The sequence below is a fragment of the Hordeum vulgare genome, chromosome 2H, assembly GCF_904849725.1.
Source record: "Hordeum vulgare subsp. vulgare chromosome 2H, MorexV3_pseudomolecules_assembly, whole genome shotgun sequence".
Lineage (NCBI taxonomy): Eukaryota > Viridiplantae > Streptophyta > Magnoliopsida > Poales > Poaceae > Hordeum > Hordeum vulgare.
Genome location: NC_058519.1, coordinates 97,881,769 through 97,953,857, shown reverse-complemented (window position 1 = coordinate 97,953,857; position 72,089 = coordinate 97,881,769). Strand labels below are relative to the sequence as shown.

The following is a 72,089-nucleotide window of genomic DNA, read 5'->3' as shown; positions in this document are numbered from 1 at the left end:
GAGCTGCCCTTATACAACACCATGATGTGCTCCCAACAATCCTTTACACGATTGAAGGTGCGCAAGTGAGATAGATCTTCGAAAGGAACTACGGATTGAAGGATGAACAACGCGGAATGATTGTATTGATTGTCTGCCTCTTCTCTTGGAGTGAAGTTGTTTGGATCAAGTGGGTAGAAGCCTTGTTCGATGATTATACAAAAATTTGTTGAGCTATGATTGAAATGAGACTTGATGCAAAAGACCCAATTAGCGAAATCACCTTTAACAAGTTTAGGAGGAGGACCAAGGTTATTAATATGCGATGTAGGGACCAGTCGTCCATCGACCGGGGGAGGAGGAACCGAGGAAAAGGTTCCCGTACCATTCTTGTAAAGAGGGGAAGAAGTTCGAGTACCTGTAGCCGGTTCCTTTTCGTAATTGGCCTCCGACTCTGATGTGGTAGGTTTAGCCACAAGCAACGGTTCGGGAGAATTCTTCATCCCCTCAAGTAATTCTTTAAGAATGGACTTGGCTTTGATCTTCATGGATGTCTTGAGTGAGGCAATAGCCTCATTCAAGTCGTCACGTGTGATCGAACTCAGCTCCACGGCCTTGGGCACTTCATGCCCACTCCCACCGTCGCCAACCATACTCTTCGGGTGGTGAAACCCTTAATAAAGAGACGTGGCTCTGATACCGATTGAAAGGATCCATATGGTTGACTAGAGGGGGTGAATAGGCAATTATCAATTTTTAGCTCTTCTTAACAAATTAGGGTTAGGAACAAAAGGTTCTCTAGATAAACACCTAGGTGAGCAACCTATATGATGCTAACAACAACAACAACTAATGCAAGCGAGGAATACAACACAACAATAAAAAGTACAAAGTAAAGGCAAGAGATAACCACAAGTGGAACGGGTGGAGACGAGGATGTGTTACCGAAGTTCCTTCCCTTTGACAGAAAGTACGTCTCCGTTGGAGCGGTATGGAGGCACAATGCTCCCCAAGAAGTCAATAAGGCCACCGTATTATCCTCACGCCCTCACACGATGCGAGATGTCGTGATTCCACTAGTGGTCCCCTTGAAGACGGCGACCGAACCTTTACAAACAAGGTTGGGGCTATCTCCACACAAAGCTTGGAGGCTCCCAACAAGACCACGGAGCTTCACCACAATGGAATGTAGCTCCGAGGTGACCTCAACCGTCTAGGGTGCTCAAACACCCAAGAGTAACAAGATCCGCAAGGGATTAGTCGGGGAATCAAATATCTCTTGGTGGAAGTGTAGATCAGGGCCTTCTCAACCAATCCCTAGAAAATCAACAAGTTTGATTGGCTAGGGAGAGAGATCGGGCGAAAATGAGCTTTGGAGCAACAATGGAGCTTGGGGAGGTAAGAGGTAGTCTGCTTGGAGAAGAAGATCCCTTTATATAGTGGGGGAAAGAATTCAACCTTACCCTCCACTCTCAGCCCGAGCAAAGCGGTACTACTACTTCTAGGAGCGGTACTACCAGATGGTAGATCCGCCAACCACGGAAGTAAAAAATTACTTCTGTGCCTACCACCGCTGAGGCTGCGGTTGTGAAAAAGTCCGACCCAGTAGTACCGGATGGTACTACCGCCAGAGAGCGGTAGTAAAAAAACTACTAGCCCTCGCACCTACGGTACTACCACTTGCACCTGTGGTACTACCGCTGGCACTTTGCACAGACTCGGGGAAACTAACTAGAGCTCCATTGAAGCGAAGGAAAGGTGGTGCAAAAGAACAGATGTGTACATGCAAATTCCACCCTAACCTTTCTTAAGCGGACCCCCTCTTATTAGTATGGCTTTCCTGTGACTCAAATCTACCGAAAGGAAACGTAGAAAGCAACCATCTTTGATAGACTCCGAGGGGCACCGAATTGTCTTGTGCCTTGACATGAATTATCTGAAATGCTCAATGCATACGATTAGTCCGCACAGGTATTGTCATTATTCACCAAAACAACTTAGGGAGAAATATGCCCTAACACCATGGAATGTGATTGGATTTTTGAGAGGGCGTAAATTTTCAATTATGTTTGGGAACCGCCAATAATGTGATTAGCATGGAACATGTTGAAATATCTTTTCGTGACATTGACAGGAAAGGCACACCACCTAAAATTACATATTCATCTCTTTTCTAAAAAAATGAGCTCTCGCACTTGTGCAGATCCCTGCTTCCCTCCGCGAAAGGGCAATCTATTTACTTTTCATGTTGATTCAACTTCTTATTCCAACCTGAGTATATTAGTCGGCACACATCATGTGGTGGGAAAAGATCCAAACACATATATCCAGTCAAATATATTTGATCATGATTCATTATTGTTGACAATTATCTTTATGATAAGTATGTTGGGAGGCGACACTTTAAGCCCCTATCTTCCTATGTGTTTGATTGAAACTGCTTGTTCTAAAATTATGCCTTGAGTGTGCAATCATGGAAGACTAAATGATAGCTGAGTGTGTGGAATTTTCTAAATTAAAGCTCTTAGATAGATCCTTCTTGAAAATAACATGAATTGTAATTGTTTGAGGACTGCAAATATAGTTTGCTAGCTTTCAGGAAAGTTCACGGTCTATACTTTAACATGTGAATAGCTTATTACTTGATCATGAGAAGTTCTATGAGAAAAGAGTTGTTGTTGTATGATGCTAGAAAAAGTGATTGGAAGTAACATTGGTCAAACTTATATACTATGCTAGCATTCACACTTCATAAATTACTTCTTCTATCATTTACTTACTCGAGGATGAACAGGAATTAAGCTTGGGGATGGTGATACATCTCCAACGTATCGATTGTTTATGCGAGTGAAGTTTGTTTTAAACCTTGAATTCGTATAGCTTGTTGTAATCAAACCTTAACCTCTTAATCTGTGAAATAGATGTCCTGTACTCATTGATCCTAGTCAATTTCAACCTTAGACGTGTTTGGTGTGTCGGGATAAAATCTATCCTGGCCGGGATTGCGATCTACACTCACTGACATCTGTATCCCCACATGTCATATACATCTTCTTTACCCAACCCTTTCTCTCTCGTTATCCTCAGCGCCGGTTCTCATCCAGCACCTCCCCACCTCCACGGGCGGCCAGGCACCTCAACGTCATGAACCCCACGCACGAGGACACCCGTCTCTCGCGTCCGCCGGCTCCATCTCGTGTCCATGACCTCCCTGCCTACAACAATGGCTAATATCTACACCCATGCAACTTAAGAATCAATCCACGAACTTGTCTGTAATCTCACAAATAAATCATGTGGCTAGCTTAAGAATCAATCCACAGATTGGCACTCTCCGACAATAGATAGACGAATGTTGTTCTCGATTGCTCAACAATTAGAAATTGTCTTGCAATAACACACCAGCGCGTGGGATCGAGGAAGTTTTCGAGGGTAGAGTATTCAACCCAAATTTGTTGATTCGCCAACAGGAAGTGAGAGGATACTCTCAAGTATTAGCAGCTAAATGTGTCAGATTCAACCACACCTGAAAGATTAATATCTGCAAGCAAAGTATCAACAACAAAGTAGCAGTAGAGCGAGTAACAGCAGCGGCAACAGTAGCAAGTAACAGCAGTAGCAAGTAGAAACAGTAGCAAGTAACAGCAGCAGCAACAGTAGTAAAAGCAGCAGAGCAAAACAAGTAACAACAACAGTGGGACAAACTCATAGGCAATGGGTCGGTGATTTGTTTGGATGATATTCATCATGCAACAGTTATAACACGGAGAGATATGTGGCTAGCTCCCGTTCGTCCATGTGATGTAGGTATGCATTCCGTGTGTCGTCATACGTGCTTAGAGAAAAGAACTTGCATGACATCTATTGTCCATCCCTCCCGTGGCAGCGGGGTCCAAAAGGAAACTACGGGATATTAAGGTTCTCCTTTTAATAAAGAACCGGACCAACGCATTAGCACTTGGTGAACACATGAACTCCTCAAACTGTGGTCATCACTGGGAGTGGTTCCGGTTATTGTCACTCCGGGGTTGCCGGATCATAACACATAGTAGGTAACTACAACTTGCAAGATCGGATCTAAAACACACATATATTGGTGACAACATAATAATTTCAGATCTGAAATCATGGCACTCGGGCCCTAGTGACAAGCATTAAGCATGGCAAAGTAGTAGCAACATCAATCTCAGAACATAGTGGATACTAGGGATCAATCCCCGTCAAAACTAACTCGATTACATGATAGATTTCATCCTACTCATCACCGCCCAGCGAGCCTACAAATAGATTACTCATGAACGATGAAGAGCTTCATGGAATTGGAGAGGGAAGAAGGTTGATGATGACGATGGCGACGATTTCCCCTCTCCGGAGCCCAAAACGGACTCCAGATCTGCCCTCCAGATGAAGAACGGGATGTGGTGGCGCCTCCGTTTCGCAAACGCGACGAAATCTTCTCTTTTTATTTTTTCTGGGACGAAAGTGAATTTATAGAGCTGAGGTTGGGGGAAGCAGAGCCACGTGGGCCCCACAAGCTTGCTAGCCGCCACCAGGGGGTGGTGGCTACATGGCTTGTGGTCCACTGGCCCATCCCCTCCGGTGGATCTTTGCGCAGGTATTTTTCATATTTTCCAGAAATATTCTCCGTAAATTTTCAGGACGTTCTGAGAACTTTCATTTCTGCACAAAAACAACACCAAGGCAATTCTGCTGAAAACAGCATTAGTCGAGGTTAGTTCCATTCAAATCGTGCAAATTAGAGTCCAAAACAAGGGCAAAAGAGTTTGGAAAAGTAGATACGATGGAGACGTATCAACTCCCCCAAGCTTAAAACCTTGCTTGTCCTCAAGCAACTCAGATGACAAACTAAGATAGAAAGGAAAACTTTGACAAACTCTATTTGATCTTGTTGTTGCAACTACATGCATGAACATGCGCCAAGTCATTCCACTTGAATCATTCAAAGGAGAATACCATCCTATCATACTACATCATAGTCATCTCAAAATCTATGTCGTCCTTCAAGACAAACCATTATAAACTCTCAGCTAGTTAAGCATGGCATCAGAAACTATGATCTCTAAGTTGTCATTGCAAACATGGTTCTCCCACAACAAAGCTGAATCTGGGATGACAAGCTAGTCATATTTACAAAAACAAAATAGATAGAGTTCATACCAGCTTTTCAAGTCTCGGTCACTTCATCATATATCATCATTATTGCCTTTCACTTGCACGATCGAACGATGTGAACAATAATAAGAGCGCTCGTGCATTGGACTAAGCTGAATCTGCAGGCAAACACAAAGGAGAAGACAAAGTAATATGGATCTTTGAAAGCTAAACATGTATGCATGCAAGAGCCACTAAACATTGTAACCAATATCTTCTACCTTGACCCAAAGAAAAATAAAACTACTTACACGGGAAAGCTCCCAACAAGCAAAAGAAGAAAGTAAAATCTTTTTGGGTTTTCTCAAAAGGACACAAAACAAGAAAACGAAAATAAACTAGCATGGATAATAAAGTGGCAAAGTGTAAACACCGGCTAACAAAGTGAAAGCATAAGCATGAATATAAGGTCGGTGAGAACACATACTCCCCCAAGCTTAGGCTTTTGGACTAGCTTAGTCTACTCCCATGGATGGTCCTGGCGAAACCCAAAATCATAATGGGTGTTATACGGGAGTGCTGCAGCCATTGCCTGAATAGCTGACTCACGAAGTCGAGCAGCCGTCGCCTCGCTCTCATACTCCTCTTCCTCTCCTATGGTTATGTAGTATCTTCGTTTTACCTGAAAGTCAAAGAAAGCAAGAGCAGGAAGGGTAATATGGAAAACACGCCGCCGGTTAAATATCAAGCGGTATAGGAGGGATCCATGATCCCTCTCAAGGAACTGGTAGTGTGTTAGAGCGACACGATCAAGGTAGACTGTACGGAGAGGAGGGTCTTCTGAACAGATGGATACTCCAAGAAAATTTGCTAAGCGTGTAGCATAAATTCCACCAAAGAAATCCCCCTCAATGGCATTATTATTCAGCCTCCTTGCTATTATAGCTCCCATATTAAAGCTCCTGTCACCTGTTACTGCGCTCTTAAGGATACTAAGGTCGGAAGCGCATAGGAGAGAATGTGCAGCCTTGCCGTTAATTGACCTACCTATGAAGAGGGCAAAGTAGTGCATGGCAGGGAAATGGATGCTTCCTATGGTGGCTTGCGTGATATCTCTGGTTTCTCCAACAGTTATACTGGAGACAAAGTCTCTGACCGAAGACTTAGAAGGATCATTAATACTACCCCCATCGGGTATCTTGCAAATCCTATTGAAATCCTCCAAATCCATGGCGTAGGATTTATCATACAGATCAAACAGTATGGATGAGTCATGGCCAACTGAAAATTTAAATCTACGCACGAAAGAGGCAGTGAGCATAGCATACTGTTCACATTTATCTGAGAGGCATTCTTCTAACCCGGCATTGCGGACAAGTGTATCAAACTCATCCTTGAAACCTACTTCGATCATGAACTCATCGGAAGGCCATTCACATGGTTGTACCGGTGCGTCCCTTAGTTGAAAAGGCTCGGGATCCCGAAAATAAAGACGGGGACCATTCCTACTTGAGGAACCACCATGAAACTTCCTCCTGAACATAATTTCTTTTTGCTGAAATTTTTGAAGTTCAAGAGAAAAGTGAATCAAGACCAATCACACCTTGTAGCAACTACTCCTACTAGTGCCTAGAAACCGTATCACGCGCTAAAACTACTTGGGACCAGCTAAATCAACATTTCTAGCTCAAGAACAGGGTCAGCAAGGTAGTAAGAATACATGAAGGATAAAGCACTAGAGCAAAAACTAATTCGACCAATGGATGAGTTACTTACCAAGGATAATTTCCCCAAAACGATTTGGAGAATGGTGCTTTGAGCAAGGAGATCGAAAATCATAGCCAAATGAGCAAGAACACGGGTTTGAGTTGCGAAACATTTTTTTCTCGAGGTGGAAGAAGAGCATGGGAGCTGGAATGAGTGGAGGGCGTCCCTGTGGGCCCCACAAGCTTGCTAGCCGCCACCAGGGGGTGGCGGCTGCAGGGCTTGTGGCCCACTGGTCTGGCCCCCAGGCCAGCTCTCAGGCCCAATATTTTTCAAATATTCCAGAAAAAATCATACTAAATTTTCAGGACCATCAGAGAACTTTTATTTTCGGGGTATTTTTCTCCGGGACGCTAAAACAGAAAACAGGTAAAACTAAACTAGATCTATCATTTTTCTTCTAAGCAACAAAAAATGAAAGCTCAAAACAGAGGTATGTGAATCTTTGATTCATCCATTTCATGGTCATCGAAAGAAATCCGTCAATGGGGTTGATCAAGTCCTCATGACAAAACCTTCTCGAATCGCAAGAGAGAACGGATGATTTTCGAATAGCCACTAAGTCACCTCAATGGGGATGTATCTCCCCAACAAGCAAATCATACTTCATCTTGACACGGGGAATAGGGCATTCAAAGCTCCCAATAAGAATCGATGAAGTCTTTTCGATAGCATTGATGCAATGTACTTGATATCGTTTCTTCGGAAAGTGCACTGTGTGCTCAGTACCGTTGACATGGAAAGTGACATTGCCTTTGTTGCAATCTATAACAGCCCCTGCAGTGTTTAAAAAGGGTCTTCCGAGGATGACAGACATGGCATCGTCCTCGGGAATATCCAAGATAACAAAGTATGTTAAGATAGTGGTGTTAGCAACCACAACAGGCACATCCTCGCAAATGTCGATAGGGAAAGCAGTTGATTTGTCGACCATTTGCAAAGAAATTTCAGTGGGTGTCAACTTATCCAATTCAAGTCTACGATAAAGAGAGAGTGGCATAACACTAACACCGGCTCCAAGGTCACATAAGGCAGTTCTTACGTAGTTTCCTTTAATGGAGCAAGGTATAGTGGGCACTCCGGGATCACCAAGTTTCTTAGGAGTTCCTCCTTTGAAAGTGTAATTGGCAAGCATGGTGGAGATCTCAAGATCTGGTATCTTCCATTTATTAGTCACGATATCTTTCATGTACTTGGCATATGGAGACATCTTGAGCATATCAGTTAACCGCATCTGCAGAAAGATGGGTCTTATCATCTCAACGAAGCGCTCAAAATCCTCATCATCCTTTTTCTTGGACGGCTTAGGAGGAAAGGGCATAGATCTCTGAACCCATGGCTCCCTTTCTTTACCATGCTTCCTAGCAGTGAAGTCATTCTTATAGTATCTCTTAGGTTGTGGGTTATCAGGATTAACCGAAGGTTCAATCTCCACATCCTCATCATTGCTAGGTTGAGCATTATTATGAACATCACTGTCCATATTGTCACCAAGTTCATGTTCATCACCAGATTGTGTTTCTGCATCAGATACAGAAATATCATTAGGTTCTTCAGGTGTGACAGTATTTGGTGAACTGGCATGTAGGTTTCTATCATCCTTCTTCTTCTCCTTAGGATGACTGGGTGTATCAACATTAATTCCTTGATAATATTGATCAATTCTCTTCGGATGACCTTCAGGATACAAAGGTTCTTGAGTCATTTTGCTCCTCTGGTAATGACTCTGACAGAGTTGTCATTTAATCCATTGAGCAAGTCATTCTGAGCTTTAAGTACTTGTTCTACCTGAGTAGTAATCATAGAGGCATGTTTACTCAGAAGCTTCAGACAATTGACATTTCTGTCTACACAAGCACTTAAATGGCAAAGCATACGAGTACCTTGTTCCAAATGTCTGCTAACATAATCATTGAAACTCTGTTGTTTGGCAACAAAGTTGTCAAATTCATCAAAGCATAGGCTAGCAGGTTTGTCAAAAGGAATATCACTCTCATCAAACCTACGCAGAGAATTCAATTCTACTACTTGTATCGGGTTATCGAGACCATGGATCTCTTCGATAGGTGGTAGATTTTTGACATCTTCACATCTAATGCCTTTCTCTTTCATAGATTTCTTGGCTTCTTGCATATATTTGGGATTGAGGAATAGAATACCTCTTTCCTTCGGATTTGGCTTAGGAGGTGGTTCGGGAATAGTCCAATCATTATTGTTGATCAAGATGTTATTCAGAAGGATCTCAGCTTGTTCGATAGTTCGTTCCCTAAAAACACAACTGACACAACTATCTAGATGGTCTCTAGAAGCATCAGTAAGTCTGTTATAGAAGATATCAAGTATCTTGTTCTTCTTAAGAGGGTGATCAGGCAAAGCATTCTGTAGCTAGACGAGCCTCCCCCAAGCTTGTGGGAGACTCTCTTCTTGGAGTTGAGAAAAGTTGTATATTTCCTGCAAGGCAGCTTGCTTCTTATGGGAAGGGAAATATTTCTTACAGAAGTAATAGACCATATCCTGGGGACTACTCACACATCCAGGAGCAAGAGAGGTGAACCAGGCTTTAGCGTCATCCTTTAGAGAGAAAGGAAACAGCTTAAGGATATAGTAGTGGTGGATCTTCTCCTCACTAGTGAAAAGAGTGGCTATATCGTGTAGTTTGGTAAGATGGGCTACGACCGTCTCAGACTCATAACCCTGGAAAGGATCAGATTCGACTAGAGAGATTATCTCAGGATCGACAGTGAATTCATAATCCTTATCGGTGATAAAGATAGGTGAAGTGGCAAACTTCGGGTCGTATTTCATCCTAGCTTTCAGAGTTTTTTCCTTCCACTTGAGAAGTATTCATATCTAGGAGAGCTAGATCTATCAGGAGCAAAATCAGGTTCTATCTCAATAGTATCGGCAGTTTCAAAAGCATCACGAGCATTGGCAGTAACTCTAGCAATATGAGCATCAAGGAATACCCCTAGTGGAACATCACGCAAAGTAGTATCTCTAGCAGTATCAAGCATAGCATCATTAGGCAAAGCATCTCTAGCAATATCAGGCATATCATCTCTAACAGTATCAGGCAAAGCAATATCAGGCATAGCATCTCTAGCAGTATCAGGCATAGCATCTCTAGTAATATCACGCATAGTAGCATCATAATCATCATCAAGCAAAGGCGACATATCAAGATTTCTAGTAGGAGGTGATGTCGCAAACTTACTCATAACTAAAGGTGAATCAAGTGCAGAGCTAGATGGCAGTTCCTTACCTCCCCTCGTAGTTGAGGGCGAGAATTTGGTTTTCGGATTCTTCATAGTGATCAGCAGATATAAATCCCAAGTAACTCAGAGAATATAGCAATCGCCTCCCCGGCAACGGCGCCAGGAAAATGCTGATTGGCACTCTCTCGCAATAGCTAGACGAATGTTGTTCTCGATTGCTCAACAATTAGAAATTGTCTTGCAATAACCCACCAGCGCGTGGGATCGAGGCAGTTTTCGAGGGTAGAGTATTCAACCCAAATTTGTTGATTCGCCAATAGGAAGTGAGAGGATACTCTCAAGTATTAGCAGCTGAATGTGTCAGATTCAACCACACCTGAAACATTAATATCTGCAAGCAAAGTATCAAGAGCAAAGTAGCAGCAGAGCGAGTAACAGCAGCGGCAACAGTAACAAGTAACAGCAGTAGCAAGTAGCAACAGTAGCAAGTAACAGCATAGCAAGTAACAGCAGCAGAGCAAAACAAGTAACAGCAACAGTGGGACAAACTTGTAGGCAATGGGTCGGTGATTTGTTTGGATGATATTCATCATGCAACAGTTATAACATGGAGAGATATGTGGCTAGCTCCCGTTCGTCAATGTGATGTAGGCATGCATTCCGTGTGTCGTCATACGTGCTTAGGGAAAAGAACTTGCATGACATCTATTGTCCATCCCTCCCGTGGAAGCGGGGTCCAAAAGGAAACTACGGGATATTAAGGTTCTCCTTTTAATAAAGAACCGGACCAACGCATTAGCACTTGGTGAACACATGAACTCCTCAAACTATGGTCATCACCGGGAGTTGTTCCGATTATGTCACTCCGGGGTTGCCGGATCATAACACATAGTAGGTAACTACAACTTGCAAGATTGGATCTAAAACACACATATATTGGTGACAACATAATAATTTCAGATCTGAAATCATGGCACTCGGGCCCTAGTGACAAGCATTAAGCATGGCAAAGTAGTAGCAACATCAATCTCAGAACATAGTGGATACTAGGGATCAATCCCCATCAAAACTAACTCGATTACATGATAGATCTCATCCTACTCATCACCGCCCAGCGAGCCTACGAATAGATTACTCACGAACGATGAAGAGCTTCATGGAATTGGAGAGGAAAGAAGGTTGATGATGACGATGGCGACGATTTCCCCTCTCCGGAGCCCAAAATGGACTCCAGATCTGCCCTCCAGATGAAGAAAAGGATGTGGCGGCGCCTCCATACCGCAAACGCGACGAAATCTTCTCTTTTTATTTTTTCTGGGACGAAAGTGAATTTATAGAGCTGAGGTTGGGGCGGCAGAGCCACGTGGGCCCCACAAGCTTGCTAGCCGCCACCAGGGGGTGGCGGCTACAGGGCTTGTGGCCCACTGGCCCATCCCCTCTGGTGGATCTTTGCGCAGGTATTTTTCATATTTTCCAGAAATATTCTCCGTAAATTTTCAGGACGTTCTGAGAACTTACATTTCTGCACAAAAACAACACCAAGGCAATTCTGCTGAAAACTGCGTCAGTCCAGGTTAGTTCCATTCAAATCATGCAAATTAGAGTCCAAAACAAGGGCAAAAGAGTTTGGCAAAGTAGATACGATGGAGACGTATCATCCACCTACTTGCTTGCTTAGATTAGCTTTTTAAACTACATCTCTCCCAAAGCAACTAATCCTGACATCTCGTACGAGCCCAACAAATTCAGGTTGCTTAACAGCATTGGCCGGGGAAACATAACACCGACGATGAATCGCTCCGTGTCGTCGGCACGGCCTCCGGAAAATCCAGGACGCTGCACTCGACGTGCGGCACCATCGAGTGCACCACGCGGAAGACATCGTGCACGCGACTATCCCTCGAAAGCACCTCCATAACGAAAGGCCTCCCGCACAACCATGTCCCGCATCTCTTCACCGTCACGCAACTATCCTAGTTTTCCCGGTATGACAAATAATATCTACTCGGTTTAGGGTTGGAATTGATCGGGATTGCTGAGTTCACGGTATCAATTTCAGGGATTGGAAGTTTGAGGTTTGGTTCAGACTGGCCCTATGACTTCAAGGTTTTTCAGACTTTACTCAAGTATTCATGCCAATATTCTACAACTTTCATATACTTTTGGCTAAATTTTATATTATTTTTGGGACTAACTGAACAAACCGGAACCAATGCTCTAGAAGATTCCCTTTTTATTCTCTTGTTGTCGTGTGATTTAGTTGGTTGTCACATTCATCATCGCATCATTCGCATCATCCACATTGCAACGGCACATTGTTGTCGTCATTTTCCAAAAATTGCACCCATTGTTAGTTGTTGGTTCTCTCCGTTTTTTCGTCGACCATTTCAAGACCAACCACACACACGCACACGTGCGACATCGTTAAAATATTGTTTTTAAAAAGTGTGTATGAAACATTCTCAGAATGTGTCAAAAGTTGGCATGGGGTCTTGTTATAGTGTAGGTGGACCGCGTGCCAAATTTCGTCGCAATCGGAGTTCGTTTGATACACGTACAGTTAAATGTATAGCAGCGTTGTAGCCTATTAAAACGTCAGACATTTTTGGTGTTAAAACCCTTTCACGGGCTATACACCTCCCTCTGATCCCCTCCTTGCCCATCTAAACAGCCCACTAGACCCACCTAGCCCCTCCCTTCATTCCCGGCCTTCGGATCACGATCGGAGGGACAAGGTCTAACCCACCATAGACCAATCCCTATACATAAACCCACGTGGTGGAGAGAGCCTGTCACTCTCTAGGGTTCTCATACGTCTCCAATGTATCTACTTTTTCAAACTCTTTTGCCCTTGTTTTGGACTCTAACTTGCATGATTTGAATGGAACTAACTCGGACTAACGCTGTTTTCAGCACAATTGCCATGGTGTTGTTTTTGTGCGGAAATAAAAGTTCTCGGAATGTCCTGAAAATTTACGGAGATTTTTTCTGGAATAAAATAAAAATACCTACGGAAAGATCCACCTGAGGGGGCGTGCGAGTGGGCCACAAGCCCACAGGCCGCGGCCACCCCCCTAGGTCGCGCCGTGAGGGCTTGTGGGGCCCATGTGGCACCACCGCCCCCAAACTCAGCTCTATATCTTCCATCTAGCCCGGAAAAAATCAGAGAGAAAGATGCATCGCGTTTTACGATATGGAGGCGCCGCCACCTCCCGTTCTTCATCTGGAGGGCAGATCTCGAGTCCGTTCCGGGCTCCGGAGAGGGGAAATCGTCGCCATCATCATCATCAACCTTCCTCCATCGACAATTCCATGATGCTCTTCACCGTTCGTGAGTAATCTCATCGTAGGCTTGCTGGACGGTGATGAGTTGGATGAGATCTATCATGTAATCGAGGTAGTTTTGACGGGGATTGATCCCTAGTATCCACTATGTTCTAGGTTGATGTTGCTACTACTTGGCTATGCTTAATGCTTGTCACTAGGGCCCGAGTGCCATGATCTCAGATCTGAACCTATTATGTTGTCACCAATATTTGTGTGTTTTAGATCCTATCTTGCAAGTTGTAGTCACCTACTATGTGTTATGACCCGGCAACCCCGGAGTGACAATAGCCGGAACCACTCCCGGAGATGACCATAGTATGAGGAGTTCATGTATTCACCACATGTTAATGTGTTAGTTCGGTTCTTTATTACAAGGAGAACCTTAATATCATGTAGTTTCCATTAGGACCCCGCTGCCACGGGAGGGATGGACAATAGATGTCATGCAAGTTCTTTTGCCTAAGCACGTATGACTACATACGGAATACTTGCCTACATTAGATTGATGAACGAGAGCTAGTTACTTATCTCTCCGTGTTATAGCTATTACATGATGAATCACATCTGGCACACTCATCCATCACCGATCCACTGCCTACGAGTCTTTTACTACTGGTCCTTGCTATGTTACTTTGCTGCTACTGCTGTTACTGCTGCTGGTGTTACTCTGTTGCTACTGTTGTTACTTGCTACTGCTGTCACTACTGCTGTTACTTGCTACTGCTGTCACTACTGCTGTTACTTTGCCGCTACTTGTTGCAAGACTTTTCTGGAGCCGTTGCTGGGGAAGAATAGTCCCCCGTCCACGTGCTATTTACTGGCGCCATTGATACAACACTTAGGAATAGTCTGCCATCAACAGATCTTTTTCTGACACCGTTGCATCATACCACTTTGCTACTGATACTTTGCTTGCAGACACTAATCTTTCACGTGTGGTTGAAATTGACAAACTCAGATGCTAATACTTGAGAATATTATTTCGCCTCCCTTTGTGTCGAATCAATAAATTTGGGTTGAATACTCTACCCTCGAAAACTGTTGCGATCCCCTACACTTGTGCATTATCAGGTTCCCCTATCTATTTTTGCAACCCCCCCCCCCCTCAAAAACCCCACCTAATAGCTCCACCTCCTCCAATCCCGAGATCCACTTCTCCCCAACCGTTTTCAGCCATCAGATCCTAAAATAGAGGCTCAAATTCGTCCCTGCAGCCAGGCCGGACATGTCTGCGGCCAACTCGGACATGGTCGAGGCGACAACAGCAGCCGCTGCCGCGATCCTGATCCTGATCAAGAGCCCGAGCCTGCTTCACGGGAGCATCACCCGCGATGTCGCACCGGAGCCCCTCCTCATACCGGTGACCCCCCTCGCGTGCACCTCGCCTCCCGTGCCGCCCGCCGGAGTATCCCGGCCGGACCTCGACCCCGTCACCTCTGCCCACGAGCTCCCCGCCGCCATGATGCCACCACCCCTTCACGCTCGCATGCCACCGATCGCCCCCTACGCCTTCCGGATCCTGACAGAACCGGGCTGGAGGACCCTGTTCCCCACGTCACATCGCCCACCGGGACCCCCAGCTGCCGCATGCCACCTCGGGAGCTGCCCGTGCCGCTCACCGAAGGCCGCGCCGCAGCCGCCAAGACCTGCTATGGATCGATTCAAGGGGTGAGCGCTCGCTCACTGCGCACCTTGCCCGTGTGGGCCGCGTCCTCCCACGGCCCAGCCGCATCGCCCCGTCGGCCCAGCTCGCTGGCCAACTTCGTCAGCCCACCTTCACGCCACACCAGCCTCGCCTTCGTCCCAACTCTATTGGTGAGCTTTGCCTATGCCTTGCCCCGTGCGCCATTTAATATGTTGCGCCTATGCTCTGTTTTACCCTAGTATCAGTTGTGGCCCATAGTCGTTTATTTAACTCTTGTGTGACGAATTTGTCTATTATCCAAGAATTTTCATCATTTTGCATTGCTAATAATTAATTAACCGTGCATCGCATGTATAAACTTTTTGTATATAAAATATGTAGAATTTCGTGTAGATTCATAATATCCCACTTCCACACATGTTTAAAACATCCAAGCTTGTTGTTTGCATTGTTTTGTGTGATGTCATATTAAAATGATTTAACTCATAGCAAAATAACCGTGCATCGGATTTTAAAACTTTATACATGAAAAGTGCTTAGAATTTTGTGTAGTTTCACAATATACAACTTTCAATCATGGTTAAAATGTTTAACTTTTTGTTTTTGTTTAATTTTCATAAATGCCATGTTAAAATAATTTAATTCATAATTAAATAACCATTGTTGGAAATATGTCCTAGAGGCAATGATAAATAGTTATTATTATATTTCCTGGTTAAAGATAATCGTTTATTATCCATTCTATAATTGTATTGAATGAAAACATAGATACATGTGTGGATAATATACACAACAATGTCCCTAGCAAGCCTCTAGTTGGCTAGCCAGTTGATCAAGGATAGTCAAGGTTTTCTGACTATGTGCAAAGTGTTGTTCCTTGATAACTAGATCTCATCATTAGGAGAATCATGTGATGGACTAGACCCAAACTATGAACATAGCAAATTGATCGTGTCATTTTATTGCTATTGTTTTCTGCGTGTCAAGTATTTGTTCCTATGACCATGAGATCACATAACCCACTGACACCGGAGGGATGCCTTGTGTGTATCAAACGTCTCAACGTAACTGGGTGACTATAAAGGTGCTCTACAGGTATCTCCGAAGGTGTCCCTTGGGTTAGTATGGATAAAGACTGGGATTTGTCACTCCGTATGACGGAGAGGTATCTCAGGGGCCCACTCGGTAATACAACATCACACACAAGCCTTGCAAGCAATGTGACTAAGTGTAAGTCACGGGATCTTGTATTACGGAACGAGAAGAGAGACTTGCCGGTAACGAGATTGAAATAGGTATGCGGATACGGACGATCGAATCTCGGGCAAGTAACATATCGAAAGACAAAGGGAATGACATACGGGATTGCCTGAATCCTTGACACTGAGGTTCAACCGATAAGTTATTCGGAGAATATGTAGGATACAATATGGGCATCCAGGTCCCGCTATTGGATATTGACAGAGGGGTACCTCGGGGCATGTCTGCATAGTTCTCGATCCCGCAAGGTCTGCACACTTAATGTTCGGCGATGTTTTAGTATAGTTGAGTTATATGTGTGGTTACCGAATGTTGCTCGGAGTCCTGGATGAGATCACGGACATCACGAGGGTTTCCGGATTGATCCGGAGACGAAGATAGATATATAGGATGACCTCATTTGATTACCGGAAAGTTTTCGGGCATTACCGGGAATGTACCGGGAGTGACGAATGGGTTCCGGATGTTCACCGGGGGGGCCAGCCCACCCGGGGGAAGACCATAGGCCTTAGGGGTGCCTCACCAGCCCTTAGTGGGATGGTGGGACAGCCCAAGAGGCCCTATGCGCAAGAGAGAAGAAATCAAAGGAAAAAAGAAAAGAAAAAGAGGTGGGAAGGAAGGGAAGGACTCCACCTTCCAATCCTAGTTGGACTAGGATTGGAGGTCGACTCCTCCACCTCCTTGGCCGGCGGGCTCTTGGGGTCTTGGACCCCAAGGCAAGTCTCCCCACCCCTCCTCCTATATATAGTGAAGGTCTAGGGCTGATTTGAGACAACTTTGCCATGGCAGCCCGACCACAAAACATCACGGTTTTTCCTCTAGATAGTATTTTTGCGGAGCTCGGGCGGAGCCCTGCAGGAGTAGATCCTTCACCACCACCGGAGCGCCGTCACGCTGCCGAAGAACTCATCTACTTCTCCATCTTGCTTGCTGGATCAAGAAGGCCGAGATCATCGTCGAGCTGTACGTGTGCTGAACGCGGAGGTGTCGTCCGTCCGGCACTAGATCGGAACGGATCGCGGGACGGTTCGTGGGACGGTTTGCGGGGCGGATCGAGGGACTTGAGGATGTTCCACTACATCAACCGCGTTTCTTAACGCTTCTTGCTGTGCGATCTACAAGGGTACGTAGATCCAAATCTCCTCTCATAGATGGACACCATCATGATAGGTCTTCGTGCGCGTAGGAAATTTTTTGTTTCCCCTGCGACATTCCCCAACAGTGGCATCATGAGCTAGGTTCATGCGTAGATGTTATCTCGAGTAGAACACAAAGGGTTTTGTGGACGGTGATGTTCGATTTGCTGCCCTCCTTAGTCTTTTCTCGATTCAACGGTATTGTTGGATTGAAGCGGCCCGGACCGACATTATTTGTATGCTTACGAAAGACTGGTTTCATCGCTTGACATGCAACCTTGTTGCATAAAGATGACTGTCGGGTGTCTGTTTCTTCAACTTTAGTTGAATTAGTTTTGACCGAGGCGGTCCTTGGAGAGGTTAAATAGCAATTTACACATCTCCATTGTGGTTTTTGCATAAGTAAGATGCGATCTACTAGATACCCATAGCAACCACGTAAAACATGCAACAACAATTAGAGGACGTCTAACTTGTTTTTGTAGGGTATGCTTGTGATATGACATGGCCAAAGACGTGATATGATATATTGGATGTATGAGATGATCATGTTGTAATAGTTAATATCGACTTGCACGTCGATGCTACGGCAACCGGAGGAGCCATAGGGTTGTCTTTTAAACTAACGTTTGTGCTTGCAGATGTGTTTACTATATTGCTAGGACGTAGCTTTAGTAGTAATAGCATGAGTAGCACGACAACCCCACTGGCGACACGTTGATGGAGATCATGGTGTGGCGCCGGTGACAAGAAGATCGTGTCGGTGCTTTGGTGATGGAGATCAAGAAGCACTTGATGATGGCCATATCATGTCACTTATGAATTGCATGTGATGTTAATACTTTTATGCACCTTATTTTTCTTAGAACGACGGTAGCATAATGAGGTAATCTCTCACTAAAATTTCAAGACGAAATTGTGTTCTCCCCGACTGTACACCGTTGCTACAGTTCGTCGTTTTGAGACACCACGTGATGATCGGGTGTGATAGACTCAACGTTCACATACAACGGGTGCAAAACAGTTGCACACGCGGAACACTCGGGTTAAGCTTGACGAGCCTAGCATGTGCAGACATGGCCTCGGAACACATGAGACCGAAAGGTCGATCATGAATCATATAGTTGATATGATTAGCATAGGGATGCTTACCACTGAAACTATCATCAACTCATGTGATGATCGGACTTGAGCTAGTGGAATTGGATCATGAACCACTCAAATGACTAGAGAGATGTACTTTTTGAGTGGGAGTTTAGCAAGTAATTTGATTAGTTAAACTCTAATTATCTTGAACATAGTCTAAGTCCACTTCGAAAATATTTGTGTTGTAGATCAATGGCTCACGCGACAGTCACCCTGAATTTTAATACGTTCCTAGAGAAAGCTAAGTTGAAAGATGATGGAAGCAACTTTGTAGATTGGGCTCGTAATCTTAAGTTGCTCCTGCAAGCTGGGAAGAAGGATTATGTCCTTAATGCTGCGCTAGGACATGAACCACTCGCCGCGGCTGACCAAGATGTTAAGAACGCTTGGTTAACACGCAAGGAGGACTACTGAGTAGTTTAATGTGCAGTCTTGTATGGCTTGGAACCGGGACTTCAACATCGCTTTGAGCGTCATGGAGCATATGAGATGTTCCAGGAGTTGAAGTTTATCTTTCAGAAGAACGCCCGGATTGAGAGGTATGACACCTCCGATAAATTCTATGCTTGCAAGATGGAGGAGAATTCGTCTGTCGGTGAACATGTGCTCAAAATGTCTGGGCACTCAAACCGTCTAGCTGAGCTGGGGATTGAACTCCGGCAAGAGGCTATCACTGACAGAATTCTTCAATCACTGCCACCAAGCTATAAGAGGGCTTTGTGTTGAACTATAACATGCAAGGGATGAACAAGTCACCCGGCGAGTTATTCGCGATGCTGAAAGTCGCAGAGTCAGAACTCCGTAAAGAGCATCAAGTGTTGATGGTGAATAAGACCACTAGTTTCAAGAGAAACGACAAAGGAAAGAAGGGTAATTCAAAGAAGAGCGGCAAGCCTATTGCCAATCCGACTAAGAAACCCAAAGCTGGACCTAAACCTGAAACAGAGTGTTATTATTGCAACGGTATGGGTCATTGGAAGCGCAACTGCCCCAAGTATCTGGCCGATAAGAAGGCGGCCAAAGAAAAATCAGGTATATTCGATATACATGTTATTGATGTGTATTTAACCAGCTCTCGTAGTATTGCCTGGGTATTCGATACCGGTCTGTTGCTCATATTTGCAACTCGAAACAGGAACTGCAGAATAAGCGAAGGCTGGCGAAGGATGAAGTGACGATGCATGTGGGAAATGGTTCCAAGGTTGATGCAATCGTTGTCGGCACAGTTTCACTTCAGTTACCATCAGGATTAGTTATAAACTTAAATAAATGTTATTTAGTGCGTGTGTTAAGCATGAACATTATATCTGGATCTTGTTTATTGCAAGACGGTTACTCGTTTAAGTCAGAGAATAATGGTTGTTCTATTTCTATGAGTAATATCTTTTATGGTCATGCACCCTATGTGAGAGGATTGTTCATATTGAATCTTGATAGTGATAATACACATATACATAACATTGAGACCAAAAGAGTTAGAGTTAACAATGATAGTGCCATGTTTTTATGGCATTGCCGCTTAGGTCATATTGGTGTAAAGCACATGAAGAAACTCCATACCGATGGACTTTTGGAGTCACTTGACTTTGATTCACTTGACACGTGCAAACCATGCCTCATGGGCAAGATGACTAAAACTCCGTTCTCCGGAACAATGGAGCGTGCAAGTGACTTATTGGAAATCATACATATCGATGTGTGTGGTGCGATGAGCGTGGAGGCACGCGGCGGATATCGTTATTTTCTCACCTTCACTAACGATTTAAGTAGATATGGTTATGTCTACTTGATGAAGCACAAGTCTGAGACGTTTGAAAAGTTCAAGCCATTTCAGAGTGAAGTCGAAAATCATCGTAACAAGAACATCAAGTTCCTACGGTCTGATCGTGGGGGTGAGTATCCGAGTTTCGAGTTTGGTACTCACTTAAGACAATGTGGAATTGTTTCACACTTGACACCGCCTGGAACACCACAGCGTAATGGTGTGTCCGAACGTCGTAATCGTACTTTATTAGAGATGGTGCGATCTAGGATGTCTCTTACCGATTTGCCGTTATCGTTTTGGGGTTATGCATTAGAAACAACTGCATTCACTTTAAATAGGGCACCATCAAAATCCGTTGAGACGACACCATATGAACTGTGGTATGGCAAAAGACCAAAGTTATCATTTCTTAAAGTTTGGGGATGTGATGCTTATGTCAAAAAGCTTCAGCCTGAAAAGCTGGAACCCAAAGCGGAAAAGTGCGTCTTCATAGGTTACCCAAAGGAGACAGTTGGGTATACCTTCTATCTCAAATCCGAGGGCAAAGTGTTTGTTGCTAAAAACGGAGCTTTTCTTGAGAAGTAGTTTTCTCGAAAGAATTGAGTGGGAGGAAGATAGAACTTGTTGAGGTTGTCGAACCTCTAATTCCTCTTGATGGTGGCGCAGGGCAAGGGGAAACCCCTGTTGCTGCGACACCGGTTGAGGAAGAAGTTGATGATGATGATCATGAAACTTCGGATCAAGTTACTGTTGGACCTCGCAAGTCGACAAGATCACGTACTGCTCCCGAGTGGTACAGTAATCCAGTCTTGACGATTATGTTGTTGGACAACAATGAACGTGCGAATTATGAAGAAGCAATGGTGGGCCCGGATTCCAACAAATGGCTGGAGGCCATGAAGTCTGAGATAGGATCCATGTACGAGAACAAAGTGTGGACTTTAGAAGTACTACCTGAAGGCCGCAAGGCTATTCAGAACAAATGGATCTATAAGAAGAAGACAGACGCAGACGGTAATGTGACCGTTTATAAAGCTTGACTTGTGGCAAAGGGTTTTTCACAAGTTCAAGGAATTGACTACGATGAGACTTTCTCACCGGTAGCGATGCTTAAGTTTGTCCGAATCATGTTAGCAATAGCTGACTTTTATGATTATGGAATCTGGCAGCTGGATGTCAAAACGGCGTTCCTTAACGGTTTTCTTAAGGAAGAGTTGTATATGATGCAACCCGAAGGTTTTGTCGATCCTAAGAATGCTAACAAAGTGTGCAAGCTCCGGCGATCCATTTATGGACTCGTGCAAGCATCTCGGAGTTGGAATAAGCATTTTTATCAGGTCATCAAAGCATTTGGGTTTATACAAGTGGTTGGAGAATCTTGTATTTACAAGAAACTGAGTGGGAGCTCTGTGGCGTTTCTAATATTATATGTGGACGACATATAGCTGATTGGAAACAACATGGAGCTTTTGGAGAGCATAAACGTCACGAGGTTTTCCGGAATGGTCCAGCGATGAAGATTGATATATAGGATGACCTCATTTGATTACCAGAAAGTTTTCGGGCATTACCGGGAATGTACCGGGAGTGATGAATGGGTTCCGGATGTTCACCAGGGGGGCCAGCCCACCCGGGGGAAGCCCATAGGCCTTAGGGGTGCCGCACCAGCCCTTAGTGGGCTGGTGGGACAGCCCAAGAGGCCCTATGTGCAGGAGAGAAGAAATCAAAGGAAAAAGAAAAAAAGAGGTTGGAAGGAAGGGAAGGACTCCACCTTCCAATCCTAGCTGGACTAGGATTGGAGGTAGACTCCTCCACCTCCTTGGCCGGCGGGATCTTGGGGTCTTGGACCCCAAGGCAAGTATCCCCACCCCTCCTCCTATATATAGTGAAGGTCTAGGGCTGATTTGAGACAACTTTGCCATGGCAGCCCGACCACAAAACATCAAGGTTTTTCCTCTAGATCGTATTTCTGCGGAGCTCGGGCGGAGCCCTGCAGGAGTAGATCCTTCTCCACCACCGGAGTGTCGTCACACTGTCAGAGAGCTCATCTACTTCTCCGTCTTGCTTGCTGGATCAAGAAGGCCGAGATCATCGTCGAGCTGTACGTGTGCTGAACGTGGAGGTGACGTCCGTTCGGCACTAGATCGGAACGGATCGCGGGACGGTTCATGGGACGGTTCGCGTGGCGGATCGAGGGACGTGAGGACGTTCCACTACATCAACCGCGTTTCTTAACGCTTCCTGCTGTGCGATCTACAAGGGTACGTAGATCCAAATCTCCTCTCATAGATGGACACCACCATGATAGGTCTTCGTGCGCGTAGGAAAATTTTTGTTTCCCATGCGACGTTCCCCAACAACCATAACTCCGTTTAAAGTGTTCGACATATGTAACTTGGCTAAAAAAATATGCAGAATAACTTGGTGGCATTTATTTTGTTGTTTATCAACCTTAAAGTTGTATCAAGGCAGAACGGTACCGAAATCTTAATTTGCATATGGGGACTTTTCGGAATTGTTATTCGTTGTTCCGGCCTCATTTAACTTGTCTAGAATTTCATTTAGTTAAGTAGTTTCATAATATCTTGTTGCATCCATGATTTATATGCTTGTGGCTGTCATTTGCATACATTTTGCATTAATGTCATGTCATCTTGTGTTGCTCATATCTTTTAGACCGTAACTCCATTTTAGATGATCTCTATATGTAAATCGACTAGAATGACGTGTAGAATGACATGGTCCACTTCATTTTTCTTTTTAATAAATATAAAACATGATTTCAGATCTTGACAAATTTCGAAATTAACTTGTGGGGTCGTTTTGGAAATACTATATGTTGTTTCTGACCTCATTTAATATGCCTAGATAGGTAGTTTATTTATGCTTCACCTCTTGGCATATTTAACAACATTTAACATTGTCATGTACATAAACGGGAGTGAACCAAATAATTCAAATATGGAGTTTCCTCAATATGCAACTCGTTGCATATTGAGCTTCACTTAATGTAAAGAAGTTGATTGTTGTGCTTTATCGTGTCATGCATAATTAAATGGACATGCATAGTATTTGATTGTGCATCATGTCATGCATATGTTGTGGTGTTTATCTTGTGTTGATTGTTGTTTCCGAATTGTTTCTTCTCTATAGATTTCAAAAACCGCTTCGGAGTGTGAGGATTCGTTCGACTATGTTGGTTTGTCTACTTTACGGGTTCGTTCTTCTTCCAAGCGGATCTCAGGCCACATGATCATTTCCCTAGATACCACTACTATCACTGTTATGCTAGTTGTCTTGCTTCTATGGTTATGTCCCGTTACCTACCGCTTAAATGTTAGCCTCCCAACATTGTCATGAAAAGCCTCTAACCTCTCCACATCCTAGCAAACCTTTGTTTGGCTATGTTATCGCTTGCTCAGCCCTTCTTATAGTGTTGCTATTTGCAGGTGCAGTTGCTTTCCATGTGATAACATGGATTTCTTGTTATATCACCATATTATTGCTATTTAATTTAATGCACCTATATACTTAGTAAAGGGTGGAAGGCTTGGCCTTCTAGCTCGGTGTTTTGTTCCACCTTTGCCGCCCTAGTTACTTGTGTACCAGTGTTATGTTCCATATTGAGCGCTCCTAACATGCTTGGGGTTGTTATAGGGACCTCCTTGATTTTCGTTTTGGGATAAAACTCTTATGACAAGGCCCAACATTGGTACTACATTTGCCTAATAACTAATAACAAGCATAGGGACCCACCGGCACCCGTGGATAATTAATCAACCCCCGGGCCAGTGCTCCTCATGAGTGTTGGTCCAAACTAGAGTCGTGCGCGGGGTGAACCCGGGGCAACTAGGGAGATTTTTATCATGCCAGTGTATGTTGTGCTCATCCGATTGTGCCCTCGGAACGAGATGCATGGCTCCTATCGGGATCGTCGGCACGTCAGGCGGCCTTACTGGATTTGTTTTACCTTTCTTGGACGTCTTGTGTGCGGGTTTCCAAGGATACTTTGGGTTGTCTCGAGGTTGATGTTTTATACCGTAATTCCGAGGAGACTACGGATTTTTCCGTGGTTGAGGTTATTCCACACAGCTTGTGGTAGTTTGCGATGGACTAGTTGGAGCACTCGTGCAGGCTTAAATCTTTTCGAAAGCCATGCCTGCGGTTATGTGGCAACTTCAAAACTTTGTTTAACACCCAGTCATAGCAAACTTGAAGTAAACTCAATAAAAATATGTCAATTGTGTGTGTAACTGTGATTGTCTCTTCTCGTGCGTTCTTATCTGAGAGAGGACACGGTGGGGTTATGTTTGATGTAAGTAGGTGTCCAGGATCACTTCATGATAATTATTAGTTCATGTCTGTTATGTGTAGAATATCCCCCTCTTATTATTGTACTCGTAATTAGCCACTCAACTAAATGATTAGTGTTTGTTGCAGCATCTACTTTTCCAAACTCTTTTGCCCTTGTTTTGGACTCTAATTTGCATGATTTGAATGGAACTAACCTGGACTGACGCTGTTTTCAACAGAATTGCCTTGGTGTTGTTTTTGTGCAGAAATGAAAGTTCTCAGAACGTCCTGAAAATTTACGGAGAATATTTCTGGAAAATATGAAAAATACCTGCGCAAAGATCCACCGGAGGGGATGGGCCAGTGGGCCACAAGCCCTGTAGCCGCCACCCCCCTGGTGGCGGCTAGCAAGCTTGTGGGGCCCACGTGGCTCTGCCGCCCCCAACCTCAGCTCTATAAATTCACCTTCGTCCCAGAAAAAATAAAAACAGAAGATTTTGTCGTGTTTGCGATACGGAGGCGCCGCCACATCCTGTTCTTCATCTGGAGGGAAGATCTGGGGTCCGTTTTGGGCTCCAGAGAGGGGAAATCGTCACCATCGTCATCATCAACCTTCTTCCCTCTCCAATTCCATGAAGCTCTTCATCATTCGTGAGTAATCTATTCGTAGGCTCGCTGGGCGGTGATGAGTAGGATGAGATCTATCATGTAATCGAGTTAGTTTTGACAGGGATTGATCCCTAGTATCCACTATGTTCTGAGATTGATGTTGCTACTACTTTGCATGCTTAATGCTTGTCACTAGGGCCCGAGTGCCATGATTTCAGATCTGAAAGTATTATGTTGTCACCAATATATGTGTGTTTTAGATCCGATCTTGCAAGTTGTAGTTACCTACTATGTGTTATGATCCGGCAACCCCGGAGTGACAATAACCAGAACCACTCCCGGTGATGACCATAGTTTGAGGAGTTCATGTGTTCACCAAGTGCTAATGTGTTGGTCCGGTTCTTTATTAAAAGGAGAACCTTAATATCCCGTAGTTTCCTTTTGGACCCCGCTGCCACGGGAGGGATGGACAATAGATGTCATGCAAGTTCTTTTCCCTAAGCACGTATGACGACACACGGAATGCATGCCTACATCACATTGATGAACGGGAGCTAGCCATATATCTCTCCGTGTTATAACTGTTGCATGATGAATATCATCCAAACAAATCACCGACCCATTGCCTACAAGTTTGTCCCACTGCTGTTGTTACTTGTTTTGCTCTGCTGTTGTTACTACTGTTGCTGCTGCTGTTACTTGCTCTGCAGTTACTTGTTAATGTTGCTACTTGCTACTATTGTTACTTTCTACTGTTGCCGCTGTTGTTACTCGCTCTGCTGCTACTTTGCTATTGATACTTTGCTTACAAATATTAATCTTTCAGATGTGGTTGAATCAGACACATTCAGCTGCTAATACTTGAGAGTATCCTCTCACTTCCTATTGGCGAATCAACAAATTTGGGTTGAATACTCTACCCTCGAAAACTGCCTCGATCCCACGCGCTGGTGGGTTATTGCAAGACAATTTCTAATTGTTGAGCAATCGAGAACAGCATTCGTCTAGCTATTGCCAGAGAGTGACAATCAGCATTTTTCTGGCGCCGTTGCCGGGGAGGCGATTGCTATATTCTCTGAGTTACTTGGGATTTATATCTGCTGATCACTATGAAGAATTTGAAGGATCCGAAAACCAAAGTCTTTCCCTCAACTACGACGGGAGGTAAGGAACTGCCATCTAGCTCTTCACTTGATTCACCTTCAGTTATGAGTAAGTTTGCGACATCATCTCCTGCTAGAAATCTTGATATGTCGCATGTGCTTGATGATGCTTATGATGCTGCTATGCCTGATACTACTAGAGATGCTATGCCTGATACTGCTAGACATGCTATGCTTGATACTGCTTTGTCTGATACTGCTGGAGATGCTATGCCTGATATTGCTAGAGATGCTTTGCCTGATGATGCTATGCTTGATACTGCTAGAGATACTACTTTGCCTGATGTTCCACTAGGGGTATTCCTTGATGCTCATATTGCTAGAGTTACAGCCAATGCTCGTGATGCTTCTGAAACTGCCGATACTATTGAGATAGAACCTGCTTTTGCTCCTGCTAGATCTAGCTCTCCTAGATATGAATTGCCTGATATACCTGAGGGTTATGTTATGGAGGGAGAGATAGCTGAGGATTTTCTTGCGTGTACGGATGCCTATGACGCTGAGAAATTACTTCTCAAGTGGAAGGAAAAAACTCTGAAAGCTAGGATGAAATACGACCCGAAGTTTGCCACTTCACCTATCTTTATCACCGATAAGGATTATGAATTCACTGTCGATCCTGAGATAATCTCTCTAGTCGAATCTGATCCTTTCCAGGGTTATGAGTCTGAGACGGTCGTAGCCCATCTTACCAAACTACACGATATAGCCACTCTTTTCACTAGTGAGGAGAAGATCCGCCACTACTATATCCTTAAGTTGTTTCCTTTCTCTCTAAAGGATGACGCTAAAGCCTGGTTCACCTCTCTTGCTCCTGGATGTGTGAGTAGTCCCCAGGATATGGTCTATTACTTCTGTAAGAAATATTTCCCTTCCCATAAGAAGCAAGATGCCTTGCAGGAAATATACAACTTTGCTCAACTCCAAGAAGAGAGTCTCCCACAAGCTTGGGGGAGGATCGTCCAGCTACAGAATGCTTTGCCTGATCACCCTCTTAAGAAGAACGAGATACTTGATATCTTCTATAACGGACTTACTAATGCTTCTAGAGACCATCTAGATAGTTGTGCCGGTTGCGTTTTTTAGGGAACGAACTATCGAACAAGCTGAGATCCTTCTGAATAACATCTTGATCAACGATAATGCTTGGACTATTCCCGAACCACCTCCTAAGCCAACTCCGAAGAAACTAGGTATTCTATTCCTCAGTCTCGAAGATATGCAAGAAGCCAAGAAATCTATGCAAGAGAAAGGCACTAGATCTGAAGATGTCAAAAATCTACCACCTATCGAAGAGATCCATGGTCTTGATAACTCGATACAAGTAGTAGAAGTGAATTCTCTGCGTAGGTTTGATGACAGTGTTATTCCTTTTGACAAACCTGCTACCCTATGCTTTGATGAATTTGACAACTTTGTTGCCAAACAACAGAGTTTCAATGATTATGTTAGCAGACATTTGGAATAAAGTACTCGTATGCTTAGCCATTTAAGTGCTTGTGTAGACAGAAATATCAATGATCTGAAGCTTCTGAGTAAACATGCTTCTATGATTACTAGTCAGGTAGAACAAGTACTTAAAGCTCAGAATGACTTGCTCAATGAATTAAATGACAACTCTGTCAGAGTCATTACTAGAGGAGCCAAAATGACTCAGGAACCTTTGTATCCTGAAGGTCATCCTAAGAGAATTGATCAAGATTCTCAAGGAATTAATGCTGATACACCCAGTCATCCTAAGGAGAAGAAGAAGGATGATAGAAACCTACATGCCAGTTCACCAAATACTGTCACACCTGAAGAACCTAATGATATTTATGCGTCTGATGCACAAACACAATCTCATGATGAACATGAACTTGATGACAATATGGACAATGATGTTCATAATAATGCTCAACCTAGCAATGATGAGGATGTGGACATTGAACCTACGGTTAATCCTGATAACCCACAACCTAAGAGATACGATAAGAATGACTTCATTGCTAGGAAGCATGGTAAAGAAAGGGAGCCATGGGTTCAAAGATCTATGCCCTTTCCTCCTAAGCCGTCCAAGAAAAAGGATGATGAGGATTTTGAGCTCTTCGTTGAGATGATAAGACCCATCTTTCTGCAGATGCGGTTAACTGATATGCTCAAGATGTCTCCATATGCCAAGTACATGAAAGATATCGTGACTAATAAACGGAAGATACCAGATCTTGAGATCTCCACCATGCTTGCCAATTACACTTTCAAAGGAGGAACTCCTAAGAAACTTGGTGATCCCGTAGTGCCCACTATACCTTGCTCCATTAAAGGAAACTACGTAAGAACTGCCTTATGTGACCTTGGAGCCGGTGTTAGTGTTATGCCGCTCTCTCTTTATCATAGACTTGAATTGGATAGGTTGACACCCACTGAAATTTCTCTGCAAATGGCCGACAAATCAACTGCTTTCCCTATCGGCATTTGCGAGGATGTGCCTGTTGTGGTTGCTAACACCACTATCTTAACAGACTTTGTTTTCTTGGATATTCCCGAGGACGATGCCATGGTTGTCATCCTCGGAAGAACCTTTTTAAACACTGCAAGGGTTGTTATAGATTGCAACAAAGGAAATGTCACTTTCCATGTCAACGGTAATGAGCACACAGTGCACTTTCCGAAGAAACGATATCAAGTACATTGCATCAATGCTATCGAAAAGACTTCATCGATTCTTATTGGGATCTTTGAATGCCCTATTCCTCGTGTCAAGATGAAGTATGATTTGCTTGTTGGGTAGATACATATCCCCATTGAGGTGACTTAGTGGCTATTCGAAAATTCTCCGTTCTCTCTTGCGATTCGAGAAGGTTTTGTCATGAGGACTTGATCAACCCCATTGACGGATTTCTTTCGATGACCATCAAATGGATGAATCAAAGAGTCACATACCTCTATTTTGAGCTTTCATTTTCTGTCGCTTAGAAGAAAAATGATAGATTTAGTTTAGTTTTTCCTGTTTTCTGTTTTAGCGTCCCGGAGAAAAATAACCCGAAAATAGAAGTTCTCCGATGGTCCTGAAAATTTAGTACGATTTTTTATGGAATATTTGAAAAATATTGGGCCTGAGAGCTGGCCTCGGGGCCAAACCAGTGGGCCACAAGCCTTGCAGCCCCCCCCTGGTGGCGGCTAGCACTTGTGGGGCCCACAGGGACCCCATCCACTCATTCCAGCTCCCATCCTCTTCTTCCACCTCCAGAAAAAATTGTTTCACAGCTCAAACCCGTGTTCTTGCTCATTTGGCTGTGATTTTCGATCTCCTTGCTTAAAGCACCATTCTCCGAACCGTTTTGGGGAAATTACTCCTTGGTAAGTGACTCCTCCGTTTGTCCAATTAGTTTTTGCTCCAATGCTTTATCCTTCGCGTATTCTTACTACCTTGGTGACCCTGTTCTTGAGCTAGAAATGTTGATTTAGCTGGTCCCAAGTAGTTTTAGCGTGTGATACGGTCTCTAGGCACTAGTAGGAGTAGTTGCTACAAGGTGTGGTTGGTCTTGATTCACTTTTCTCTTGAACTTCAAAAATTTCAGCAAAAGGAAATTATGTTCAGGAGGAAGTTTCATGGTGGTTCCTCAAGTAGGAAGGGTCCCCGTCTTTCTTTTCAGGAGCCCGAACCTTTTTAACTAAGGGACGCACCGGTACAACCATGTGAATGGCCTTCCGATGAGTTCATGATTGAAGCAGGTTTCAAGGATGAGTTTGATACACTTGTCTGCAATGCCGGGTTAGAAGAATTCCTCTCAGATAAATGTGAACAGTATGCTATGCTCACTGCCTCTTTCGTGCGTAGATTTAAATTTTCAGTTGGCCGTGACTCATCCATACTGTTTGATCTGTATGATAAATCCTATGCCATGGATTTGGAGGATTTCAATAGGATTTGCAAGATACCCGATGAGGGTAGTATTAATGATCCTTCTAAGTCTTCGATCAGAGACTTTGTCTCCAGTATAACTGTTGGAGAAACCAGAGATATCACGCAAGCCACCATAGGAAGCATCCATTTCCCTGCCTTGCACTACTTTTCCCTCTTCATAGGTAGGTGCATTAACGGCAAGGGTGCACATTGTCACGTATGCGCTTCCGACCTTAGTATCCTTAAGAGCGCAGTAACAGGTGACAGGAGCTTCAATATGGGAGCTATAATAGCAAGGAGGCTGAATAATAATGCCATTGAGGGGGATTTCTTTGGTGGAATTTATGCTACACGCTTAGCAAATTTTCTTGGAGTATCCATCTGTTCAGAAGACCCTCCTCTCCGTACAGCCAACCTTGATCGTGTCGCTCTAACATGCTTCCAGTTCCTTGAGAGGGATCATGGATCCCTCCTATACCGCTTGATATTTAACCGGCAGCGTATTTTCCATATTAGCCTTCCTGCTCCTGCTTTCTTTGACTTTCAGGTAAAACGAAGATACTACATAACCATAGGAGAGGCAAAGGAGTATGAGAGGGAGGCGACGGCTGCTCAACTTCGTGAGGCGGGTATTCCGGCAGTGGCTACATCACTCCTGTATAACACCCATTATGATTTTGGGTTTTTCCAGGACCATCCATGGGAGTAGACCAAGCTAGGCCAAAAGCCTAAGCTTGGGGGAGTATGTGTTCTCACCGACCTTACATTCATGCTTATGCTTTCACTTTGTTAGCCGGTGTTTACACTTTGCCACTATATTATCCATGCTAGTTTATTTTTGTTTTCTTGTTTTGTGTCCTTTTGAGAAAACCCAAAAATATTTTTCTTTCTTCTTTTGCTTGTTGGGAGCTTTCCCGTGTAAATAGTTTTCTTTTTATTTGGGTCAAGGTAGAAGATATTGGTTACAATGTTTAGTGGTTCTTGCATGCATACCTGTTTAGCTTTCAAAGATCCATATTACTTTGTCTTCTTCTTTGTGTTTGTCTGCAGATTCAGCTTATTCCAATGCACGAGCGCTCTTATTATTGTTCACATCGTTCGATCGTGCAAGTGAAAGGCAATAATGATGATATATGATGAAGTGACCGAGACTGGAAAAGCTGGTATGAACTCTATCTATTTTGTTTTTGTAAATTTGACTAGCTTGTCATCCCAGATTCAGCTTTGTTGTGAGAGAACCATGTTTGCAATGACAACTTAGAGATCATAGTTTCTGATGCCATGCTTAACTAGCTGAGAGTTTATAATGGTTTGTCTTGAATGCCAACATAGATTTTGAGATGACTATGATGTAGTATGATAGAATGGTATTCTCCTTTGAATGATTCAAGTGGCTTGACTTGGCGCATGTTCATGCATGTAGTTGAAACAAAATCAACATAGCATCTATGATGTTCGTGTTCATGGTGATTTATATCTTGTTCATGCTTGCATTCAATGTTAGTCAAACTCATTGCATCTTGATGACTGTTGTCGCTCTCTAGTTGGTCGCTTCCCAGTCTTTTGCTAGCCTTCACTCGTACTAAGCGGAATACTGCTTGTGCATCCACTTCCATAAACCCAAAAAAAATTCCATGAGAGTCCATCATACCTACCTATTTGCGGTACCTACCTGCCGTTCCAAGTAAATTTGCATGTGCCACTCTCTAAACCTTCAAGAAATAATATGTTTTGTATGCCCGAACCGCTCATGTGGTGACAGGGGGCTATTGGTATCTTCCATGCTAGAAGTGTTATCCACGACATGTGTTTATTCACTGTCATTCACGAGAAAGGGGAAGGTAATTAGAATTCCCAGTTCCACGCTTAAATCGAAAACATAATTGTAAAACAAGACTCCCCCCGGATTGATGTTAGTATGGACGGTACCCGAGGATTCGGCTAGCCATGGAGTGTGATTGATTGGTGGTGGGGGAGTTAAAACTTTACTTTTCTGTTTGGGAACCGCCTATATCATGGGTAGCATGGAAGATATTGAGAACTCTTGGTCATTGCGTTGACAATGAAAGCATGCCACCCAAAATTATTGTCTCTGTTTTCAAAGCTTGAGCTCTGGCACCTCTGCAAATCAATGCTTCCCTCTGCGAAGGGCCTCTCTATTTATTTTCCTGTTGAGTCATCCTCTTCTTATATAAGCACCAATTAGAGAGCGCCTCTGTCAGTTTTATGCTTTGCTTTTGATTGATATTGAGTATGACTATGACTGGATCTTCGTTGCTATGAATTACAATGTTTAGTCAGCCCTTGATCTTTGAAAGTGCTCTGCATTTATGTTTTGCGGTCTTATAAAGAGCTAGCGAGATACCACCTATTCATATTGCTTCATGCTTGTTTTGATTGAAGTGTTGGTATTTGAAACTCATTATTATTTGCTCGTTAGCTGATTATGCCATTGATATTAGTTTACCGTGAAACCTTTGAGTCACTTGCTTATGTGGTTAACTTGTGATCTTGCTGAAATTCTGGTTATGAGTTAGGCATAGTTGCAACAACAAGATCAAACAGAGTTTGTCAAAGTTTTTCTTTCTCTCTCAGTTTGTCAACTTAGTTGCTTGAGGACAAGCAAGGTTTTAAGCTTGGGGGAGTTGATATGTCTCCATCGTATCTACTTTTCCAAACTCTTTTGCCCTTGTTTTGGACTCTAATTTGCATGATTTGAATGGAACTAACCTGGACTGGCGTTGTTTTCAGCAGAATTGCCTTGGTGTTGTTTTTGTGCAGAAATGAAAGTTCTAAGAACGTCATGAAAATTTACGCAGAATATTTCTGGAAAATATCAAAAATACCTGCGCAAAGATCCACCGGAGGGGATGGGCCAGTCGGCCACAAGTCGTGTAGCCGCCACCCCACCCCCCTGGTGGCGGCTAGCAAGCTTGTGGGGCCCACGTGGCTCTGCCGCCCCCAACCTCGGCTCTATAAATTCACTTTTGTCCCAGAAAAAATAAAAAGAGAAGATTTCGTCGCGTTTGCGAAACGGAGGCGCCGCCACATCCTGTTCTTCATGTGGAGGGCAGATCTGGAGACCGTTTTGGGCTCCGGAGAGGGGAAATCGTCGCCATCGTCATCATCAACCTTCTTCCCTCTCCAATTCCATGAAGCTCTTCATCGTTCATGAGTAATCTATTCGTAGGCTCGCTGGGCGGTGATGAGTAGGATGAGATCTATCATGTAATCGAGTTAGTTTTGACAGGGATTGATCCCTAGTATCCACTATGTTCTGAGATTGATGTTGCTACTACTTTGCATGCTTAATGCTTGTCACTAGGGCCCGAGTGCCATGATTTCAAATCTGAAATTATTATGTTGTCACCAATATATGTGTGTTTTAGATCCGATCTTGCAAGTTGTAGTTACCTACTATGTGTTATGATCCGGCAACCCCGGAGTGACAATAACCGGAACCACTCCCGGTGATGACCATAGTTTGAGGAGTTCATGTGTTCACCAAGTGCTAATGCGTTGGTCCGGTTCTTTATTAAAAGGAGAACCTTAATATCCCGTAGTTTCATTTTGGACCCCGCTGCCACGGTAGGGATGGACAATAGATGTCATGCAAGTTATTTTCCCTAAGCACGTATGACGACACACGGAATGCATGCCTACATCACATTGAAGAACGGGAGCTAGCCATATATCTCTCCGTGTTATAGCCGTTGCATGATGAATATCATCCAAACAAATCACCGACCCATTGCCTACGAGTTTGTCCCACTGCTGTTGTTACTTGTTTTTCTCTGCTGCTGCTACTACTGTTGCTGTTGCTGTTACTTGCTCTGTTGTTACTTGCTATTGTTCCTACTTGCTACTACTGTTACTTGCTACTGTAGCCGCTGTTATTACTCGCTCTGCTGCTACTTTGCTATTGATACTTTGCTTGCAGATATTAATCTTTCATGTGTGGTTGAATCTGACACACTCAGCTGCTAATACTTGAGAGTATCCTCTCACTTCCTATTGGCGAATCAACAAATTTGGGTTGAATACTCTATCCTCGAAAACTGCCTCGATCCCACGCGTTGGTGGGTTATTGCAAGACAATTTCTAATTGTTGAGCAATCAAGAACAACATTCGTCTAGCTATTGCCACAGAGTTCCAATCAGCGCCCTATCCCTGTCGAGGCCCTCGAGCCAAAAATAAGGATATGATCGCATCTTGGGCGTTACACTAACTTACTTATCGAGTGCCCAGATCGGGTTCCTATTTTTTGTGTTCTTTTTATTTCATAGAAATCCATATCAAATGGACTCCAAACGCGATAAAAATTTACGGAGATTTTTTTTGGAATATATGTGAACTTTGGGAAGAAGAATCAACGCAACACGGTGCCCGAGGGAGGCACAAGCCAATAGGGTGCGGCCTGGGGTGCCTTGATGGCTCGTGCCTCCCCGTTAAGTTGGTTGGAGCCCTTCTTTCGCCGCAATAAAGATATTTTTCCAATAACAATCCCCTCAAAATTTCAGCACAGTCGGAGTTACGGATCTCTGGATATTTAAGAAACGGGGAAGGGAGAGAAAACAGCAGCGTAAACAGGAGAGAAATGGAGAGAGGTCCAATCTCGGAGGGGTTCTCGCCCCTCCGGGGGGCATGGAGGCCAAGTACCACACGGAGAACCTCTCCCTAGATTTTTAGAGTCCATGGACGAGGAAGCCTAAGGGGAGACTCTCTCCCCCTCTCTTCCGGCGATGCCAGAGTGCTGCCGGGGGAACCATCACCGTGGTGATCGTCTTCATCAACATCACCGTCTCCATCACGTTCCCTCATCTATCTATGGCAGTCCACTCTCCCGCACCCCGTTGTAATCCCCTACTTGGACATGGTGTTTCATGCCACATATTATTAATCAATGATGTGTTGCCATCCTATGATGTTTGAGTAGATCTATGTTGTCCTTTGGGTTGATTGATGATCTTGATTGGTTTGAGTGTATGTTTTATTTTGGTATTGTCCTAAGGTGCCTTCCGTGCGGCGCACACGTGAAGGATTCACGCTGGAGGGTGTTGCAATATGTTCATGATTCGCTTATAGTGGGTGTCTAGAGTGACAGAAACTTACACCGATTAAGGGGGTTGTTTACGTATGGGAGTAAAGGAGATTTGATGTTTAATGTTATGGTTGGGTTTACAATTATGGTTTCTAGTAGTTGCGGATGCTTGCTAGAGATCCAATCATAAGTTCATATGATCCAAGTACGAAGAGTAAGTTAGCTCATGCCTCTCCCTCGTATAAAATTGCAAGAATGATTACCGATTTTGCAATCGATTGCCTAGGATGATTCCGCACACCATACCATCTTTATACACACTCGCAATTTGTAATATATTGTAATGTATTCTAACTCTATTTAGTGCAGCAACTATTTTCATATTTTAGTTCTCGAACATCATGCAAAGCTACCCTCTTTATACCTATAATGTAGTTTTATTTCTCGTTACTAGATAGAAGCAAACGTTCGGTGTATGTAGAGTCATATCGGTGGAAGATATGACTTGAGAGAATATTGATCTTACCTTTAGCTCCTTGCGGATTCGACACTCCATACTTACCACTTCCATGTTTAGAAAGCGCTACAATTATTCCTTGCACTTGGGGATTATCAGTTTACGCCATAGAGGCAAGGTTCTATAGATACTAGAACGCATTCATACAATCTCAAGGTAGATCATCATGTACTTTGTATCCCATCCACAACCAATACAATACAAGCAGGGCGTATGGTTTTACCTCTTCAAGAGGGTTCGAACCTGGGTAAATATTGTTTCTCCTTCACTTCTTGTTATCACCGAGCTAAGATCACCAGCTCGAGACCCCCTACCCAAGATCCGCTGGTTTTATGTAACACCCAAGTTTTTAATTGGATTTCTTGAAAAAAAATTGGATTTTTAAAATTTTGGCTTTGATAAAAAACTTTGGAGTTCCTTGAGAACCTCTTTGAGAAAACTTTTGGAGCTTCTATTCTCAAACTACCTGGTTTTAAAAATATTCATTTAGCCTCTTCTCAAAATGAATTGGTTTGAGGGAATATTCCTTCCTTTACAAAACTTGAAAACTTTTCCTATGAGTTCAATTATTTCTATTACAGGTTTTCTTTTCCTCCATTCTGTTTTAGACCATTTTGCATTCATACATCATCTAGGACTTCATTCTTATTTATTTACCAAAACTTTAGAAAGGTTGGACCACCTTTAATAATTTATTTTTAATAGAAGTAATTTCTGTAATCAGATTTACCCTAGTAAATTTACAAAGGAACTTAGTGATTCCTTTGGAGTTTTTGACCCAAACTCTTGCACTTAGTAGACCTTAGTACCCTCAACCTCTTTTACCAAAAACTTTGGGTTCACAAGTTTGAAAATTTCAAACTTGGTTAGACTCAAGTTTGACCACAATTTTTTTGATTTTATTAAAAAACCTGACTTAAACCTTTTCAAAAATTCTGAAATTTTATACACGGTCTCTGCACCCAAAGAGAACTCACCCCAAAAAATTTCAGCTCAAGATCTTTTGTGCAAGTGCCTGTTTCATTTGATCGAGCACTTGGTGTGCAGTAGCAACCAAATCTAAATCATCTTCAGTTAATTCAGACTTCGGTGCAACGTCGAATCAGTGCCCCAGCCTTGTCCATCTTAGCAGTGCTATCAGCTGGATTCTCTCTTCCCTGTGCCTCGTTCTTATCCACGCGCCGCGCTGTCCCTTGGCTGCATGCGCGCGTCGGTGGTGAAGCTGGCCGAGCCGGCCAAGCTCCGGCAGCAGCAACTGCAGCACTGCCACGGCCACGTGAGCCTCCCCTGCAGTAGCTGCTCGTAATTAGGCACCACCCAAAGCTGCTGCAGCCTCCGTGTGTCCCTAGTCGCCTCTGCTCGCCGCAAATGATGTCGCCACGCACGAGGCAGCACAGAGCGCAAGCTCTGTTGCCGCAGTGCACGGCAAGCTACGCCATCGTCGACCCGAAGAATCCGTCGATGACCTCACGGTTTTAGGGCAAAAAATGGAACCCCCATGCACCGTAGATGCTAACCCGACCCCTGACCCTCCTAGCAAAGCTCCGAGATCGCCGGAATTTGTCCCCGGAGATGAGCTCCGCGGCACCACCTCTCGGGACCCTATAAATAGACCCCCTCCCCATGCTCCAGAGACCCTCATCCACTCCGCCTTCTCTACTCCTCCCTCCGAAGCTCTGCCCAAGCCAGAGAAGGGCCTCGGAGAGGCCTTATTCTCCGACTCCGGCCGCTCCGCTCCGCCGCTGACCTCGGCCGCGTTCGAGCTAGGTAGGCACATAAGTGAGCCCTGGATCCTCTCAAAATCCCTCTGGTGATCCCCTCCTCCTAAGCCCTCGTTGAATTGATCGCAGGAAGCTCCTCGGTGAAGTTTTGGAGTTGCCCGAAGCCGCCATCCGCCGGAGCCAGGCTGTCGTCAACGTGGAGCCTCCTTTTCGTACGAAGCTTCTTCTAACCGACGTGCGGGTCCATGGTGAGTGCATCGGCACCCTCAACCAGCCCCCTCCTCTTCTGTATCGCCGCTGGCGACCACCGCGAGCCTTTGGCGCCGGTGTGGTTTTAAAACCTGACAAGGGGACTCCCCTCGTCAGTGTCTCTCTCTCCGTCTGAAACATTTTCGGCGAAAGCGCCTTTCCCAGAAACCGCCTTCGCTGCGGGCTGGCGTATTCAGACTCGGGCACTTTGAGTTTTCTCAGGCTAGGCCCTGGTCTAATTATGTTTTATTACATATTAGTCCCTGGTTTTGCTTTGCTTATAACTTTTATTCTACAACAGCTTTTTCATAGATTCTTTTTGCAAAATCTTGCTCTATGGGTCTAGTTTATTTTCAGATTTATCTAGAATTATTTAGAACCAGTATCTAGGGCTCAACTTTTACGACGTTACATGTTATATAACATAGATTCCGACGAAGGAAACGCCGACATTAACTTCACCGAGCTTGATCCCGACTACGTGGAACCAGGCAAGCATGTTTGAACTTTTGATGTGCTATTTTCTCACTAACAAGTATTTAATATTCATCCATTTTCATTATTCATACATGTTGCATATCTTACAAACAATGATAAAATATGACAATGGCAAGTGGTGGTCATGAGAGGTCGTGGATAACCTAGTCATACGAAACGTAATAGGTTATGGCCTGGTCACGACAAGAGCATAATGGTATGGGTAAGAAACTGGTGACTCCAGTATCGATCTAGATCGAGTCTTGTCCGTGTCTTACTTTATTTATCGTGCTAGCATAGTTTCCTCAGTAAGAATTCGGTATAGTCGGTCGTAGGCCTACTATCAGCCACACACCAAGTAGAGGGGTCGGGATGAAGGTATCCATGGCCCTGGACTAAATCCAATCATCCGGTCAGGGGGCATGGGTGTTTTCGGCCTGGGAACGAGAGGGAGGGCACTCCCTATTAGCGCGCGGTGTAAATTTGATCCCATGCTAGTCGAGGTCGGAGCCTCCCCGTCTTATGGTTTTGCCCTGGGAGCGTAGCCGAGTGAAACCGGGCTTCGCGGGGATAAAATGGGTGTGTGATGGTTCTGAGTGTCTACCTCTAAATACCGTACACGGGATTAGTCATATGGACTATCGGAACCCGTGAGCTATGGGTAAAGAGTACACCCTCTGAAGAGTTAAAACTATTCGAGTAGCTGCGTCCATGGTTAAGGACGGTCGTTTGACAAGTCAAGTGTCGGTCTTAGAGTCGGTCCTTGGAGTACAAGTGGTGGATTAAATAATGGTTATCTAACAATAATGCGGAATGCGATATGATTATCTTTTTTTAAGAATTATCATGAAGGTTGGTTGTATCACCCGGATACTTCTTATTTATTTATATGCCCTTTCTGTGGTGTCGCTAAGACGCCCGATTGTAGCTTGTTAATTATTTATATGCCCTTTCTGTGGTGTCTCTAAGACGTCCGACTCTGGCTTGTTATTTATATGCCCTTTCTGTGGTGTCGCTAAGACGCCCGACTGCGGTTTGTTAATTATTTATATGCCCTTTATGTGGTGTCGCTAAGACGCCCGACTGCAGCTTGTTAATTATTTATATGCCCTTTCTGCGGTGTCGCTAAGACGCCCGTTTGTGGCTTGCTAAAAAATTTATGCCATGTATGTGGTGTCGCTCAGACACCCGATGGTGGTTTACTAACCCTTGTTAAGCTTTCGAGGCGTCGCTCCAGACACCCGATTGGTGCAATTTACCTTTCTGTTAGGATACCTCGGGAGGATTACCGCCCGATTTATCCACTATCTTAATTTATTTCGAGCACATTCATTCTTACAAATTATGATCTGAACCATGCATATTAATAACCAACTGCATGCATCTCATCTTTTGTGCAAACTGTTTGCGATTACTTTTCGAAGTACTCACTAGCTTGTTGATGTGGTCACATATGGATGAAGGAGACCTCGTGGATGAAGAGTTCGATAGGGAGTCCAATGTCTAGAGGAGTCCCAGTCAGTCGCTATTATTTCACTACTTCCGCCACCATGAATAAAACATCAAGCTTCACTCTGATGCTTGGCGCGTAGTAGTACTTGCCATGCCACATTACTCCGATGTGACATGCCCCTCATATTACGAGTAGTAGAGTTATCCTATTCCACTATAACATATCCGTCTGTACGAGACTTGGACATGTTGTAATAAATTGTAGAGCAACCTCTCCTCTACCTGTTTAATATTAAGTACTACTAGTTTTTTGTATCAAGATAAGTCTATGAGTGGGAAATATTTTTCTGCAATAGGGACGCACATGGCTGATTTCCAATTAATTTATTTATTTGGAAACCGGTCGTGACAACCTTGGTATCAGAGCCAGGCTGATTGTAGGAAACCCCTAGGCACGGTCGCTAACTTGATTAGTTGTTTTTATTTTCTGCATGTTGTACATATTTTCTGTTAGTCAATATATATTTATGTTTTGACTATATGAAAATCGTGTCTAATGTGTAGATGACTGGCAGTGGTTGGTCGTCGCATGTGTTCGCCAATGAGCCGACGGGATTTCCGCGACTTCTTTCCGTCATTGCTAAGATCGCGATTGGACCGACGACTCGCACCGAGTACACGTTCTACCGCCACAAGACCAGCGACTCCCTGACTATGCATCAGGCGTCGGTGCATTTTAATGGTGGGTGACCAGAGATTCGTCGTCTTCGTTTTGTTGGGAGAGACATGCCTACGAAGAGGTAGGGTTGTCAGATGGCAGCCAGGGAGGCGATTGCCCGTCTCCGGGACACCCTCCAAGTGATGAAGACTCGTCCTTATCACTACCTTCCTTGTCACGTGTCGTACACGAGTCACTATGCTTTTGCATGCCCCACACGATAGGAAGATGATGCTATTGGGATGCTCGTACAGTACGTCAGAGCCGTGGAGTCAGCCTTTGATGGCTTAGTGGATGACCTGGTGGCTGCTCGCATGGAGAACCTTACTCGTCCTCACCACAGGGCCGAGCTCCTTCGTCCCGCACCACCTCGGTCATGCCCGTCTTCTTCTGCCTCATGCACTCCGCCAGCTCAGCTTCGTCGTCAGCTTCCTACGATTGAGGAGTTCGATAAAGTCATTGCTCCTGCACCCATTAGAGTTGCCATGCCTGCTAGCCCGGTTAGTGCTTCGCCGCCTCGCGTAGTCCGCCGAAAGCCAGTGCTGGAGGAAGTGGACTCCCCAGCTCCTCATCTGGGACTTTCCTTGGGTCAGCCAATCCAGGTCCTTTCCGACTCCACTTAGAGATGGTGCAGCAGATCGCGAGTGCGCTTGTTTGATATGTATGATATGTATGATGATGTGCTCCTAGACAGAAGGGAAGTAGTCGTGTTGCGTCATGTAGGACCAGGAGAAGTGCACTAGCTTAAATAACAAGTCAAGCATACGAGAGTACGACCTGAGTGGTATGTATAATTATGTGCGATGTAAGATGTACCGCAGTCCTTCTCCGAGCGCGACGGTTAATTCATGAAAAGACTTTTCGCAGTGTTTCCATGGATATATTTTTTATTTTTTTTATTCTCCCTTGAATTCAAAATTCTCATTTGGTTTTTGCGACATTAACCCAGCTTTGAGAAAATGAGCCATCCGTGGACATCGTCCATGCCAAGGATGCAGGGGGAAATAAATCTGCTGAGACAGGAAATGATTTCACTCAAGGACAGTCAAGCCGACACGAGAGCGACCCAGCATTTTTAGAGGTATGTTGTCTGTATGAGCAAAGCCAGCAACAGCATCCTGAGATGATGAATCAACTTATGAATATGGGGAATCAGTGTGGACCACACCCACTACACTCCAGATTGGTTGAGTTACAAAAGACACGTCTGCCAACTTTTTCGCACACTGACAAATCGATGGAAGTAGACGATTGGTTACGTGACATTGAGAGGAAGCTTACAATTGCTCAATGTTCCGACCATGAGAAAGTACTCTATGCACCCCACTATCTGACTGGGGCCGCAGCCTCGTGGTGGGAAAATATCATCCGCATGCATCCTGACGAGAACAACATCACGTGGGCTGAATTCAAGGAGAATTTTCGTGGTGCACATATTCCAAACAGCGTCATGAAAATCAAGAAGAGGGAATTTGAAGACCTTAAACAAAGGAGTTCCACTGTAATGGAATATCTGGACCAGTATAATCAACTATCCCGTTATGCAAGTGAAGATTATAAGACAGAGGAGAAAAGAATGGAGAAATTCCTAGATGGACTCGCTCCGGCATTAAAGTGTCAGCTAGTTGTTCACACATTTCCAGACTTCAAAACACTGGTGGAAAAGGCCAACATGCTAGAGGCCAAACGTTGCAGCTTAGATGACATTCGTAAACGCCGCTGTAACAATTCGACACCAGCACGCAACATCAAGCACAAGACTGAGGACACAAAGAGTCAAACTCTTCGCACTCCAACAACAACTAAAGTCAAAAGCCACTCTTATGCAAGGAACAAGGATTTTACTCCCCTCCCCGGTATCACATGTTTTGCCTGCGGAGAAGCTGGACACTTTGCCCGACAATGCCCAAAGGCCGGGAATGGTGCAACTAAAACCAACCCTTCCAGCTTTGACTCAGCCCCCAAGCGCAACAACTTCAACCCCAACAATAATCACAGGAAGGGTCACGTAAATCTTGTCGCCAAGGAATATGTTATGAACGCGCCGGAAATAGTGCTCGGTAAGTTTCTTGTCAACAAAATTCTTGCCATGGTTTTGTTTGAGTCTGGAGCTTCCCATTCGTTCATTTCGGAAAAAGATGTTTCCAAACACAATTTTTCAACCCTCCCTTTGGAAAATTCGATGACCATCAAGTCCCCGGGAGTGCAGCAGATTGCACAAAGATACTGCAAGGATGTTACTATTGAAATTAAAGACTTGACATTTTGGGCAAATCTCGTTATGATCAAAAGCAACAATGTGGATATTATTCTAGGTATGGACTGGCTAAATACCCACAAGGGATTTATTAACTGCTTCAACAGAACGGTCTGTTAGAGTACGTGATGGGCCTGGGGCCGTTAATCTTAGGGTTTGCTTAGGGGTCAAGTAAGCCTTACTTGGGAGTCAAGTAAACCTCTCTATATATGGAGAGGAGATGTATCAATCTAATCAGGCAAGAATTAAGAAGGAAAACCATTTTCCCTCTTGCCCGGCTGTGGGAAAGGACCCCCACGGCCGGCTCTCTCGCGCCCTCACACCTCTCTCTCTCTCCCGCTCAAACCCTAGCAACCATAACATCTGGTATCAGATTGCTCAGGCTCGATCATGTTCACCCCGTCGCCGCCGCTTCCTGTTGCCCTCACCCCGGAGGAGATCGCCGGAGCAATCCGCGATCTCACCACCGCCGTCCAAGGGATCTGCCTCTTCCTGGCCGGTCCCTACGAACCGCCGCCGGCCGCGCCATCAATCGCCGTCTATGGGCCGGCGCGGCTGCCGTGGCAGCCGCCGCACCAGGCGGCCTTCGTCACGATCGCCGGGCCGCGCCAGCCGACGCTGCTGCTGTCGTCGCCGCCACTCGACGCCAGGCTTATGCAGCCGCCGCTGTCGCTCCCCGTCTCCGGGCCGATCTATACGGCGGCCTGGGCGTTGCTGCACATCGAGTCGCCACCGGCGCCACCCCAACAGTATGGCGGGCCCTCCCGCTTCGCCGGTCCCGACGGTGCGCCCTTCCACGGGGGGTCCTCCATGGTCACAGCACCGGCGCCGACCCCCGCATAGCCGCCGCCGCCGCCCTCGGCTGCGACCATGGCACCGCTCATCACGTTCCAGCATGGGATGCCCTACGACGGGACTACGACGACCTCATTGCCAGCAGCGCCACCGCCGTCCCATGACAATCCCATCCAACAGTTAAAGTTCCAGCCGTCGCCGGCACCGCTTCCGGCTTGGATCGCTACCCACCATGTGTCTGCGGCGGTGAGGCTGCAGGCTGCTGCGCGCGGCCTCCTAGCGCGTCGGCATGTGCGGGAGATGCGTGATTTGTAGTTGTAGCTCCTCCAAGTTGCACTTCACGATGAAACGGACCTCGATCTCATCCGCTGCGTGGGGGATCTTGGGCATGCGGTTTCCCCCACGGGCGGCGGGCATGTTGTTTTTTCCACGGTAGACGACCGCCAAGTCTGCGACATCGATAGTGAGCCAGCGGGGAGAAGACATGGTGTCACCGACAGGAGCGCACCGCGTAGCACCACTGCATTCCGCCGCCGGCCGCCGCGAGGGCTCCCTTGGTCCCGATGGTGTCCTTGGGATCCAGGGGGCTGCAAACGCACAAGTTCGGCGTGCGGAGGATTCTCGCCTTATCGTTCAGAGTCAAAAATAAAGAGTCGGAGTCTCATTTGGGTTAGCTTATTTCAGGTCAATACAATAGGCCGAGATGTAAAAGGCTTGTTTTTTAGGCGTTAGGGTTGTGTGGGGTCGAATCATCGTTAGGTTGCAGCTCGAGGACGAGCTGCATGTCCAGGTGGGGTGTAGTGTTAGAGTACATGATGGGCCTCGGCCCGTTAGTCTTAGGGTTTGCTTAGGGGTCAAGTAAGCCTTACTTGGGAGTCAAGTAAACCTCTCTATATATGGAGAGGAGATGTATCAATCTAATCAGGCAAGAATTAAGAAGGAAAACCCTTTTCCCTCTTGCCCGGCCGTGGGAAAGGAACCCCACGGCCGGCTCTCTCGCGCCCTCACAGCTCTCTCTCTCCCGCTCAAACCCTAGCAACCATAACACGGTCACACTCACCCACCATCAGGGTAAAAGAGTAAAAGTTGTAGCCTTAAGGAGGGAGAAATCAAACAAAGCAAGACTAAATCAGATGGAAGCTAGTGAGTTGAAAGACGTACCAGCGGTATGTGAATTTCCGAATGTATTTCCTGACGAACTACCAGGCATGCCGCCAGACCGAGAAATAGAGTTTGTCATTGAACTTGCACCTGGTACCACCCCAATATACAAACAGTCGTACCGCATGGCACCTACTGAGTTAGCAGAACTCAAGAAGCAAATTAAAGAACTGTTGGACAAAGGATACATGAGACCAAGCTCTTCACCTTGGGGATCGTCAGTACTATTTGCCAAAAAGAGAGATGGGATGCTAAGACTTTGCATCGATTATCGAGCCCTCAACATGGCCACCATCAAGAACAAATATCCACTACGCAGGATAGATAATTTGTTTGATCAGTTAGCACAAGCAAAGGTATTTTCGAAGATCGATTTGCGATCAGGGTATCATCAGCTTAAGATACGTTCAGAAGACATTCCAAAGACATCATTTACGTCATGATATGGATTGTATGAGTTCACGATGATGCCTTTCGGACTAACAAACCCACCAGCTTACTTCATGCATTTAATGAATAAGGTATTCATGAAGTACATGGATAAGTTTGTCGTAGTCTTCATCGACGACATACTTGTCTACTCCAAGAAGCCCGAAGAACATGCCGGACACCTAAGGATTGTGTTGGAAGAACTGCGTAAACATCAATTGTATGCCAAGTTCAGCAAATGTGAGTTTTGGCTGAAGCAAGTTGGATTTTTGGGACATGTAATGACCCAAGAAGGCATAGCTATGGATCCTGAGAAGGTCAAGGCTGTAAGTGAATGGCCGCAACCAGCCAACGTGACAGACATCCGAAGTTTCCTCGAAATGGCGGGATGCTACCGGAGATTTACTGAAAAAATTCCACTATTGCCAAGCCCATGACCCAGCTACTCAAAAAGAAAAAGAAGTTTGAATGGAGTGAGGCATGTGAGAATAGTTTCCAAGAACTGAAGAAGAGACTAACCACGGCTCCCGTGATGATTGTGTGAGACTTAAACAAAAAAATAAAGTATACTCTTGTTGGAAATATGCCCTAGAGGCAATAATAAAATGGTTATTATCATATTTCCTTATTCATGATAATTGTCTATTGTTCATGCTATAATTGTATTAACGGAAAACAGTAATACATGTGTGAATAAGTAGATCACAATGTGTCCCTAGCAAGCCTCTAGTTGGCTAGCTCGTTAATCAATAGATGATCATGGTTTCCTGATCATGGACATTAGATGTTATTGATAACAGGATTACATCATTGGGAGAATGATGTGATGGACAAAACCCAATCCTAAGCATAGCACTAGATCGTATTGTTCGTATGCTAAAGCTTTTCTAATGTCAAGTGTTTTTTCCTTCGACCGTGAGATTGTGCAACTCCCGGATACTGTAGGAGTGCTTTGGGTGTATCAAACATCACAACGTAACTGGGTGACTATCACTACGGGTACCTGTGAAAGTCTCTGTGTGACGAAGAGGTAACTCTGGGTCCACTCGATAGAACATCATCATGAGCTTAATGTGAACCCAAAGGCCTGTAGGGCCGGCCAGCATGTAATTTTCGTTTTCACCAGTGTAGGCCTGTAGGGCCGGCCAGCATCATCCTCTCCTTGTCCTTACCTCGCTTGAGACATCAGCAGACTCACTCACTCGATCATCCACTAACCCACTATCCTTCCGTTCCCAGCCAGCAGCCAGCAGCCGGCAATCAATCAGTCTCTCCCCCTTGGTGATTTCATCTTCCCGACATCTCTGATAGCAGCCCATCCTCGTCGATCTCTGTAGGTATGGTGCTTGCCTTCTGCTCCACGCACGATCCCCTCCTTCAATTCGCTGTCTCGTACGGCCGTTCCGCTCTCGATTTGCTGTCGATCTCCGGCTGACCGGCTGCTCTACGTGGCCCTGTGGGCCTGGCAGACGAGACCGCCGTGTTACTGTGGATCTTGAATCGTCCCCGACTGCCCACTGTGCGGTGCAGTTATTTGATTGATTCAAGTTGCTTCGGAGATTCAGGGGCGATTGTATGCCCGCTGTTTTCTTCTCGATTTGTGCCCCGTCTCGGCAGACTCGGGGTCTTATCTTTAAGCTCAGTAGGACACCTTATGTAGCAGCACGTTAAGTGTTCGACCTTGGGCCTCACAAGGTTCCTCACTGGTTACTCCGGGCGATCAGAGCAGACTCTTTGAGGTTCATGATTCATGAACAAACGCTTTGTAGTCCCGAAGACGCGCATCCTCCTTAATCATGTCGATTAGCCCAGCCTTCATTTGAATGTAGCTGTGTGTTTTGTGCGTCAGGGTAGTTGGTAGTGAACTTTTGAATGTGTTTTGTGGTTTCAAGTGTTGAATGTTTGTACACATTGGTGCTCGGTCTATCCATTTCAGGAGACGTGGTAGATCATTAAAGTAGTGATCTATACGCTCTTGTATTTCTTTACAGAGGGAGTAGCTTTTATCGATAGGCCGGGTCACATCAGGTGTGCAGTCACACTGTCAAAGGACTTTGTACTCGAATAGTTTGATCTGGAGCCATTTCAATTTGCCTTGTACTCTTTGATTCCCCACAGTTGTCAGTGACCAGCAGTAGAAACTCACTGTTTTGCCCAACAAAAATCATCACCTCTTTGTATCGGTTCGGCCGGTTCGCCTTTATACATAAGACTGCACAAAAGCCTATTTCGAGGAGACCCAACAAAATGAGTCATGACACGCATTCTCGCAGTAAAAACTTCTCTATTTGACTCCTAACTTCAAAACAGTGAAACTAGATTATATAAATTGTTGACAGGTTGTGGTGCTCAATTATTGGCAAGGTTTTACACCTGAATGAATATTAAATCAAATTTTGTGCCGCGAGTTTCTTCAGAACTGTACTCTTGTTGCATTGCTTCTGTATATGTACCTTTCTATAAAATCTGCAGAATTAGAATTTTAACCATCTTGGCTTGAGTCTGTTGTGATTGGATTATCTTCTTTAGAGAAGCTATATGTTTAGATTGTCAGTAAATCAAGTTTAGCACTGCAAATGTTCGTATGACGGCACTTTACTCCATAAGTGGTATTTGCAACGTCATATATTTCAGTTTACAAACATGTTCTATTAGTACAGCTACATCATCTTATCACTACTCTCTCCGATCCATATTAATAATCGCTGATTTAGTACACATTAAACTGTAAATTAGCGACAATTAATATGGATCGAAGGGAGTAGTATGTTTGCCTCACTCACCTGGCTATCTTTTTTCAAATGCAATAGGCTGATTTTCTTCTATGCTTCATGGCATAATCTTAGAAGAAAAACTGTAAATTTCTTACAAATTCAACTTCCAGCAGCACTCAGACCCTTTTGGGTTTGATGAGTTAATAGGCATCGAAACACGAAAAAGAATCCTAAAAATAATTATGCGCGAAGTCGACCAGTGGAAGATGGCACCGACTGTGGCCTTAAGGAGCTTGCCTCTGCACGTGCAGCTTCCAGTCCTACAGTAGACAGTGGTAGCAGTAGGGTTTGGGCTTTCTTCACTCATACGTACCTTTTAGGCTTATGTTTGTTTTTTCGGTTCTTTCTGATTTTGCCGGTTTATGCATGTAAACTTTGCGCCAATCTTGGTGTTCTTCTAATATAAAGCGCGTGTTTGAGAAAAAAAATGGCTCAAAGATCAGGGAACATAAGTGATAAGTTGTCTACTAAAAAAGAAAAGGACAGCTCTGAAATTGGCCACTACTGTATTTTATAGTTTTTCCGGACGTATATGGAGACTTCAACTTAAAGCTCTGTATACGAGTAAAGGATGTAATGATTTGGTACTAAAATACTGAAAAATATGCATCTAGTTGGACAGTTGGTCATATGTAAAGAAAGATCTGAGCCGATGTATGGTTAATATTCAGATAGTTGCATCAGCTGAATGACCTCTAAACATTACATGTACCAGAAATGGAGAATAATCTACCAGTCAATGTCAGAGAGTATCAAGAACTTGCCAAGAAAGCACTGCCAAAGATGCACTATGATTATATCAATGGAGGAGCTGAGGATGAACACACATTGAGGGACAATATGGCAGCATATGGAAGAATTTTGTACTGTTCCTATACTGCCTCTTGCAGGTAAAATCTTCATTGACCTGAAGACTTTGGACTTGAAGATTGTCTCGATCTGTATTCTGCAGGTTGCGACCTCGGGTTCTTGTAGATGTCAGCAACATAGACATGTCGACAAACTTATTGGGATATGATCTGCCCTCACCCATAATTGTTGCACCAACGGGATCACACAAATTGGCAAATCCAGAAGGTCTCAAAGTTCAAATTTTATTATAGAATGTGAAAATATGATATCTAAACTCTCTAATATCTCTACATCTCTTGTTTAAATGCTAATTTCAGGGGAGGTGGCTACAGCAAGAGCTGCAGCATCATGTAATACCTTAATGGTTGGTGTCAACTGACAATTCATGATCTTTCAGTTGTGTTTTATTTCATCTGTCGATTGCTATACATGTTCATGTTTGTCAAGTACAGGTGCTATCCTTCTCATCCAGTTGCAAAATCGAGGAAGTTGCCTCCAGTTGTAATGCGATTCGTTTTTATCAGTTATATGTATGACATCTAGACTTCAAGCTCGGATATAATTCCTTTCGTGATAATGTGATCTCTGATTTTGTTTTATTTACGAACATTATAGGTGTTTAAGAACAGAGATGTTTCAGCAACATTGGTACGGCGGGCTGAGAGTCATGGATTCAAGGCAATTGTTTTGACAGTTGACACTCCTATGCTCGGTCGACGTGAGGCAGATATCAGAAATAAGTAAAGAATTATCTTCAAAGTTCTTTCAAATATTATTTTACTTTCCTTCTACATATACTAACCGATTTTTTGCGGCAATCATGTGGCAAGACAATATGCTTCTATTTAAAGATAGAGTTTATTCATTAGGGCTTTAATGTTTGCATAATCTGATCAATCTGCAATGTTATAGTTTGAACCCATCAAAATAACCATATGAGAATTTCCCTGTTATAGGGAATCTGCCGTTTTTTTAGTACCATTCTTAATAGTTTTCTTTTTTTTCTAGAGAAAACCATCTTAATAATATGGTAGAATTCGATTCAGTGAGCTCAAAATTGTATAAGCATACAGATGTCTCATGCCTGAAATTGTACCTACAAGATATTTATATGGCCTTTCAATATCTTAAACAAACACCATGGTACAGAATTCTTCTGTTTGATTTGCTGGTCCAATTGTTCACGCAGAATGGTTGCTCCTGCGAATGCAAACCTCGAAGGTTTGATGCCAATAGATGATCTTGATACTGTGAGTCAATGCCTGCTTGATGGAATATACTTGAGGATATATGATTCTTCTTTTTTGCGGGGATAATTTGTTCGTGCTGGATAGATGAAAAACACTCTGTATGACATTCGGATACTACACGGATTCATTTTTGTTTCTGAAAGGCTCATATTTCCCATCTGCAGACCGACGGCTCGAAGCTTGAGAAGTATGCGCGCGACACGCTGGACCCGTCTTTATCATGGAAGGTACAGCAAAATCGGCACCCATATGCAAATTAAAGACTTAGATCCTACAGCACTTCATAAGTATATTCAACAGTGGTTTGAAGGACAGTTCTGCCACTCTGCATGACCCATCTAGAGGCACGCTAGTCGCTAGACACATTCAAAGCCCTCTGGGAGGAACAGGAACGTGCTGCTGACTATAAACGCAAAGAGACAGGGAGGCAGCAAACTTGAATTTGCTGCAGTACGTGGCCGTTGCTGCACTGATGTCCGAAAACAAGGGAGCCATGAGCCCATGACCCGTGCATGAACCAATCCTTCAGGACTCGGGAGCATCCTGGAAGTGGTAACGTGAATTCTGACATTCTCTCTCTCTCTGGTAACCCTTTCTGCAGGACGTGGAGTGGCTGAAATCCATAACCGGCCTGCCGATTCTACTCAAGGGCATCGTGACCGCCGAGGACGGTAAGTCGGTAGACGCTGCTTGCTACCTGCACTGCAATTCAGAGCAGAAGTTTGCTGATCTTCTCTTTTTTTTACATGAAATGCTGAACATATGTGGAACAAACAGCCAGGAAAGCGGTGGAGGCCGGGGCGGCCGGCATCATCGTGTCCAACCACGGCACGCGGCAGCTGGACTACGCGCCCGCCACCATATCCGCTCTCGAAGAGGTGCAGAGGTGCACGGCACCGTGCCCAGCGTCTTCCGTTTTGTTCAGCAACTCCCCTTTTTTGAAAGCACATTCTGAAGGCGGCGCGTGGTGACTCATGTGTGCGTGCAGGTAGTAAAGGCGGTGGGCGGGGCGGTCCCGGTGCTGGTGGACGGCGGAGTCCGGCGGGGGACCGACGTGCTCAAGGCGCTGGCGCTGGGCGCGCGGGCCGTCATGGTGGGGAGGCCGGTGCTGTACGGGCTGGCGGCGAGGGGCGAGGCGGGGGCGAAGCACGTGATCGAGATGCTCAACAGGGAGCTGGAGCTGGCCATGGCGCTCTGCGGCTGCCGGAGCGTCGCCGAGATCACCCGGGATCGCGTCCATACCGAGGGCGACCGGCTCAGGTCGCTGCTCTGATGAGCGACGCGCGCGGCAGTCGCAGCACATACTGTGAATGTAATGTGAAGGACATACTGCATGTGCCAGCGCCCGCATTGATCATTCGAGATGCGCTGGTGGTAATTAACAAATTAAGGGTCTAAAAGGGAAAACGGGATTGATGCTTTGTGCAGCCCTGAGAGAATGATTTTATCCAAATATTGTAAGCATTGTCAGGCGACCTAGTAAAGTGTAAGGTGGGGATGCACACACGGCAACCTTCCAGATCAATCTGGCTAAACCACACTGGAGCATCAGGTGATGAATAGTCTCACCCATGCGGTACAAATGGCATTGTTATTCGCAGCCAAACCTCTCTTTGCTAGATTATCCTCAGTTATAATCTTTTGAGTACTTCTTAGAGCATTAGTCACATGTTTTGAGGGGATGTTAAGCTTCCAGACTGTGATGCACGAGAAGCCTCAATTGGTTGTTATGAATACTTGTGCGCTTCTTTTCTTGTATACTTGTGCTGAGCAAGGAATGATGATCGTATGGACATGCTTGTATATAGGAGTATATGTCTCCAAAAACTTCCATAGATCCAACCCTGGCACTCTTCTGCGCTGCGGTACTGAGCGAGAAATGCAAACATGAAACAATCGGCAGGAAGTTGTGTTCCACGCACACAAAGAGGTAGATTGGGTATTCACTCACAACTTGTACCTGCATGCCAGCAATAGTCCAAGCAAACTGATGCAACCACGCGACTGAATTATAGTAGCACAACAGTGGGCAGCCATAGTCCACACATGTTACAGTAACATAACATTGTCACAGCAATTCAGTGCTAAACATTGCATATTATAGCTACTAGGGCAAGGTTTAGTTGCAGCAACAGTCTGCCAGCTCTACTCCCCGCCAACTTGACGCTTCCACGAGTCCTCCACAATGAGCTCGTCGACTCCCCAGTCCTCATAGCTATTTCAAAACAAAGTAAAAATGAGGTCTTTGGTACATGATAAGCCACAGCAAAGACAGATGATGATTGGCTTTTTTCCTTTAAATCTCACCTTCCATCAGGTAAGTACCGCCTAATCGTGAAGGGGATCTTGCGTGCTCTCAGTTCTTTCATGGCAATCTGCAGTTGCACAAAGACACAAAGATCAGCGGGGAGGACAATTTAATAACTGGAAATGAGTCGAGCGATGGTATTATTTTCCACAGTAAATGGGAGCAAAAACCATCCAGGCAGTGTTTGTAATGGATTATTGACAAACAAGGTCAAATTTCATTTCATTTACCCTTTGTAAGAGCATTATTACTTCTCAAAATATTAATCATTTCATGGTTTTTATGCTCTTCACTAAAACCATTCAGGTTTTTTTTGTTCTGACAAAACAGAATACATGCTGTAGAATGTGGTTTCAGAGAAAGATACTCCCTCCGTCCCACAGTTTTTCAAGCTATGTTTGAAAGACACTATTATATTGAGGGCCGGAGGGAGTAGAACCATAGGCGATTAACAAGGAAATCCTTTTGCTACAAAGTGGTGTATATTTAGTGGTTTACTGTTTTTATTTTTGTACCTATGTTGCATGTAACTACTGACTAGTTAGGATTCTTATTTACTCCGCGTTGTATGAATAAGAATTGTAGGTAGTAATTAGACAAATAGGAACACATAGAACCTTCTGTTATATCTAGCCCTATGCTTTATTATAAGGAAAAACACATAGTTACAAGGTAATACAGTAAGAACATTTCCATAATGACACATAAGAATATTTTCTTGTATTGGCATATTGAAACTTCAAATTAACATGTGCATAATTAGATGCAATATTACGAAGCAAGAATCCCAATAATTCAGTAGAACAATGAAAACCCATCATTAACTGGTTGGATTTCTGACCTCGTAACAATCCTAAAGAGACTATATACTAGCAATTATAGGAAGAGGATTTGTGGCTCTCGGGTGCCACACACCCTTATATGAATATAGCATTAAAAACATAACAGGAAATTGGAAAAAAAATCTAAAATTTAAGGATATGAAACCTGGGTGCCCGTTGCACACACCCGTGTTCAGTTTCGTGGGGAATGGGTGCCCGTGATAATGTCAGTAAATATGACAAAAAAGATCATACGTATAGAGAAAAAAAATGAAGTAACGTATGTCGGACCGTAATTCCTGTGCTGCGGATACCACTGGCACCCATTCCCCACGAAAATGAACACTGGGTGTACAATGGGCACCCATGTTTCATATCCCAAAATTTCAGATTTTTTATGAAACTTTCTGACTTTTTTAATGCTATTTAAATATAGGGCTGTGTGGCACCCGGGTGCTCCAATGCATGTCCCATCAATTATTCAACTATCAAAAATACCTACATTATCAAATTCATAAATATTCCAAACAATGTTGAATATTTATTAGTTAGCACAAAGTAGTTGAATATAAAGTAGATTCCTGTATCACCACATCAGAATGTCAATCTTATCATTGTAAAGCCTATTCATAAGTCTATAGCTCCATATAAAGTAGCTTCATAAATAAGCATATTAATAAGTTTATAGCTCCATATAAAGCGAAAATGCCAAACGGAGACCGAGCTCCATGGAGGCCTTTATTTGAAAACATCAAAATTCAAACTTTTCAGTTCCAAAAAATTCTGAAAAATAAATACACATATACCTAGATACATAATGTACATGTGTGCAAATTTTCAGGTCGAAATACATTAAAACGTGAGCTACACAAAAAAAGACAAATCTGGTGCTTTTTAGCATATGCACTGTTCATCTTTGAAGTTCATGATTTTATTTTTTTGCGCAGCTCACAATTTAAGGTATTCCATCCTGAAATTTTTCACACATACACTTTACATCCTTGCATACATGTGTATTTATTTTCAGATTTTTTTTAAAACTGAAATTTATGAAATTTGAATTTTTCAAAATAAAGGGCTCCATGGAGCTCGGTCTCCAAAATGCCCTACTCCATATAAAGTAGCTTCATAAATAAGCATGTCCATTCTTATATCCAGCACACGACTAGTTCCACAGTATCAAGAAGATCAATCTCTATTTCAGAAGTAACTTCCCATTGAAATACAGTCATTGAAGTACAGCTTGACAAGTGGAACTAAATAATGAAAGCAAAATAGCCAAGGCTATCGTCAATCTGAGAAGCCAAGATTAAAAGTATATATAAGCGAAAAATTATACGACGTTACCTCAAGAGGATCAGTTTCACCCTCAAGCTCAACCATAACTGGAGCATTCATGCTACAAATACCAACGGGTCAGTTACTTCATTAAATGAACTCATTAACTAGAATGTCTACTCAGATAGACGTATACCTTATCTGCAAAGCACGTGTGCCAAGGATGCGTGCCCGCTCATATTTGGTCATATATTTTGTTGTATTGCGTGGACGGGCAGTCTTTTCCTGTTCCTTTTCTTCACCTTCACCCCCTACCACATCATCAGGGGCATCCTCATTGTTCTCAGGATCTTCTTCAACCCCTTCCTATTTCAACAGTAATACATCAGTTATACTTATATGAAGCTACAAGCTGTTCCTCTTAAGAATGCCAGCAGTATATGAAAATAGTGAGGATCTGCACCTCAATATCAGCTTCTGGAGGCTCATCCTCATACCTGCATAAGAAAGGGGGAATTGTAACTCAAAAAATCCATTCAATGAAATAAACTCTGATAGGTACAATGGCAGGAGAAGAGAAATAGAAGGATCAATATTGATCCCAAAGGAAGTGAAGTACAAAATATCTATAAATGGTAATCCTACTAAAGTTAGCAACCATATCTTTCTTTTTAAGCAATTAGACACATAGTGCCACATAATGTCAGTGGCATCCTGAAAAGATAGACTTGGGTACTCGACCAACTAATGCATAATTCTAAACCACCAAATCACAAACGGAAGGTCGAGCTGAAATTTTTATCCCAATTAGATGCAACAGCTTACAGCTCCTGCTAACTTCAATGGAGCATGTGCAACTAATCTTTTAACTCGAACATTTGCTGCCTTGAAAAGTTGTATACCCGCAATTCAGGGATACAATTTCCAAATCAGATGGGGAACAAAGCCTACAGTCATGTTCCCCGGGCACCAGAGGACCTTGTATTTCAAGGTGTTAGCCATCTTGAAGGCGGAATATTGCCCTGTCAATTGACAACCACACGAGCCTATTACCCGTGAGAACCAGTGCAAACTCAAAATCAGCACCACGCGCTCTCGAAACCCAACCGACCATGCCTAGGGCCTGATTCTCGCCACTACTTCCGCGCGGAGCGCCAAATCAATCGTCAAGGGCCAAGTTTATGCAACCCGAATGCTATCGAGAAACGAAGGGGAGAGGTTCGTCCTAGCGAAGACGATACCTATACAAACCCTAGGCTAGATTACGGTGATCACGAGAGGGAGAGAGAGAGAGAGAGAGAGAGGCGGACCCCATGTCAACTTCATTGTAATCGTCGTCCGCCATGGCTCCCGCCGCCGAGCGCTCCGGTCGCTAGCTAGGGTTTCGCCGCGGGAGGAAGCCTTCGGGGTGGGGATTCGGGTTGGTGTTCGCCTACAAGGTCGAAAGGGGAAGAAGTTAAGGGAGTAGCGATGCGGCTGCCTCTACTTAATCGGGCTCGGGCTCTGGCTCTGGCTCTGGCTTGCGCCCACTATAGGCCCAGGCTGGGAGGTATGGCAGGATGATGACCCAGCCCGGTTGTTCGGGTGGTCCTATACGGCGCTGCAGGCGCCCATTCCCGCTCCTGGCGCCTGCAGCGCCCCATACTGGGCCGGCCCAATAACCTTGAACTTAAATGAAAAAGAAGAAAATAAAATAAAAAATTGATATTTTAAAAAAATCCATGCATTTTAAAATAGATCATAATTTTTTAATAAAGTCAACCGAATTCAAAAAAGTTCACTGATTTTAAACAAACATTCATCAAATTTGAAAAATGTTAATAATTTTTTTTAAGTTCATTGAGTTTTAAAAAAGTTCACAACTTTTGAAAAAAGTTCATCCAAATTTATAAAAAATCAACATTTTTAAAAAAAGTTCATTGAATTGGAAAAAGTTCATACATTTTGGAAAAAAATACCTATTTTGAAAAAAAGTTCCTCGAATTTGATAAAAGTTCATCATTTGAAAAAAAAAATCATCAAATTTGAAAAAAAAATCACAGATTTTGAAAAAAAAATCTTCAAATTATAAAAAACGATCATCAAATTAGAAGGAAGTTCATTTTTTTTAAAGTCATCGAATTAGAAAATAGTTCATCCAATTTGAAAAAAAAATCATAAAATTTGAAAAAAGTTCATTGAACATGAAAAAAAGGTCACTGAATTTGAAAAAAGTTCACCAAATGATAAAAATGTTCATCAAATTAGGAAAAAGTTCATCATTTTTTAAAAAAAATCATCAAATCCGAAAATAGTTCATCATATTTGAAAAAAAAATCATCTAACCAGGAAACGATTCAACAAAACTGAAAAATAATAATTGATTTTAGAAAGAAATTCATCTAATTTGAAAATAGTTCATCAAATTATAAAAAAAGTTCATTGAAATTGAAAAAACGTACAAGAAATTTGGGGAAAAAATCATCGATTTTGAAGAAAAAATTCGTGAATTTAAAACAAAATCATCGAATGAGAAAGAAGAAGGAAACAAAGAAAACAGAAAAAAGAACAAAAGAAAGAAAAACAAATGATCCATCCCGAAATGACCACGAACCAGGAAAAAAAGGCTTGTGAGGATTCACGCCACATGAGAGAACAAATAAGAGAAAATAAATTAGGAATAACTAATTGGTTGATGTCGTAGTGGTTACGGTCGTTGTAGATATAGCAACCGATCACGAGTTCGACTCGTGCGGCACACTTCTATTTTGATCATTTTTACAGAATAAACAGAAGTTACATGGGCCGGCCCAGATCGCTCATTGAGGGGTTGCTCTGCACGCGCCCGTTTGTTAACGGGCGCATAAGCGTCAAATAGGTTTTGCCCGGTTGTTCACCCTCATGCTTGTGAGACCCCCGACAAAGCCGTGCCCGGCTCAATTAGCAAGGAGGATAATTCTTGGGAAAAAACAAGATGATCTAAGAATGAAAATATTCATACAAATTTATTTATTTATTAAAATCCACATGACATACGCTATGGAAATAATACTAGGATGGTCCAGCCAGGTCGGAGAAGAGGTGATTCTTATTAACGGTGTACTATGTGCTCGGGCACACGAGCATTTCCCCCCTAAACTCCCGGAGCACTCTCTCTCGAGGCGATTAGGGTTTTAGGGTGGAACTTGGTGACGCGCGTCGATCTGATCGGCGTGGCGCGGGGATGACTGCTCGGAGGATGGCTTCATCATCACAGCAACGCAACGGGAAGGAGCCCATGTCGCCTCGTGCGGTAAGGGCGAAGCTACCAAAAGATCTCGGAAAACTCGATATCACGGAGGAGGACACAACACCGTTAGTGCTGGACCATTTGGATGACGGTACGCACAGAAGTGGATGCTCGCGGGGAAGGTACTGCATCTGGACCTGTTTCATATCCAAACTATCTCCAAGGCACTTCGGCTAGCGTGGGGAAACCCTGAAGGGTTCGTTTCCGATCTGTTGGTGAAAACATGTTTGTGGCTGAATTTGCAAATCAACAGGATCGGGATCTCGTGTGGGACGGATCGCCATGGCATGTGAGTAAGAATGCGGTGATCCTGTCAGAGTTTGATGACTGTATGCGCCCCTCTGGGCTCAGGTTTGACCGGGTGCAGCTCTGGGCCAGAGTCATGAATCTTCCCTTCAACCTGCAGGGCGACAAATGGTGTGTTGCAATTGCCAAACAGATTGATAAACAGGAAACGGACGTACAATGTTGCAATTATCGTGTCAGAGTTTGTTACTATTGCTACTCATTACTTGTCGCAATTATCTTGCTATCAAACAACTTGTTACCACTATTTCGGTACTTGCAGAAATTACCTTGCTGAAAATCTCTTGACATTTCCTTGTGCTCCTCGTTGGGTTCGACACTCTTACTTATCGAAAGGACTACGATTGATCCCCTATACTTGTGGGTCATCAGGCGCGCCCAAGGGTGTGGCAGCGCCGTGTTGCCTCGTGCCCCCTCGGCTGCCTCCTATCGTACCTCTTCGTTCTATATACTCACAGCAATCCCAAAAACCATAGTGAGCACCCTGAAACACTTTTTTCGTCGCCACAAGTCTTTGTTTCGCCGAGAGGCCATCTGAAGCCCTTTTCTGGTGCCCTGTCGGAGGGGGAATTGATCACAAAGGACCTCTACATCAACATCGTTGCTCCCAGGGTGATATGTGAGTAGTTCAGCACAAACATACGGTCAGTAGTTAGTCTCTCTCTCTCTCTCTCTCTCTCTCTCTCTCTCCCTCTCCCTCTCCCTCTCTCTCTCTCTCTCTTGCTATTCAATATGATGATCATCGCATCTTCGATTTGATCTATTCGATGTAACTCTTTTCTGCGGTGCGTTTGTTGGGATCCAATGAATTATGGGTTTATGTTTAGATTATTCGTGATAAATAATTGAGTCTTCTCTGAATTCTAAATATGATTCTTATGTGATGAACATCATAGCTACGTAAATCTCTCTGGTCTATTGATTTGCTTTGGCCAAGTAAATTGATCTTTCTTTAATGAGAGAGGTGTGTTGTAGTGGGTTCAATCTGACGAGTTTCTATATCATAGTGACAGAAGGGGACAAGATACATCTTTGTAATATTGTCACTAAGGGTAAAACGATGTGGTTAATTCATATTAATTGAGTTCTCTTTGTCTACATCATGTCATCATTCTTCAAGGATTAATTTGTTTTACTTAATACTCTAGATGAATGCTAGACAGTGGTCAACGGGTGGAATAATAGTAGTAGGTGCACGTAGGAGTCGACCTATTTGCTTATGCACGTGATGCTTATATACACATGATCATTGTCATGAATATCACATTACTATCTGTTTTTTTTATCAATTGCCCAATAGTAATTTGTCTACCCACCGTATGCTTACTTTCATGAGAGATGTCACTAGGGAATACTATGCCCCCCCCGAGTCTATTCACTTATAAATTTGCAAATGTTACAATTCCCTCGATGCCTACTTTTACTTGTTATTTACTTTTCACTTTATAACTTCCAAACACAATACTCGCTTGCTCGCAAATAACGAGACAAGGAGATTCACAACCCTCTTGCCCCACGTTGGGTGCAAGTGATTGTTTCTTTTATGTGCAATTGGTGAAGACTTGGGTTGGTTGTTACTCCTATTGGTTCGATAAACCTTAGTTCTCTACTCATGGAAATACTTACTCATATTGTGATGCATCACCCGTTCCTTTTCACGGAAAACCCAAGGCGACGCCCCCGGTTGTGGTGGTGGCGGCTTCGGCCCAGGGGCGGAGCACATCTGGGCACGACGGATCAAGGGATCTTGTGGCTAGATGGGAGCCGGCCTCGACACGATCTATGGTGGTTGGGCTGCACTTGGTGGTCTACCGTGTGGGATGCATGTGGACGAGACATCTCAGGAGAAATCCTCTTCTTGGAACCGGCGACGACGACGCCCGTGGTTGTCGTGATCTTTTCTGAAAGTGTCGGTGTGAAGGGCGTGCTCACCCCTCTCCCCGTGGCCTTTGCTCTAGAGGGAAACCTCAGATCACCTGGATCGGGCGATGGAGGCGTCCCCGCGCCTTTCTCCTCCATGTGGGCATCATCTTGAAGCACACTACAACTAGGAGACTGGTGATTGTTGGTGGTTGGTTCGGCGAGGCCAGGGACTTCAACGTCTATTTGGCAACAAATGATGGCGTCAAGATGAGTTAGGTTCACGGCCGGGTTGTGGTAGTCTGTCTATCCCACGTGTCCGATGTGCTCTTCTGTGGTTGCTTGGTTGATGTGGAGCCGGGGCTGCGATGGATTGCATTTAGGTGGTGACGATTACATGCCTCGGTAGTCGATTGCGGAGGACTTGGTCGCGCAAGCCCTACATATTTCCCTCGCAAAGATCGTCATCAAAGTCGAACCCGTCGTTCGATATCGCCCGTGTCCATGTTGGCATGTGGCTAAGTTGACCGGTGGTGTTCATTTTATAGGCTGAGTTGTATCGGTTTTAGCCAAATTTCTGTAAATTATCCACGCAATTCTTACACTCTTTTTAATCAACTAGCAAAAGGGCCCGTGCGTTGCAACGGGAGAAAAAAATACCACACGCTTTTAATCTTTTTATAATCATTTTAATTTATTCAAATAATAAGCTAACTAACTAATGTAGTCAGTCATATCCTATTTTATTGAGAAATCAACCCATCCAATTTTAATTTCACCATGATAAGAAATTGAGCGGGACAAGCAAAGCAAAACAAAGAGGCTACATGAGTTGATAAATGGACTGTTATCTTATTTCACTCATGGGGTAGAGAATGTGGGATCAGATGACAAACTGAAGGTGGTGTTCCATTCTCTCTCTCTACAACAATGCAATCTTACATTCGATACATTCATTCATCAGCAAACAAATTCCCACAAAACAAAATTTCTTATCGGTGCTTGGCACACGGTTGGAGGCATGGGGAGGGGATCTCACCAGATGATGAGTTCCTGCCGGAGGAGGGGATACGATGAGGGGAGCAAGGGTTAGGCGCCTCTATCTGGCCATAAGGAGTCGTCGTTGCCGCGCCATAACCTCGGAGTTCCCCGTGTAAGCCATGGAGGCCCGCCTCCACCTGCAAGTACTTCGCTCCGCCGCGCCTTATCCGCGGGCCGCCGCCGTTCTGCATCGAGCAGACGCATCATCCCAAGTCGCTATAGCTGTCGCGTTGATTTGATCCAGAATTTGTGCTCGAGCGCCGAAACGGGGGCAGCAAGCGGGCAGAGGTACGATCGCGGAGGCGGATGGGTTGAGATCAACAGCAGTGGTGGTTGAGGTCGGCCGCGGCGGCGAGTGGTGTGACAGCAGCCTGGGCATAGGCCAGGGTGGACCAGGGTCGACGCGATGCGCTCGAGCGCCGCAATGGGGGCAGTGAGCGGGGAGAGGTACAGCCGCGGAGGCGGGTGGGTTGAGATCGGCAGCGGTGGCAGTTGAGGTCGGTCGCAGCGGCGAGTGGTTTGGCGGCGGCCTGGGCACATGTCAGGGTGGCCCAGGGTCGACGGGAGGAGGCGATGCGTACAGGTATAATTTTTACAGCGAATCATTTTTTTTCTTTTGCGTTGCAGATAAATGATGGAGCGCGGGTTGAATAACAAAACTGACGCGGCGGGTTTTCCGACAGAAGCAATAGCCTCTTTATTATTAGGTAGAGATTTTAATTTTAATTTTAATTTTAATCAATGTAATAACAAGTCTTTTGCGTGGTCTTAAAAAATTGTCTTGGGACTTTAGAAGGCCAGACCAGAGCTCAAATCGTCACGGGGCCTGAGAAACACTACGGGATGCTTGGACAGTTTCCTCGTAGAAGGCAAGGCCAAACCTCAGCGGAAAACCAATCCTTGACGTAGGATAAATTTGCTCGATTAGAGTTTGGACACGCGGTTAATGAGCAAGTATTCCAAAGCACCCGATCACTCCTCCTTTGGTGGGCAAGTTGGAGTTGGACATGGATGGTATTGTTTTCTTTCTTTTTTAGAAAAGGAAGATGACCCGACCTCCGGTCACTTTATTAATTACTAGCAAAAGAGCCCGTGCGTTGCAACGGAAAAGAAAATAACACACGCTATGAACGTAATATATTTTCACATGACATCACATTTGTGTTGTCGACGATGGCTTTAGTGCTCACACAACGAAAACGCATTTGAATGTACAGTCACTCGGAATAAGATGAAAAATATGTTGTTTCTCCCCACGAAGTTTTTCAAAGACGAGCATGTGTGGTTAACGATGTTTTCTTTCCTCTCAATTTGTTTCAATTTAATGGATGTTTATTGCAATTCGTATTGTCCCCGGAAAAAGAAAAAAAAGGACCATACACTACAGATTAAATCTGCATCAAAATTAATATTAAGAAGTACTCAATAGCTAAAAATAACATCATATTTAGATTCTACATATTTTTTTAATCAAATTTCATATATAACATGTTAAAATCGGAGTTACGGTTTAAAAGATATGGATAATTTTGTTGTAGATAAAATTTGGATTGATTAACTAAAAAGTTAGGTTTTCTTTGTTAAAATACGGAGCGCGGGTTGATTACCTGAAACATCAGGGTATTTTCTGAATAATGCAAAAACGATACGTTTTCTGACTTAAATCCGGACTGCGGGTTGATTTCAGGAAACGTCGGAGGCTCTTTTGTAAAAGTGGCACGATGAAACGTTTTCCTCACTTAAGAAAGGACCGCGGGTTGATTAAGTGAAAACGGAGGGACTTTTTCGCAAAAAAGCCATGACGGACGATCCGAAACCGTATTTGCTTTATTATTAGGAAGAGATTCTTCACGACCTTACAAAGTATTACAACAATATGCTTAAATCCACCATCTTGACAAAAAGTGCCGCTACTCCTATCCATTTGATGTAGGGGTGCTAACTGGGCCCTTACCAAGACCACTCACGTAAGTCTAACATCAAAAGCGGGAAGCCCGAGCCGAGCCACATACCGGGTGTGGGGCACAAACCGGTCAGACACACTTGTGTGCTGTCGCCGCCATCTTCCACCGGTTCGTCTTCAGAGTAGATATTATATTTTCTTTTAACATAATACAGACGTAAATGCTCATATACATGTGCGTACACTCACACACATATGCACATGCTATCTCTATAAACACATTCGAGCGACTCAGCCGACATATCACCTTAAAATTTATGAAGTCATCGTAGACACCTCATCGACAAGAATGTCTCCTCTCACTGAATGCACCGGAAATCAAAATGACGTTATACAATAAATGTTCGTTGGGGTGCATGGCAAAACCAACGCTTTTCTCAGCAATTTAGAGCAACTCCAACGGGCCGACCTAAACGGATGGTGAATTTGTCCGCCTTTTGTCCGTTTGGGTTGGTTGCCCGCCCGAAGTCCGCCCTGTTTTAGATTTACCAAAACGGGGGAGATTGTTAGAGCATATATCTCCATATGTGGTTTTGGTAATTGATGACAATTCCTATGGACTAATGGTTGCCTTAAGTTATATTTATAGGATTTGTCCATAGGCACTTCTTGAAGTCCATCTGTTGGGTTCGAGGAGTTTATATGATGACCAAGATGTTATTCAAGTTATTATCCAAAGAATGGTCATAGAGACACTAGGTTGATCAAGATAGCAGACAAAGAGTAAATCAAGATGATCAACACACAAAGCGTATAAGATGTACCGAGAGGGATCAAGTGATCCCATGGTATGGTAAGCATTGTCCATTACGTGTTTGTGTGCTAACCCATGGTCTTTGTGAGACTCCTATGTGGGGGTTAGGTGTGCTTCCATTGGGCTTGCGTCAAAAGGAAGATCTCATACAACCCATGAAGGATGACGTCAAGTGGTGATCGTCATCAAGATTGTGGTGTGCAAGTTCAAGTGGATCAGCACGAATATATCATTGAAACTATTGTCAATGATCATGTGTTGATAAGGACAACCTCATGTGCTAACAAGGACAAAATCAAGATAAGCATTCCTGAGCACTACATGCTTGATTCTTGTGGATGTTCACATGGTGGACAAATGAAGATGAATACATAAGCTAGGCTTTCCGCATTGTGTATGGGAGAGCTACTTGAAGACTTCATCATGTCTTGCTTTCAACTTGAGCCAAGAAGGAACAACAACATCAAGCTCAAGTGAAAGGGCTAACTCAAAGGTATCAGTTCCTATGACGTTAGTGGTGCGGAGTGATGATCAGCGAATAAAAGTATACACTCAAGTATGGATCATCAGTACCCTTTTATGATTCTTGAGTCCTTAGGGATCCCGCACTATTAAGAGGGGATCACAGGTTTCGCGATGAACTTGCTCAAACTACATCTCCACTGTTCTGCTCAGACCACATCTCCACTGCTCTGCCGTTATCTGACAACAGAACCAGTGCCTCGGACATCCGGCTTCCTCCGTACGTCTGAGGGCCGGACGACCGACTGCTTCGGAAATCCGGAATCCTATACCAGAGAAATCAGAGCCATATAACTCGGACTTTCGGCTCCCTCCGGACGTCCGAGGCCCGGACGTCCGACCAGCTTGGAAATCCGGAACTATGCACGAGAGAAACTTGAGCCATATAACTCGGACTTCCGGCTTCCTCCGGACGTCCGAGGGCCGGACGTCCGACCAGCTTTGGAAATCCGGAGCTTTGCACGAGAAGAACTTGAGCCATATAACTCGGACTTCCGGCTCCCTCCGGACGTCCGAGGGCCGGACGTCCGAGGGCCGGACGTCCGTCCCCTTTCGGAAATCCGGAATCTTGCACCAGAGAAGCTTGAGTCGAATAACTCGGACTTCCGGCCTTCTCCCGACGTCCGGTCCCTGTTCAACTCCACAGTGGTTCCAGATATATTTACAGCCCTCGGACGTCCGACCCCTTGTGGACACCCGGACTTTCGTAAACTGTCGGACGTCCGAACCCTGTGTGACTTAAAGTATCCCCAACGACTGTTTTTCTCTCCCCACTATAAATACCCCCCCCTCCCACTTCGTGAGAGGGTGCCCCAACACAGCCTTATCCTCATAAGAACTCATTTCTACCTCACACACATTTGCTCACACCAAATCTTATATCCCAAGAGCATTTGTGAGCCCCTTTGAGAGTTGTTCCAATCAAAAGATAGATCGTCTCCCTCTCCTTCTCTCAACCCAAGATATTTGAGATTTGAGCAAGTTTTGAGCATTCCCCGTGATCTTGTTACTCTTGGAGGTTGGAGACTCCTAGACGGTAGGAGTTCTTCGGAGAGGAATCAATCCGTGTGATTACCCCCGGAAAAGTTTGTGAGGGTTTGGAAGCCACCTCAAAGGCTTACCACTAGTGGTTGAGAAACGCCTTCGTGGTGTTATCTCAAAGGGAGAATAGGGTGAGCCTTCGTGGCGTTGGTGTGCCTTCGTGGTAACATCCACCTCTCTAACGGTGACTAGCTTCCCTCCAAGGAAGTGAACATCGGGATACATCTTCGTCTCAGTGACCTTGGTTATCCTTAACCCTAACTCCTTACTTGTGGTTTACTTGTGTTACTTGAGCATACATACATTGCATATTGTTTGTGCTCATTATATTGTGTTGGCTATTTCTTGTACAAGATTAATCATTCAAGCATACCTTCTATATCCACACGTTCACACTTGCAGCTTTTGATATATCGTGTGCTAGTGTGATCTAGTATCTTGTGTCGTTCACCTACTTGTCGTGTGATATAGCTCAAGTAAGTTTGTGTAACTTACTTGTGCTTGTTAGTAACTATATTGTGTCCATCTTGGTAGATCGTGTTGTTGATACACGTTGCAGTGCCTAGTGCATTTAGGATTTGTGCTTGACAAGTATCCTCTTAGTTTATTTCCGCATTAGGTTTAAGCCAAGTCCGAAGAAGTTTTTAAATAGCCTATTCACCCCCCCCTCTAGGCGTCATCGAGGTCTTTTCAATTGGTATCAGAGCTAGGTCTCTCTTTAATTTGGTTTCACGACCTAGAGAGTATCGATGTCGACTATTGGATTAGTGCACAATGACACTTTTGACTTTGATGGCACAAATTATACCCTATGGAGAATCCATATGCTTCATCACTTTCGGGCCATGGGCCCAAATACTTTACAAATTGTTCTTGTAGGGATTGCCGACAAAAAGGATGATGCATGTTCATCTACTAATGAAATGTATCTTGATTGTGAGGCTTTTCTTGCCATTCATCGAACCATAAGTCCTGAAGTGTTTAAGTCTATCTCGACTTGCAAGTCAGTTCATGAAGTTTGGACTAAACTTGAAGATATATATGGTGGGTCCAATCTTGATGAAGACGATATTATGATGAAGGAGTTGGTGCATGAGCTCTTCACTCTTTTCGATCATAAAGAGTCCACCACTACTTCCATATCCGATTACTTGCACACCTCAGCATCTGCAATCTCACAAGGTAATGACATGGTGAGTGAAGAAATATATGTTGATGAAAATGTCATAGCCTCTATGGACATGAGCATATCTAGCACCACACATAGTGTAAATTATTGTGCTGATAGGTCATGCATTTCACCTAAAGATCCCTCGACAAATGTCTGTGGTGATATGTCTGCTCTCTCGTGTCCTCTTGATCAAAATATCTTGTTTCTCCCTAGTTGTTCTATGACTAATCATTTAGGGGAAATCAAGAAATATGAAGTACTTTTGACTAATGAAGAATCTGATTCACCAAAAGAATCATCATCAACTCCTCCAGTTCACATGTGCCTCATGGCAAGAGGTAATAATGAGGTATCATCTTCCCTGTGCAATAACGATGATATTTGCGATGAGGATGAGGATGATGACTTGACTGAAAATATCTATGTGATCAGTAAAATTCTTCATAAAGCTAAAAATAACGCTCTTCAAAGATTTCAAGATGTTCTTGCTTACTTTGAAAATTGTAATGATTCACTTAATCATGAACAAGCTAAAAGTGAACAACTTGAACATGAACTTGAGAAGAGTCATCAAGCATGTAGAGACTTAAGATCTTCAAAAGGAGAGATTGAAGTTGCTCATGATAAACTTAAAAAGGATTTTGATATCCTTCTCCTTGAATGCAATAATGTCAAGGGAGAGCTCATCAAAACCTCTAAGATCTATGAGGAGCTTCAATCTACTCATGAACTCCTCTCATATTGTTGATGATACTTGTACATCTAACTCTACCTCATTTGAAGTATCAACATTGAAGGAGAATATTGAGCTACGTGCTCAACTTGATTTACTAACTAGCAATTATGGGAAGTTGGAAGAAAACCATGTAATGCTCACAAGCTCTCATGCCGATCTTCTAACATCCTATAATGTGCAAAAGTTATCTCATGAGGCTATCATCACCAAGGTAACATCAAGTGAGCCTCATGTGGACAATGACACTACTTCTAGTCAAAGTACTATATTTCCATGTGCTAGTCCTCGTAATTCGTCAACTCATAATGTTGCTACCTCGTGTGATGAATTACTTTCCTTGCCTTGTTGCTCTAACATTGAAGCTTACACTTCCTCTAGTACTTGCATTGATACTAACCGTGCAGAAGAAATCGAAGAGCTCAAGGCCCAAGTCACTTCTTTGAAGAAAGACTTGGAACAGTGTCATGAAGGGATGTCCACACTCAACAACGTCCTGTGTGAGCAAACATCTCCGAATGGCAAAAATGATGTTGGAGTAAACTCAAACAAGAACAAGAGGGGCCTAGAACAAGTCAAGAATTCGGCCAAAATCATTTGCTTCAAGTGCAAAGTTAAAGGGCACCATGTTAGATCTTGCCCTTTGAAGACAAAGTCTCAAAGTCACAAGCAACAGGGAAAGCAGCTACAAACTCAATCACATATTCAGCTACAAGTTGAAGGAAGGCCTCTTCCCAATAAGACCCAAGCCAACACTCCCCGGGGTGAGAAATCAACTGGGAAGAAAGCAAAGGGTAGATGTTGCTACTTATGTCGTGAGAAGGGTCACGTCGCTTTGTCTTGCACAAGAGGTAACTTATCCAACCCAATCACTATTGATGATATCTATTCCCTCGGGAAGGATAAGGTTGGCAATGTGTTTGCCAAGTTTGTTGGTACTCAACATGGTGTCAAGAAAAGAACCATTTGGGTTGCCAAGCCTATTGTGATTAACCTCTTAGGACCCAACGTAGTTGGGGACCAACAAGCTCAAACTTGATCAATAGGTGATTATGGAGGACATTAGAGACTTGGATACATAATGAAGAATTAAGGGGTCTTCATCATTCATATTATCTCAAGCCAAGTCAGTTGGATTATCGAGTTTCTATCTTATATCCAATGTGCCTCCTTACGGTAACTTGTACTTAATCTGTTTACATTGTTAGGTGCTTGCCCCTTTGCATGTGGTGGTTTTGTACCTTGCATACGTTTGTATATGTTGTGCTTCCAACTTGCTTATCTTGAGTAATCGAGTATGCGTATGTTGGTTTGGATATCATGTACATGTGGGTCTTGTATTGAGCCTTTTGCATCTTGGTTGTATTTTTGTTGGCTCTTGTGAGAGACTAATGGATTATCCCATTGTGGGGGAGTGATGTGCTTTGCACACCTCACAATCCTATAAATATGTATACATGGGGAATACCACTTAGTTTTGATATTTCAAGATTATCTAGTTTCTATGTGGTATGTCTTACTCATGAGAAATTCAAATTCTATATGGTCCATTAATTATCTCTTGTTGGTTTCAATTTGCCACTTGTTAATATTGTTGGTTTATCACATTATGGGGGAGTAATATGCTATGTGCATATTACAAACCTAGAAAATGTGTACATTTGAGGTGTTGCCACTTAGTGTTGATATTGTAAATTATCTTGTTCCTAGGTGGCATGTTAGCTCTACAAGTGTCATTTGCTTGCGTTTTATGGGTAAAGATGATCTTGCATATATTTGTGATCTACCAATGAGTATCACTTCCAAAATACCTCTTGTCCTTGACAATTGGTATTCTCATCATGTGATAGGAATTGCTAATCGTCTTTACATTGGATTTTGTGTTTCGTTTGTCTTCCTTGCCTCTTATGGATCTATTTTAACATGTCTAGTGTTTTTATAGATATAGAGAACGTGATGATCCCATCGTGTGCATTTTGTATTTAAATGCAAATTCTATATAATGCACGTCCCTTGGGGGAGCTATCCTATTTTCTTTAGAACACTCTCCTTATTCACCCATCATAAAATATTTTGATCCCCATCAAGTGTGTGTTGATGGGAGGCAAGTCTTGCACTTTATGATGCTTTGTGCCATCATGAAAATTTGTCGAGGGCTTGGTTTGTTGGAACCTAGCTCTCTTTTGGAAATTAGATACCTCGTGTTTGTTTTCCTTCAATTGGTTTCTTGTTTCCTTTTGTTTGGCATGTGTCAATGGATATCTCATTCCTTGAGGTATCTTTTAATTGATATCCTTCAAGTGATAGTTCCTTTTTTGTTTAAGATCATATTATCACTTGATACCTTGTCTTTTGGTGACTTATCAACTTTGTGTTGAGTTGATTCTTGAGAGTCTTGAGCATACATATCTACTATATACAACTTCTTTTGCTTGCTTTCCTTCTTTGACCCAATATATAGGGGAAACTCCACCTTGTCATAAATTGGCTAAAGTGTGCATGAAATTCAAATTCATATCTATATGCACATATGTATGTGGAGTTTGTCCTATGTATTGCTGGTTTTCTAACTCTTTGGTCCCAATGAGTTTGGGCACCATTTTGTTTGTTTTTGTTGTTCCAGGAACAACTGGAGATGCATTGGATGCTCGGCTCACCTATAAGGAAGGTGTTGAGACCATGTGATTATTGGAGCCAAGCTAGGATGATCAAATAACAACTATCTACTACATCAATCCAATGTTGTCTTGGTAACAAGTATCCACTTCATGCATTCTTTTCTTGCAAAGGCCCCAACCTGTCTTTTCTTTTCTAGGTTGCATCATGTCATGAATCTCTTGATTCGTTCTTGTAGTACTTGTTTGCTTTCTCAAAGCATCCGAACGATGATGTCTTATTACTAGTTGGGATGTCTTTGATGCTCGTATGTTGGAAGTTCATATTGTACAATAAGAAAATATTAGGCCATGTGATATGCTTCCAAGCAAAAGATCTCATTGATATATTTATGACTTCCTTTTGGATATCTAGTTTGTTCCTTCTTGTAACCATTTCGTGTGTACATCCTTCTTTGTGGATATATATCATCATGATTGTATTCTACTTAGAATCTTTTACACATGAGAGAAGTTACATCTCTAATTGATATCCTCTTTTCTTTCACGTCCATCGTTGCATTTCCTTTTTCAGTTTTTGGTGGCTTCGTGAAAGGATTTGTTTTGAGTGCGCATCTTATTTTCCTACATCTTGATGCACTCTTTGGCCGTGAAGATTATTTTTCCTCATGCTTGTCTTGATGAGGGTTTTGCCATTTTCAATTAGTATCCCTCCTCTTGGCAAGGTTATTACTTCCTATCTTCACAATGGGTTGTCACAAGCGTTCGTTCTTATTTTGTTTATTAGTAAGCTTGTGAACCCATTTTCTAGTATGTGTGTGTGGGAATGATATGTCTTGCACTTTGTATCTCATTTCATCAAGACTATGTTGATGAGTAATGCTCATCCTTATCTTAGTCCTCTCAAGTGCTTTGCCATGACTCACACACATTACTTTGTTTGAGCCTATTCTTAAGTTGCTTCTATTACATGTTGCTCAACCATTTGTTTTGCGCAATTGATATGCTCATTGTATCATCTATCTTCTTGCACTCGTTGTGTGTTTTATAAATTCTGGGGGAGCAACGATCCTATTTTGTGCACCTGTGTCAAATACAAAAATCTCATATTAGTGCACAAATCATGGGGAGCTTCTCTAGTTTTTGATAAAGCACTATGTTGCCTTTATCATAATATCTTTTATTCATGTGGTTCGAAGGACCATATGATTGTTTGTTCCATCTGGAATCTTTTGATTGCTTGCCTCTATCTTTGTATGTCTTTGTGGCATACGATCCTTTTATTTGCAATCTTTGGGTCCTCAATATAGTTTGTTTTTCCTCCAACTACTTATCATTGTATTTGTGTATTTTTCTGCACTCATTTGCTGAGAAGTACACACTTTTTGGAGGACCACCTACTATATTGGCTTTCTAAACTTTTCGTCCATTTTGGCAATCGATGCCAATGGGGGAGAAGTTTAGAGAGTTTACTTTGGATATGTTTAGAGGGTTTTGCTTTTATTGCGTAAGCATTTACATCTTGCACACATGCATTATTACCTTGTATGTGTGCGCTTGGTTATGCTTATTTCCTTATATAAACTCTCTTGAAGTGGTTGTCTTCAATTACCAAAATGGGGGAGATTGTTAGAGCATATATCTCCATATGTGGTTTTGGTAATTGATGACAATTCCTATGGACTAATGGTTGCCTTAAGTTATATTTATAGGATTTTTCCATAGGCACTTCTTGAAGTCCATCTGTTGGGTTCAAGGAGTTTATATGATGACCAAGATGTTATTCAAGGTATTATCCAAAGAATGGTCATAGAGACACTAGGTTGATCAAGATAGCAGACAAAGAGTAAATCAAGATGATCAACACACAAAGCGTATAAGATGTACCGAGAGGGATCAAGTGATCCCATGATATGGTAAGCATTGTCCATTACGTGTTTGTGTACTAACCCATGTTCTTTTGAGACTCCTATGTGGGGGTTAGGTGTGCTTCCATTGGGCTTGCGTCAAAAGGAAGATCTCATACAACCCATGAAGGATGACGTCAAGTGGTGATCGTCATCAAGATTGTGGTGTGCAAGTTCAAGTGGATCAACACGAATATATCATTGAAACTATTGTTAATGATCATGTGTTGATACGGACAACCTCATGTGCTAACAAGGACAAGATCAAGATAAGCATTCCTGAGCACTACATGCTTGATTCTTGTGGATGTTCAGATGGTGGACAAATGAAGATGAATACATAAGCTAGGCTTTCCGCATTGTGTATGGGAGAGCTACTTGAAGACTTCATCATGTCTTGCTTTCAACTTGAGCCAAGAAGGAACAACAACATCAAGCTCAAGTGAAAGGGCTAACTCAAAGGTATCAGTTCCTTTGACGTTAGTGGTGCGGAGTGATGATCAGTGA

At 43.7% G+C, this 72,089-nt stretch overlaps 2 protein-coding genes across 2 annotated transcripts; one reads left to right on the top strand and one right to left on the bottom strand.

Moving 5' to 3' along the window:
- Nucleotides 1-46,293: 46,293 nt before the first annotated feature.
- On the top strand, nt 46,294-51,657 carry LOC123425301 (peroxisomal (S)-2-hydroxy-acid oxidase GLO4-like). Its single transcript, XM_045108984.1, has 11 exons — nt 46,294-46,455; nt 48,608-48,755; nt 48,845-48,969; nt 49,062-49,108; nt 49,197-49,274; nt 49,360-49,484; nt 49,934-49,994; nt 50,159-50,221; nt 50,596-50,665; nt 50,772-50,872; nt 50,983-51,657. The coding sequence occupies exons 2-11, from the start codon at nt 48,610-48,612 to the stop codon at nt 51,265-51,267; spliced, it is 1,101 nt and encodes a 366-aa protein (XP_044964919.1). The 5' UTR covers nt 46,294-46,455; nt 48,608-48,609; the 3' UTR covers nt 51,268-51,657.
- A 325-nt stretch (nt 51,658-51,982) lies between these two features.
- Nucleotides 51,983-55,869, bottom strand: LOC123425302 (DNA-directed RNA polymerases II, IV and V subunit 6A-like). Its single transcript, XM_045108985.1, has 6 exons — nt 55,712-55,869; nt 54,865-54,898; nt 54,598-54,767; nt 54,471-54,522; nt 52,302-52,369; nt 51,983-52,209 (listed from the first exon to the last, which is right to left on the bottom strand). Exons 1-6 carry the CDS (start codon nt 55,744-55,746, stop codon nt 52,140-52,142), a joined length of 429 nt encoding a protein of 142 aa, XP_044964920.1. The 5' UTR covers nt 55,747-55,869; the 3' UTR covers nt 51,983-52,139.
- Nucleotides 55,870-72,089: the final 16,220 nt, after the last annotated feature.

Excerpts from the sequence above, each read along its gene's own strand:
- LOC123425301 (XM_045108984.1), top strand. The coding sequence starts at position 48,610 with ATGGAGAATAATCTACCAGTCAATGTCAGAGAGTATCAAGAACTTGCC. Across the intron at positions 48,970-49,061 it reads CAAATTGGCAAATCCAGAAG|GGGAGGTGGCTACAGCAAGA; the intron begins GTCTCAAAGTTC and ends TGCTAATTTCAG. Across the intron at positions 50,666-50,771 it reads CATCGTGACCGCCGAGGACG|CCAGGAAAGCGGTGGAGGCC; the intron begins GTAAGTCGGTAG and ends TGGAACAAACAG.
- LOC123425302 (XM_045108985.1), bottom strand. The coding sequence starts at position 55,746 with ATGGCGGACGACGATTACAATGAAGTTGACATGGG. Across the intron at positions 54,768-54,864 it reads CTCCAGAAGCTGATATTGAG|GAAGGGGTTGAAGAAGATCC; the intron begins GTGCAGATCCTC and ends CTGTTGAAATAG. Across the intron at positions 54,523-54,597 it reads ACACGTGCTTTGCAGATAAG|CATGAATGCTCCAGTTATGG; the intron begins GTATACGTCTAT and ends TGGTATTTGTAG.